The 72,089-nt window shown below is 46.9% G+C and overlaps 1 protein-coding gene across 3 annotated transcripts; it reads right to left on the bottom strand.

Moving 5' to 3' along the window:
* Positions 1-12,511: 12,511 nt before the first annotated feature.
* On the bottom strand, positions 12,512-71,544 carry LOC149347514 (uncharacterized). Of its 3 annotated transcripts, none has more exons than XM_089587155.1 (15): positions 71,288-71,544; positions 59,626-59,783; positions 57,981-58,064; positions 55,190-55,270; positions 53,204-53,458; positions 51,393-51,477; positions 43,802-43,981; positions 41,324-41,640; positions 36,396-36,587; positions 29,851-29,941; positions 24,960-25,145; positions 22,876-23,073; positions 19,035-19,170; positions 17,115-17,185; positions 12,512-13,005 (listed from the first exon to the last, which is right to left on the bottom strand). In XM_089587155.1, the coding sequence occupies exons 1-15, from the start codon at positions 71,417-71,419 to the stop codon at positions 12,718-12,720; spliced, it is 2,454 nt and encodes an 817-aa protein (XP_089443281.1). In that variant the 5' UTR covers positions 71,420-71,544; the 3' UTR covers positions 12,512-12,717. The 3 variants fall into 3 exon arrangements, with proteins under 3 accessions (XP_089443281.1, XP_089443282.1, XP_089443283.1); XM_089587156.1 differs by having other exon boundaries at positions 36,396-36,584; XM_089587157.1 differs by lacking the exon at positions 22,876-23,073.
* Positions 71,545-72,089: the final 545 nt, after the last annotated feature.

The following is a 72,089-nucleotide window of genomic DNA, read 5'->3' as shown; positions in this document are numbered from 1 at the left end:
GGTTGAGGTGTCCACCTAGAAGTGAGCCGGTTACTGGGCCTTTTATTTCCTCACAAATTAAATTTCACCTGGCTCTACAAAACCAATCTCAAGAAAAAAAAAACGAACAAATTAAATTGCCCTGGCCGTGGCGGTCGCATTTCGCTGGAGGAGAAATGCTAGAGGCCCGTGCGCTATGCGATATCTGTGCACTCGAGGTGGTCGAAATTATCCGGAGCCTTCCACTACGGCGTCCCACATAGCCGGACTTGATCTGGGACGTTATAGCCCATTAACCTAAACATAAATCCATAAGCGAGTGTTTCGCTTTCCTAGTGGCCGCCGGAGCACAAAGTGAAACTGTGGGGCTTCCAAGAAGCTAGCACAGCCGGATTTGTTTTTCAATTTGGTAATCCGAAGTAAAGAAACCATATGTTGTATAAAATAATTGTGACGGCCAAATGTCATATCTGTGTGAAATTCGAACTCGAACAATCCACCCGTGTAGCTAAGAGAAGCATCCCACTGAGAGCGTTTGTTTTCTCCACAGCATGCATATGATGCTCGCACAAATAGATGCCGCTTCAAATTCCGCCGCACATTCTGGTTTTGTTTTTGCCTGCCCTGCTCTAATCATACTCATGACACTAGAGCGTTGCATTTCCTTAGCCATGCAGAGGGCGCAAAGCAAGTATATTTTACATCTAGCACCGCACTGCATATTAGCGGATATATGTGTGGTTTCAAAAATTAATTAGTGGATTTTTAGCAGATTATGAAAGCAGTTCAAGCGGAATGCTTGGCGGCGAGGCGGGAGTCCTGCTTCACCGCTCAGTAAAAACGGATGTTATGCCGATGTCATGATTCTCGGACACCCTGCACCTTCAGACGCCACTGGACGGGGAGATCGCGAAAACCTTTCCGTAATCCCTAAGCAAACGCGTATATCGCTTCGTAAGAAAGGGTGCCCTCTCGGGGTGGCGGGGGATTCCTGTTTTTGCAGCTCGACAAGCTCTCCCCAACTGATTCGGCTAAACGAAGTTACTTAAAGGGTCAGTCTACTGAATTTTATTGACCATATTTTCTTTGCGGCAACCGATAGCTCTTTACTCAAATTACCGTTTAGCCAGCTGTGGTTCCAAGGAGTGCGGTAGAACATTTTAAAATAGAATTTATTAATGTGGGAACACATCTGTATGAGATGGTAGTCTCATCTGGCAACCATCTGGATTTCCGCCGCGCGGCGACAAACATGGCGGCGCCCATCGAAGCCGGACCTCTCGCTTCGGACTGAATTCTCATTGTTGCTTCCTTTTTCAGTGCATTCACTGGCCATAAATGTGGCGCCTGTCTTTCGCTTCGTCTCATCTCGCGTATAAGAAAACATATGAGATAAATTTGCTCTATTTTAATAATTAGAGTGACGATTCTGCCGCTCCTAGGCTTAAGTGGAGAGTCGGTTTGTTTACAGCAATGGTTCCCGTCCTGACGACCAGATGGCGCCACTATAGGCTGAGTTTGTTTTTGCGTCTTTGCTAGCATACGCTGAACTAAAGGTGGGAATGTGCCTGCGTACGTGTAACTATAAATATTCATGTGATTTACAGAAAAAGTGAGCGGTACGCCTTCTACAGTTTACTAGAACAAAACGTGCATTTCTCTGACATTGGGGCATACAAATCGTACGTAGTATATTCACTTATGCTTCTACAAAAAAAGACTACCACTTTCTTGAACAAAATGAACGTTTGGGGTCGCCACCATGCATTTTTACGCGACTTTTAACGCCGAAATAAAATATAAATTCCCGCCTAAACCGGGCGCAGATCCCTCGTTATTGATGTTATAGGGTGCCAACTACCAAAATATGCCATTATTTATATACTCATCTCGGTGAGTAGACTGACCCTTTAAGGTGGGGGCCCATCTCCTCGTTTTGATATTCTCGATTCATACGTGTCGCTCGAAGTTCAATTGCCCGTGGTTCCATATACTAAGCAAGTCAGAATAAAGGGGCCCCTTCCCCTGCTGTTGGAGGTGTTACGTTTCGCCTCCTTCGTGAGAAAAAATCGGCGTGGTAGCAGCGGAATGCCGATGAGTCACGAAAGGCACGCGGGGTCAACGCCTGAATTAGCCACGGAGGCGGCGTCAGTCATCCACCCCGCATCTTACCAGCCAGCTCTGCAGTACAGAAAGAAGTTAGCTGCCACGTTCGGCAGTACTAGACATTCCAAGGGGCCCGGGTGCCAGCCGGGTCCAGTCATCAAGTTGACAGCAGCAACCGTCTTCCAGGGAGAAGTGGTCAACGACCGTTTCCCCTACACCGAGCACGTGCTACCACATGAAAGGCGCGGGAACGCTCTTCGAGAACCTTCCAGAATCTGCGCGACGCAGATGGCATCCTTCTCTCTCTCCCAACACGTGACGGGGAAGTGTTCCCTATTGAGAGAGTGTGTGACGAGTGCCACAGTGAACTTTCAGGACACTCTTTCCTCGACAAGCCCGGCCCCCATCTAGGGAGCCCAGGGAAAGGAAAGGAAATAAAACTCGGCGCCTTGGACGGCCGAGTAGCTCCTGACCATGTGAGCTCATCGCCATGTAGCTTTGCTCCTTGTTTTGAGACTCTCTTACTGAGACGTTCTCTCAGTTGCTGTTTTGTATATATGTAAATTCACTTGTATAAAGTTCTTCTGCTTGTCTTTCCCTTAAACCTCGTCTCCGTCCTTCCTCATCCCCTCTTCGACCCGACCATGGAAGGAGAGCCGCAATAGAGGTGAGGCCCTGGGCTGCAGCCCCCTTAGACCCCCCCTTAATCCAGCGCTGCCGTAAGGGACCGATCCTTACAAACACTAGGTGGAGGTCCCTAGTTTGGGACCCCAGTGGCGGTAGCCGCCGCCCGGGCGCAAGTCGTGGCAGCCGAGCAGGGTCGCCTCCCAGTCCTCCCGGGTTGGGTTGGGTTGGGTTGGGGATGGGGGAATGGCCGGGTTGGAGGGGCAGGCCCACACCATGTGATAGGTGTCCGAAGACACCGCACTACAGTGCGGGCAGTTGCCGCTAAAGGAGGGGTCGAAATGTTTTAGGGCTGCCGGGCACAGCAATGTATTGGTGAAGAGGCGGAGAAGGAGACGCTCATCCGCCTTCTTGAGGCCTTTACGTGGGCTAGGATAAAGGCGATGGCTGTCTTGATAGTAGATTGCGATATTTTTGAACGTATAGACCGGATTAAAATCGGGTTCCTGATCAGGTGGGGAGGAGAAAACAGCCCGGGGAGAGAGCGCGCGGGCGGCTGCGTCTGCTGCCTCGTTTCCTGCCAACCCCTGATGAGCAGGGGCCCATATGAGGTAACGGTGTGCGGGGTCCGTATCCCGTATGCAATTTTGGTATATTCGATAGGCTAGGAATGGAGTGCAGCCTTGTTCGACGTTCCGACAGGCCCCTCGCGAGTCGGTGATTATGTATTTTGAATTGGAATGTGAGGCCGCGAGAGCAATCGTGACCTCTTCTGCTTGTGTTGCACTGTGGGCTCTGAAAGTGAGGCCGTTAACCGTGTTGCTGTTGTGAACTACCGCGGCCGTGTACCATCTCCCGTGGTGGGGGCCGGAGGCGTCCACGTAGTATACACCTGTTTTGTTGCCATAATATCGGGCTAGCGCTTCTGCTCGTTCCAGGCGCCGACCATTATGGTCTTCATGTGACATGTTTGCTGGAAGAGGCCGCACGTGGAGGGCACGTCTCCACAGTTCCGGGATGTGAAACCTGTCTTCCATTGGAGGGGTGTGTTGGATATGGAGTCGAGCAAGAAGGTGGCGACCCGACTCCGTTAGCGACAAGCGCGTGTACTGGTTTGTAAGGTGCGCCTCCCGGAGCTCCCGGAAAGTATTCACCACCCCAAGGGCCATAAGCCGGCTGTTTGAAGTAGTGATGGGGAGGTCAAGGGCACGTTTAACAATTTTGCGAAGGATGACCTCAAGGCGTCCTCCTCTTGTTTCCGTACGTGGAGATAAGGAGTCGAATAGAGAATTCGACTAGTTACGAAGGCGTTTGCCATCCGCAAGGCATCCTTACTTCGTAACCCTCCGCGTTTGTTGGAAACCCAGCGGACCATGCGGCCCACCTGGTCCCCCACCTTACGGAGTTTGGCCAATGTAGTGTCTGGCCGCCTGTGTTTGTGGATGTAGAGTCCGAGTACCCGTATCTCATCACTTTCGCGTATGGGACCACTCTCAAGAGAAAGAGATATTTTAGTTGTGCACTAAGAGGCCAGCGTTAACGAAGTCATGCTCAAACACAGCTACTGCCGCAGCCGCTGTCATCCCACTTGAACGATGATATACTTGCTCTCTTTTTTTGCTTTGAATTGAAAGCATAAGCTACGCGGGAAACTTAACTACAGGCAACTACTTTTTTGAAAATATATACACAGCAAGGTAGTATTTTTTTTTTTCAAATTTTAAGAACCCTCACAAAAATTATTCGGCTTTAGAGAATCACTGCAATTAGTCACAGATTAACTGTAGACGTCTCAAACATATCCAGTCAACGTGAACGCATTCTAATCTCAGAAGGTTCACGTGGCGATCTGAAAAATTAGAGGGGACGCGAAAGCGTTATGGGTTAATTCCCATATATGCACAAGGTCACTCTCTACTTTACATTCGTAGATCCCTGGGAGTCCTCACACCCTTCCTGACGCAGTGGTGCAGCGGGTGAGGGATGCGCCACTGCCCTGCGATGGCAGGTGCTCCCAGCGGCGGGCCTTGTGCGGCCCAGGTCGTTATTCCCGAGAGACCGTTCATTCCTTTAACTGCCACCTGCCACGGTGGTCACAAAATGAACAAGGGAGAGGAAAACCTCAGGTTGCTTGAGCCAATGTTTCGACAAGGGGACTTGTCTTCGTCTGGGCAAAGCGTGTGCTTTTTCGACAAGTTTCGACAAGTCCCCTTGTCGAAACGTTGGCTCAAGCAACCTGAGGTTTTCCTCTCCCTTGTTCATTTTGTGATCGCCAAGGACCATCTACCACACCCTCTCTACCATGGACACCTGCCACGGTGGGCAGTTTGCTCACTCTCCAGTGGGCAGGTTGTGATGACACCACAAGGTCACGTGACCTAGGTGACCCCCATGCCTCCAATAAAGGTCTACTACTACTACTACTACTACTACTACTACTACTACTACTACTGCTGCTGCTACTACTACTACTACTACTACTACTACTAATACTACTACTACAACTACTACTACTACTACTACAACTACTATTACTACTACTACTACTACTGCTGCTACTACTACTACTACTACTGTTACAACTACTACTACTACAACTACTACTACTCCTACTGCTGCTACTACTACTACTACAACTACTACTACTACTACTACAACTACTACTACTACTACAACTACTACAACTACTACTACTACTACTACTACTGCTACTACAACTACTACTACTGCTACTACTGCTACTACTACTACTACTACTACTGCTACTACTACTACTACTACTACTACTACTACTACTACTACTACTACTACTACTACTACTACTGCTGCTGCTACTACAACTACTACTACTACTACCTCTTAGGTTGCTCTCTGGGAAAGGCCAGAGCCATGCCCGTGATTTTTCGCTCACAACGCCGACGCCAGATTTTGTGGAAAGCGGGGCCTTTAACGTTCTCGCGTAAGTAAATAAACGGTCGCCGATGTATGCCTTTCTTACGACTCCCGGAAGAACGATGTAGGCGTCCTGATAAAGAATATCCCTCTCACCTACGGCACTAGTGTCCTGGGGCCGCATCATGGAAGTGAGTGGACATGTAAACGGCCCCAACCCGCCGTCCCAGGTCCCCCATTGCCTTTAGATCAGTCAAAGCCGTCTGTTTCGCCTATACAAGACTTAGTGTATACAGCTAGCTTCAGGTTTAATTGCAATATTCGCTTCCACAGAACAATTATTGATGCAACAGCAACTGCAGCCGAGACGACATAACAGAAAGGGCGGTTCAGCTATCGCTGTCGCTACGCAGCCGTCATAATAATAATAATAATAATAATAATAATAATAATAATAATAATAATAATAATAATAATAATAATAATAATAATAATAATTTTTTGGAAAGGAAATGGCGCAGTTTCTGTCTCGCATATCTCGGCGGACACCTGAACCGCGCCGTAAGGGAAGGGAGGAAGGTAGGAGTGAAAGAAGAGAGAAAGGAGGTGCCGAAGTAGAGGTATCCGGAATAATTTCGGCCACCTGGGGATCCTTAAAGGGACCCTGAAAAGCTCTTTGCCAAGGTTAGCAAAAGCCCACGAGAGATCGGTATTCCATCACTTGTCGCCGCACCGCAAAAATTGTTAAGCGAACTCCATCAACACCGAAGATATCGCCGATTAAAAATGATGTTCCTCCTCTCCCCCACATATCACTCTCAACTCATACACGCGGGGCTCGCTCCGAAAAAAAAAAGAAAAGACGGGCCGATGCTCCGCCCATGCATACGTCAAGCAATGGCGCTCTGCTTGTTTACTTCTGGTGGTCGTAGACACATGTGCGAAAAGAGAGTGCGATTCACTGCGGTGCGCTGTTGCGAACGGCGTCGCAACGTCCGATCGCAGCTCGTCGCCTGCGTGCAACTTGCTAGATGTCAACGACGAGTCGCGCGCGGCAGATGCAACGACGGGAAGCGGGAGCCAAAGCGCGCGCGGAGAGCGGCAGCGTCGTGATGACGTACAGCGCGCTCCTCAGGGCGCTCGGGGCCGAGCCACGCCGGGCCGGCCTGCCAGCCTTGATGCCGGCCGCCGGCGAGTGAAAAACGCGCTAGTATTGTTTGTTCACGTTTATAGCAAGCCCTGGGATAGATGCATGTCAAAAATACATCACTTCTGATGGTCGTTGGCCAATACCGAGCTGATCGTAAAAGTGATGAATGCGATACTAGCAAATTTCATCCCATAGACGCTTTGGTGCTACTGCGGCGCTTCGCCTGCCGCCTGCTAGCTCCGTTGCTGAAGGCGTCGTGGAAATCGAATATATATTCTATTATGGGACGAGTTCGCAGTAAAGCGATGTGAAGAGTAGGCATTTTGATATAGCGCAAGCGACTTCCGAAGCGCCGTCAGCCACGACTTCGATGCGAAACCATTAGGCCTAGCGACGACTAGGGCAGCCTGGGACCAGCGCGCAGTTCGTCGCCCGGCGTTGCCGCAGTCGGTGTCGTTGCCGAAAGATCCACTTTTGAACAGACTTGTTGTCGTTGCTCGAATTTAGGGAGCATCATCTCTGGTAGAATGGCTGTTTTGTATTTCCTTGTGCGAACGTCAAGTACGTCGAGCGTGCCGGCCGGCCGGCCGGCCTGGATCAGGTCTGCCGGCGTCATAAAAAATGAGCTAAAGAGTGTTCTTGACGTAAATAATAAACCCTAGGCCAAGAAATATGAAAAATATGTCATTTTTGAGGATCGCTGACCAATACTGAGCTGCTGGTAAAGGTAACAACTGTGATACGAGCAAATTTCTGGCCATAACGCCTTGCCGCTGCCGCTGGCCTGACGTTGGGGTCCGGCTCGCCTGGCGCCCGCTCGCTTCGCGGCTGAAGGCGTCGCGGAAAGTGACCATACTATTACTTTACTGTGAGATGACGCTGTTGACTGTAAAGCGATGTGTAGAGTAAGCCTTTTATTATAGCTCAGGCGACATCCGAAGCACCGGCCGCTGCGGCTTCGACGCGAAACGAGATATAGGCCTAGCGTCGACCACGGCAGCCAGGCAGCAGCAGAGCTCGTCGCTCGGAGAGCCCGCGAACGGTGCCGTTGCCGAAAGCTCCCAACATAAGCAGGCATGCTTTGTCGCTGCTCGAGTATAGCTGGCAGTCTTTCTGATGACGATCGGTGCGGCACGCCGTCCAAGTTTTCGCACATGTGTCTCCTTATTGCTGCTCGAACGGCATGGATCCGGAGCTCGAAGCGCGGCTGCGTGCAGCCACCGCTGAGATGGGCTTCGAGCCTTTCAGTACACGCCATACCGAGACCCACAGGGCGACGACAGCAGCGATATATATAATTCTAGTACACTATAGCAGCGACTCGTCGGCGCAGCTAGGAAAATCGCAAAGGCGGGCGCCAAGATTCGACGAGAACACATGTTTTTTGGGAGCAGACGGATTTCATTCTTTACCGGAAGTACCACTTTAATTTCAAGAAATGCGCTGGATTCTTACCTCTGTATACGTGTGTTTTAAAAAATAATAAGCAATCAATAAAATAGTATTTCAAGGAGCATCAGTGCTCAGTTTCAAATGAAATATTGCAAAAATTGCGCGTGACGTCAATTGGCAGAGCCAATGAGAAGGGTCGCCCAGTCCATGGCCAAGGCTGCCCAGTTTACGTCATGTGGTAGGGGCGGGTAAAAACGCGCGGTGAGGTGTCGCCCTAATCGGCTGTGAGCGGCAAGTTTGAAAAATTGTTTGTAAATTATTGGTTCCGCGCGCAGCTTTCTGAATCAGACTAGAATACTCGCAGAGACCACCTCTACAGAGTTGTTGCAATAAAATATGATTGAAGAAATCATTTCAGGGTCCCTTTAACGTGCACTAACATCGCACAGCACACAGGCGCCTTCTGCGTTTCGCCTGCATCGAAACGCTGCCGCCGTCAAATACCGCATTCGGGGCTGCAAATAATCGGCGCAGACCGAAGTTAACATGCCCATTTAATGGACAGTTCCAGAATAAATGCTTTGCTGCACTGGAACACTCAGAAATAAATTGAATATCTTATTTGCATAACATTTACGATAAGGGGATTAGGTAGCCCAAAGCATTGAAAGAGCAAAAGAAAATGCTACTGAATGATTACCCTGAACATTTTGCAAAATGAATTGCGTTAACCATTAGTTTCATTTATTTCTCTCTTTCTTTGTTCTTTTCTTTCTTTCTTTCCGTTCTTTTTTCCATCTATGATATGTGCTTGAAGCGAATGCTTTGTGTGGCGTGTCGTCGCTATTGAGAAGAAAAAACTACAAAAAGTTCTATTTTATTCATAAGCCTAAATAGAAGGATAAAGTAGGCCTCATACGTGATCATATGTCGCATAAGTTTGGTTTGGTTTATTGGTGTTTAACGTCCCAAAGCGACTCAGGCTATGAGGGACGCCGTAGTGAAGGGCTCCGGAAATTTCAATCACCTGGGGCTCTTTAGCGTGCACTGACATCGCACGTTAAAGAACCTCAGGTGGTCGGAATTTCCGGAGCCCTTCACTACGGCGTCCCTCATAGCCCGAGTCGCTTTGGGACGTTAAACCCCAATAAACCAAACCAAACTTATGCGACATATGATCCAGTATGAGGCATAAATCGCTTCGTCAAGCGTCTGGCATGTTCCAGCGTCTGGCTTGTATGATCGGCTGCTGCTCAGCGCTTAGCTAAGCAATTTTCCATGCTGATCTAACCGCGACGTTTTGCATGCTTCGGTTGGGGTGTTCAATTCTCTTTACTAAGGTGCAGGCATAAGATGGATGATTATCGTGGCGATCTGCAATTGCGGTCGCGGCACAGGGATTATTGCATATTTGTTGCACTCAAAGGGGAAAGGTCATAACCTGCACACTCTAAACAGAAAGTAGTAAAAGGGAGTAAAGTTGTCCTCACACCCTTTTATAGAAGGGACAGCGTTAGTGGAAAGCTCTATCTCTTTTTACTCCCATATAGGCGTATTCCTGTTTAGAGTGTAGAGCATCCAAAGGCGCCCGTGTGCTGTGCGATGTCAGCGCACGTTAAAGATCCCGAAGGTGGTCGAAATTATCCGGAGCCCTCTCGCATGGCACCTTTTTCTCTCTATCTCTTCTTCCACTTTCACCTTCCTTCCTTCCCTTACGGCTCGGCTGAAGGATCCACCGAGAAGTGAGACAGTTACTGCGCCATTGTACAATTCAAGCGATGTGAATTTCTACGCCCACGCAGCATTCTATCTGACTTTGTTTTATTCTGAACCAAAAACATGACCCGAAGCATGTCTCACACCCGAAGCAATAACCAACAAATGAAATTTTCCCAAAGTTGGTTTAACAGACGTGGCGTGCATGCTTGAAGTGCAGTTTAATTTGTCAATGCTGGCATTAAGCGTTCAGTGGGGTAAATCGACAGAACGCTGATGCTTGTTCTCGTCAACGTGAGGGTGTTAAATTGGTTTGGTTTGGTTTATGGGGTTTAACGTCCCAAAGCGACTCAGGCTATGAGAGACGCCGTAGTGGAGGGCTCCGGAAATTTCGACCACCTGGGGTTTTTTAACGTGCACTGACATCGCACAGTACACGGGCCTCTAGAATTTCTCCTCCAAAGAAATTCCAGCCGCCGCGGCCGGGATCGAACCCGCGTCTTTTGGGTCAGCAGCCACGCAAACTACTTGCGTTTAGCATACGTAAGCGTGCGTATACGCTATTCTAAAATTGCTCAATGTTATAAGGGGGTATTCACGAGGCGCCATTTTGTTGGCCAGCGCGTAGCTTCAGCAGTGCAGGCTGACCACGATAGAGTGCTTTTTTTCAGTGCCAGTGGCCACTCCCCATTGTACGTGTTTTTCTGAAGCCTGCTTACAGGCAGGTTGCCCACTGTGTTGTGGGCAAAGTGCCCGCCATGGCAGGTCGCACAAGTCCCACCAGTGGCAGAACTTTCATTCACAGGGCAGAGGCCAGGGATCTATGAATGCAAAGAAGACTGTAGCTAATTCCACAAACATGAGCATTAAAGGGCAACTGCAGCAGTTTTTGAGAATTTCGCGATATTCAAGGATTCAAATCTGTATATGCTGTAGGTAAAGTATGCCAAGTGTTTATGCACTAGCATTTAAAACAGTGACATAATCGACGACTGAATTTTGCGCTTCTCCTCAACGCACTGGAGGAGTGTAAGGAAATTCAGTGTGATGTCATGGAAGGTATGATTTCAAATTACTGCTCTCATCAGCCGCGCCCTGCTCCGACTTGTTAGACACTGCCAAACAGTTCTCGACAGGGTTTGCCTTCGGTAGTGTTGGTTTTTTTTCTTTCAAAGCAGGCGTTTGTGCGCTGGAAATGTACCGATACCTTTGATGACGTCACCACGTGCCCCCCACTTGGCATTTTGCGCTGCGAAGTTTGAAGGGTGTCCGGATTTTAATCGGCGATAAGTTCACTATTTCAAGCGCTAGCACAAAAAGACTTCACATGCTTTACCTGCAAGTTTCACACATTCGACCCTCTTAAGCTCGTTGATTTCTGAAACCTATGCAGTTTCCCTTTAAGCCATTATCGCTATCCGAACTTTTGAGCAATGGATGTGAGCAACAGAACTGAAAACCCAAGTGCTAGCGTACCTAATTAGCAGTTGGCCAAACTACGTAATTAGACCTTAATTTATACTTACTGCGCTTTGCCATGTATGCGCTGAGGGGAAGAGGAGCATCATTTTTCAATCGTTGATATCTTCAGTATCAATGAAGCTAGCTTAAAAAATTTTTGCAGTGCAATGATGAGTGATGGAATACTGATGTCTTGAGTGCTTTTCCCAACCTTAGTGAATATCATTTCATGGTACCTTGGTACCATGGTACTACCAATTTTAAATATGGCCATATTTTCTAAGCATACCTTCCTGTTATGAACGCATTCCCTCTCGAGCTTCTTCACCCCTAGGCCAACCTCCAAGTCTTCTCATTTCATCCTGGGCCCCTATCCACAAACCTGACGTTCCATCCCTTTCTTTCCAACATATTAGTCATCCTTCCTCATTGTATGACAAAACCACCGCAGTCTTCCCTCTTGCATTATTCATTCATCTATGTGATTTGAGACTGTGCCTCGTATGTGGTTGTTCTGGACACTTCTTGCAGCTCTGCACATCCATTCCATCTTAGGATTCTCATTTCTCTACAATAAAAATGATGGCGTAGGATAAAAGAACCAAGCTGCTAGCTGCGGTCATAAATTTTATTCAATGTCAGCAAAATGGAATGCTCCAAAGGCCCTATGAAGATTAAGCTTAATTGACCACCTCAGAATGTCAGACTGCACATTTGCCCATCCTTCTGGTCATCTAGAATTAAAACAAACTTATGTACCTTTCCAGGTTGAATTACGGACATTCAATGATGTTTACTTTTTAACATACGTCACCAGCTGAAGTCGAATTCACCAAATTCCAAGAATACTAAATATGAATTAATGACACACACAAATATACAACAGTGCTTTCTTTGTGAAAAGATCGTCCTCCCACTGCAAGGGCTTTCATTATGCAACACCATAGGCCTTTCTGCACTGGGAATACATATGCAGCTCTGTGGCAAGCAGTGCAGTCACACGCAGAGCAAGGCCAGTTGAAACAAAATAATGATAGTAATTTGTAAACTGGTTTTTCAGGAAAAGAAATGGCGCAGTATCTGTTTCACATATCTCGGTGGCCACCTGAACGGCGCCATAAGGGAAAGTGAAGAAGGTGGGAGCGAAAGAAGAAAGGAATAGTACAGGTCTCTGGAATAATCTCGACCACCTCTTGAAACAAGAATCAAAATTTATTTTCTGTGCAACTGACTTGTTCTGCAGTGTACACTTGACTTGTCAAAAAAAAAATGCAACAAAGCCCATTTAACACAAGGTGACAAAAATTGTTTCTGTCCAAGAAAGGTTCTCTTTCCCGCTGTAGCACACTGAACTACTTTCCAGCAGGTAGTCAAGCAAGCATGCTTCTTCTTCCTCATTATTTTTTCTCCTGAAGCCACGGGCTTGATCCTCTGTACAGATTGATAAGCTCCCAGGCCTTCAGGTGCGGCTTGGTGTAGTTCAAGTTGAGGAAGGCATGCTCGAGGAAGGTCAGGATGCTTCGCGCATCCTTGGGGTACTCTATGTGGAACACCCAGAAGGATGCGAACAGGGCACAGATGCCTCCGAGCAGGGATGACGCAGTGAACAGAAAGTACCCGTCAACGAACACCTCAAAGGTGTCATTGGGGCGCTTCAGCAGACATGGTGCCGGCAGTGTAGCCTCCTGCAAGACGTCGACAGAAGCAACTAAAGTCAGAATGCAAATTTTTATGAATTCTAATGCAGTAAATTCTTGTCAACCCCTATCAATTCAAGAATCCTAATAATTTGTATTGTCGGCGTGACCCCGAACAACACCAATGTTGGTGTATGGCTAGGGTGCCCGCTAATTGGAACGCAGCGAGTCTCGCGTCGGCTAATACGGACAGACTCCCGAAGGGCGGCTGCATTGAGATACGGCGGACATACAAGAGATACTATATAAGGACAAATATATATGATATACGAGATATATACATGATAGATAGATATATGATAAAGAGATATATAATAAATAGATATATAATAAATAGATATATACTATATGGAGATGTTGAGATAAGGTCGAGATACGGCATGGTGCAGCAATGCACACACTCCATTGACATGAGCATGAGGGGAGGCGTGACGGTGATCAAAGAGCCTAGTCTCCAAAAAAAGTCCCATGACCGCATAGTTTAAGTTTGGTTTTTCCGACATTCGACCTCAGGCAGCCTGACCAAGCCCACTGTTTTGACTGCTAATTGGCATGCATCCCTGGTCTTTTTGTTCCCTTTCATTTTTAATCGATGCTTCGACGTCAATGCTAGTTTCCCTCTCTTTCGTCTGCGTGGTCCTTCCAGTGCGCCGAAACTGCGCGCTCGTCACGAGCCGTTCAGGGTTTTTCTGGTAAAGCCTCTCCACACAACGTTGCCACTTGTGAGTGGGTTCCACTGTGACCACACCACATCGTGAAGAGTGCCCAGGAGGCCCCTACTATTACGGAGCAGTTCTGCTCAGACAATGAAAGCGTTCACGCAACAAAGCATTGACGGTACACAGAAAAATAGTCGTTGTTGCACAGTTCTCATCTCAAAACCAGAAGACCATTGCCCAGTTTTTCACAAAGCAGATTTACTACAATGCGAGCTATTTCTGGCTGCTTTTTGGGGGTCATTCAAGAATTCAAACAGTTTTCCTTGCCCAGTGAAGTTCGAATCAACAAGCTCTAGAAGCTGTTCTTAAAGCATGCTCTGCAGAGTGGCCAATACCGCCGTGTTTACTGCATTGAGAATGCTGCAGAGGTTTTCTGAACCAAATATTGATGGAGAAATGCACTCTTAGGCTGCGCCTTTTCAAGTCTGCGTCGAAGTGTTCAGATTTCCGCTAACACCATCGCTCAGGACGGGAACCTCGCTATGGAAAACACTGTAGCTCTTCAATTAAGCGACATGACAAGTGCCCAATAAGTTCCAAAGAAGAAAGTCATGTCCCTTCGTTCACTTCGAGAAGGAAGGTTAAGTGAACCTGTTAGGCATCACAAGACCAATGGCAAAGCAGCACTATATCTGTCCTGATTTGTGTAGAGTTGCTTGTTCGGGGCACGTTAGGTGGTGACATGAACTGAAGCTGGAATTAGGTCACCTTTTCAAGAGAAAGGCTGAAACCTTGAAAGAAAGAAAGCAGAGTAGGAGTCTCAGTCGTGAATTCTTCCTCAAAACCAGCTTTTTACTTGAAAGGTAACAGACTCAAACCTCACTCTGGTGCGTTATTGTAAACACCCCGATAGCGCTGTTTAGCAAATGCCAAATGCTGAACTACGGCCGAACCTCATCGTAATGAACAATGATACAGCAAATCATGACATAAAACAAGCTAAAACTAAGGTTCGGTTGGTACATGTTTTACAAGAGGCAGTATTGGTTACAGCAAAGGTTTTTTTTTTTTGGTATTTGCACAGTGCAAAGTAAGTAAACGAGTAGAGAAAATCTCGAAGAAATGCAATCTTCCAATCGTCTTAATCACTCGCTCCATAAAATTGTTTTCATCACTCACGGATGGATGGATGGAAGATAAGAGCGTCGTCCCCTTTGAAACAGGGTAGTGGCAGTTGTCACCACGGTCAGCTTCTTTTATTTCTACTTTTTTAACGGTGTAATAAATCAGCCTATAAATTGTTGTCGTATGGTAGCCCCATCTGTAGGGCAGTAAAAGTGCCACCAACAGCTGAATGGACATGATCGAACCGTCACTCTCATGGAGGAACTTTCCTACATGGTTCCCTTGTTTGCTTTGTTGCCTTCGCATGTGAAGCACAAAGGGGCAGCTACATGCAGACTTCAAGTGGGAACTTCGTTTTGAGTGCAGAGCAATGCCGATCCTAGTAATGTTCAGCGAAGCAACGATACAACTTGGTAAAGACCACTGTTGCTTGCATCCATTGCTCGCCTCGGAAGCACTACGATAGTGACAATGCTGGGTGGCGTTGCATGCACCATGGGCTTTTGTTCAGTGCTCCAGTGGCCTGGCTCAGTAAATAATCTCAATGTGTCACTGTGCTGACCTTGTAAACACACTCTTGCACTGCGCAGCGAGTGTCTGCGCCACAAGCAGCAGCTGTACAGCTGGTTTAGTTCGGTTTATGGGGGTTTAACATCCCAAAGTGACTCAGGCTGTGAGGGACGCCGTAGTGAAGGGCTCAGAATAATTTCGACCACCCAAAGTTCTTTGACCTGCACCGACATCACACAGTATGGAGGCCTCTAGCATTTTGCCTCCATTGAAATGCGATCGCCGCAGCCGGAACCGGGATCGAACTTGTGTCTTCCGGTCAGCAGCCGAGCACCGTAACCACTGAGCCACTGCAGCAGCTCGCAGCTGTATTGCAATGATTATGTGGCAAACTTTATACTTCCCAATGTCCGAAGGAGCCACCAAACCAAGCTCACGTCATACTTTAAATAAACGGTATTCTGCAAGTGGACACTATCATTCTTTATGCCACAAGCTGCACACACTTTTCTTTTGTCATCACTAGGGCCTGGAAATTTAGGCACTAAAGAACCCCGAAAAAGGCAGGCATCTAGGCTCTAAAAAATGCCGAAATAGGCGCTGTAAAGCAGAAATAGGCGCCTTAAATAATACTCTTTATTCATAAGTACAAGATTTGCCAGTCAATCACGGATTGTACGCAGTCCTCAACTGAAGCAATAAAGCGCATTCTCAGGTTTTCGAACTTGAAGCGCCTTCCGTTTTCGCTAAGCATAGCTTTGTACTTTGAAAAGCTTCTTTCGACGTCACATGAAGTTAGTGGCGCGAACCTAAAACATGAGTTGATAAGGGCTCAGGCCTTCAGGTGATGTGGCCGTATCGTCTCCGCGTAGAAATTCTCTGATTTGGGAAATTGTTTCTAGGCATCTATTTTTTCTTCCAATTGTTGCATTTTCGTAGAAGCAGTAGCGCCCTTTACTTCCAGTCCCCGAAGTGCTGCTGGTACTTCTGACACTACCTTCAATGATTCATCTATTCAGTGTCCAGCCTTTTCCAACTTTGTTATCCTTTCCGTCAGTGTTGCAGTAGTTTGCACTAATGTATGTCAGGCCTCTTTCCAAACTCGCCTCTTGGTACACTTCGAGAAAAACATTTCGTTACACTACGTTCACGCTACACTTCGAGAAAAACGTTCGGCGAGACCCGCGCCTTTTGTGAGTGCATAGGTGCGCTCCTTTCATCATACTTAGACAGATGTCTCAAAATTGAAAACTGCACCGAGGACCGAAATGCCGGATTTAGGCATTTATAGGCAAAAACTACGGTTAAATAGTAAGTATTTCCTAAAAAATGACAAAAAGGCAGGCAAGTGCAAAAATCCCGCGTTTAGGCATTTATAGGCTTGTTTAGGCAAATGCCTAAATAAAGTTCCGGGCCCTAGTCATCACGGATTACAAGGCAAGGTTTCACGTGTTTATGATCGTGCTTTCTTGTATAGCTTAGTGTTCTCTTTAGTCTGAGTGCACTTCACTCAGAGTGAGTAGATTTGTTAATGCGAATTTATGTGCCTACTTTCAAGAAAATATCGAATACAGTAAACAAGTTCTTACTTAACTTTCACTTTGTTACAATGACGCCTGACAGTGTATGGTGCTGTTCAAAAGATGCTATAGACTATTTGATTAAAGCTTGGTCTGAGAGCTCCACAACTGCTACCTTGAAATGGTACCTTCATTTTATACTTATCTTCAACATCTCATTCACATTATCTTGAACTTCTCATACACATTGGGTGAGATACGAGATTCTATTCAACCAACCCACCTCTGCGAGAAGAGCACTCATCTTCTCCCTGCATCTTTTTGCGATGGCGTCCAGCACCACCAGCAAAATGTCTGCGAGGAGAAAAAAGAAAATGGGAATTGGGCAAAACATACAAACAAAGTCATTTGTGAGCCCTACTGCTTACGGGCAGAAAGATTTTAACAATGTATGAACAAGCTCTTTGTCAATGCCAACAGTGCCAGGCCATGGATACAAACAGATTTGCTTGCCTCGGAAAGTTTAAAAGCAAATGAAATGCTCACAACTACAGCCAGGGCACTGAACTGAATATGCTTATGGACAACCATTCTGCGTTGAGTTACATGAACATAGTTTTAATATGTCAGCTGTGGTGAGTGTGAGTACCGCAGAAGTTTCGTTAGTATGTGCAGGCAGCCAGGAACTTTTGAATCTTCTGGGATATTATTGGCATCCGGCTCTAACTTCGTTAAGAGGGCAAACGCTGCAGAAAAGCCTACATTCGATGCTTGAGGCAATTACCGCAATGATCTCTAACTTTAACTGCGAGTCGAGATCAAATTTCTCACCAAAAGAATGAAAAGGCAAAAAACGCACTACATCTCGCATTCAAAAAAGCTCTCTTTATGATGATGGATGGACAGACTGGTGAGCAGGCTGGCATGTGAAATTTCGACCCTCGCAAAAAGAAAAATCTGTCGAAACTTTTTTTTTTTCCCCTGTATAATGAACCCTCCCTCCAAACTATGTCAATTTTTCTGGGGGAAAAAAAAATAAAATGCATTACGTGAGTAAATACGCTACTAGGCTCCCCTCCAATGCTGTAGCTCATGTACTGCAACACACATCGCCTTGTGCACCATGCCCCTTCCACGCAGTTTCGTCTGCATTTTTATCGTACAAACAGTGCCCTAGATGGCAGCAGCAGTATCCTGGCTCACTGTCAAGCTCGCCGAGCGAGCCACCAGCACTGCTGGTGAAGCGGCGGTACGGAGTGTCACGCAACATGCAGTACTGCCGCTCCACTCCCCCCACCCCTTGACTCTGATTGGTGACCGCGGAGTAACCCACGCCACCCGTCGCCTCCCACCATCTCCCTCCTGGAGTGGATTTCCCTCTCTCCATTTTGCCACCTGCCGACATAGACAGGTGTGCTGAGGACGCCGACAAAGCGAAACCGAGGAACAAGCTAAGAGCTAATGCTCTAGACAGCTGTGTTATGACAGATCACTTACAGCATTCTAGCACATAGAGTCAACTAAACAAAATTTCAAATCTCGGCAACCGGGCATTTTAGAGCTCCTTCAAACAGCACTGCCATTGAGGTTAAAGGTGCACTGAAGAGGAATCTGAACTCGTCTTTTTGCCGCGGGAACTCAATCTGCACGTTCCGAGCATTCTTGGAAACTTCAAATTATTGCCCTGTGGGGTCGATTTCCCTAATTTAAATCGAATTGCCGTCAAGCTCCTGTCTTTTTTTTTTTTAAATTCCCTGCAAACGGTGGGAGGAGTCAACCAACCTTTCACCCAGTCCCGTGGCGGCTAGCCGCTCTGCCATCGGCGGAGTGATACGTAGTGACCAGCGAAAGCATAGAGTCCGCGCGTATTTTTAATTCCTTGGGCCTAATTTGCAGCTATGTAGTCTCTCACCAGACCTATTTATTCACAGAAACCTAAAAGAAACAAAATAAAAGCGAAAGCAGTCGCCACGCAACTGCCTGAAAGGCACTCCACACGTTGTTCGACTCCTCCCACTGTATGCGGGAATAAAAAAAAAAGGTGGGAGCCCGACGCTAATCCGATTTAAATTAGGGAAATCGGACGCACAGGGCAATAAATCGAAGTTTCTAAGAATGCTGGAAACATGTAGATTGAGTTCCCACAGCAAAAAGACAAGTTCAGACTCCTCTTCAGTGCACCTTTAAGCATCCACACACTCACCACAGTTGGTTTCCGAGATGGCCATGATTTCCTGCGGAGTACCAGTGTTCATCAGCACAAGGAAAAGCCTCTTGATGCCTTTCTCAAAGCACTCGGCAATGTCCACCTTCCAGAGTGCCTTGAACTCTGCAAGCAGCTGCAAGACAGGTTTCACAAAGTTTGAACCACTCACACATTGGTCGAACTCTGAAACACTTTGACTGCAGCGGTCATGAGCCTCTCATTCCAGAGTCACATGAGTGATGTCTGCTTACTTCCTCCTCAACGACAATCCACATCTGCTTTGCACTGCCTTTTGCAATTAATCTATCATACAGTAGACCTCCTTTAAGACAAACTTGAACAGACCATGAAAATTTGTTTTCCTCACCAGAAGTGCGGCCCAGAGAGGATACGTGAGCAATATATGAGTCCGAATAAATTTTACATGAAAACAATGAATGAAATAGCCTTTCAGTAAGATAACTGTACAAGAGAACACTTACTGCTCTACGAACGGAGTGAAAAGTGACGGCATCAAACAGGCTGCTGTCATAACATGTACAGTTGAATCCCGGTACAACGAACGCCGCTTCAACGAAATTTTCGCCACAACGAAGTAATTTGCATTCCCCGTGAAACCCCCATAGGACTTAATGTATTAAAATTCCCTCAAAAACGAAGTACTTTGCGAGCACGTGTTCGCTTCTACGAATTTTTTTTGCGAATTTTCGCGGGTGAGTGGCCCCTCCGTCTTGTCTTTCTTCAGAAGTTGAGTGCTGAAGAGCGACTTTCCCGTTCCCGCCGTTCATTTTTTTGCATCGCAGACTGTTGGGGAGAAGGGGGGGGGGGGGGGGGGGGGGGGGGGGGGTACGCGCACTCAATCGCACATCCTCCTCGCGCACACCCTCGTGGTGTTTTTTTTTTTTTCTCCAGATGCCCACGTGATTTTTGAAGTGACGTCACGCCCCGCTCATTGGCTCTTTGCTGGGCTTCTTCGATTGATGTAGCTCGCTGTCATGGTGCTCGCGGTTTCCTGTCAAGCACGAAAGCGCGTCATGATCACTTGCTAGCGGTGTTGGCTGGTAAGCGTTCGCGGCCTCCAAGCGAAGAGGGGCTCCTCGAAAGCGCGTGTAAAATGCGCCAGCGCACGCCATCTGCTAGCGTCTTCGGCCGCGTCCTCCGTGGCCGCGTCGTCTGCTAGACACCGAGCGCGTTTCAGGCAGTCTGTGTGGACCGGTGGGCGGAGCCATCAGTGGGCGGAGCTTCGTGTCCTGTCGGAGAAAAAAAAAAAGGAAAACGCGAGAGTGCAGGAAGAAGCCGACTCCGCTTCGCCATTTCTTCCTTTGTGTGTGCGCCGTTTAGCGTGGTCTCGTCGCGTCTCTGCTCTGCTGAATTCCTAGGATGTCGCCGCCAGCGAAGAAGCGGAAATTTCTTTCGCTAGAAGAAAAAGCGCGTATTATCGCCGAAGCAGAAAGCGGGAAGAAGTCAATTATTGCCGCAGATTTTGGCATCGCGCCGAGTTCGTTATCAACGATACTGAAGAGCAAAGAAAGCATCGGCAAGGCACTTGCGTCGGGCACTTCAGCTCAACACAAGAAGGTGACGCAGCCAACTTATGAAGAGCTCGATAAGGCTGTCTACACCTGGTTTGTCGAAACGCGAGCCAAGAACATCCCGCTTAGCGGCAGCATTGTTCAGCAGAAGGCCCTCAATTATGCCTGTTTGCTAGGCCTGGATGACTTTAAGGCCAGCACAGGTTGGCTCAATCGCTTCAAAGCGAGGCACAACGTCGTCGGGAAAGTTTTGTGCGGGGAAGCAAGTTCCGCGGACACTGGCGGCGCCTCAGAATGGGTGGTGGCTGACATCATGAGCGGCTACGTGCCGTCCGATATTTATAACGCGGACGAGACGGGCCTCTTTTACGAGATGCTGCCAGCAAGGACACTGGATTTTAAAGGGCAGCGTTGCCAGGGTGGCAAGCACAGCAAGAAAAGAGTGACTGTGCTGCTGTGCACGAATATGGATGGGTCGGACAGGCGTCCCCCGTTAGTTATTGGGAAAAGTGCTAAACCGCGCTGCTTCAAGGGAAACAGAAGCCTTCCCGTCAAGTACGTCGCTAACGGGCGGTCGTGGATGACCCGTGCCATATTTGCGGACTGGCTTAGGCACTTGACCGCGACATGAGCAGGCAGAACCGAAAGGTTTGTTTGCTCTTGGACAATTGTTCTGCCCACCACATCGACGACGTCAAGTTGTCAAGCGTTGAGGTGAGATTCTTCCCGCCTAACTGCACTTCGATCATTCAGCCGCTGGATCAAGGCATTATCAGGAGCGTGAAGTGTGCTTATCGGGAGAGGCTGATTCAGCGTATTCTTTTGAATATCGAGACGGGCAGGGAGACGAAGGTGGACCTCTTCATGGCTCTTCAGATTATAGCTGCTGCGTGGAACGTGACGCGGTCCACCTTGATCAACAACTGCTTCAAGCACGCCGGGTTTGTTCACCAGGAGGCGACCAGCACAGCTGCAGCCGCGGAGGATGACGCTCCATCATCGTCGACTCCGGGGATCAGTACGGCCTGGAAATCCCTCCAGGATGCAGGAAACATCCCCGGCGATATCAAGCTGGACGATTTCCTCAACGCTGATGTGGATGTGCTTGTTTACAAGGAGCTCAGTAATGAGGACATAATTAAAAGTGTTCGCGAGCCAGAAGAGCCGCCGTCCGAAGCTGAAGACGACTCCGCCCAGGATTCATCCGCCTTGGCAACCTCGTCGCAGGTGTTGGATGCCTTCGATCTTATCAGGAAGCTTCTGGGCTCTCACGACGACGACGTTGCGATGGCTCTCATAACAGAGTGTGAGAGTCGCGTGACACCGCTGCTGGCAGCAAAACGCAAGCAGACAAAGCTTACGGACTTCTGGAAATAATTTTTTCTTTTCGCTTGACTCGTCGGCTGATCCCGGGCTCGCCCAACGCCGCCTCTCCTCCTCCTCTTCTTTCAAAGCTCCTTTGGCAGCTTTTTTTTTTCAACGGTCCCTCTCGGGGCCACCAATCACGCTTCGGCAGAGCATGCAGGCACGATGCTTCCCGCTGTCTCTCACTCGAGTTCCTCTCTCTACACCAATTCGCCTATGCGCAGACACATGGTGCAGTCGTTTCGCGCCACGCACTTTCACGTGCGCGGCGACGTAAGAACAGTCGTGTCACGTCATAAAAACAATTGTCTGTCTGTAATTTCTCGACAACGAAATTCCGCGACAGCGAAATTTTTCGTACGCCCCGCCGATTTCGTTGTGGCGGGATTAAACTGTACTTGAAAACAGCTCTGGTCTAGTCCTAATCTAGCTGGCTAGCTGTACAGCAAAGGCTCTGAAATCAAATGACTGTTTTTTTTTCCCTTCTATAGTATCGCTTCTCACCAGTGCTGCTGTTACATCCAAATAATGCAAGAAAGTACACCACAGGTCTTTCTGTCTGTCACACTCGAAGTGCGTGTACCATCAATATCTGGCCATGTAACACTTCACAATGTAACCCCTTTCATGCAGCTGCTACCTGAACAGGCAACTCCAGCATACTTTTCCTGTCTTCTTTTTTGTTCTAAACAACCTGACCCTCTTGAGCCCTCCGGATCCGTTCGGAAGCTCCACTAAACAATCCAGAGCCCTCCACGACTGCATCCCTCATAGCCTAGGTGTTACTCAAGACCAATCAACCTCACAATTTTTTGCATCTTCAACTTAAGTTTAGGAGTAACTCGAGAATTCACTGTTGAGTGCAAAGTGACTGTTCCCTTCAATATTGGAGCCAGCTGTACATGCAGCACGAGCAGCACCAGCAACTACAGGGGACTTACGGAGGATTCCTGCCTGTAAACGGGGAAGGCCACAATGGCCTGTTCGATGGGCATCTCCTTGATACGGTCGTGCCTCCTCTTCGACTCAAGCAGCTGGCTGAGCTCAGAAAAGCCGCTGTCTACGGCCGCGGCAGAAGTCTCCGGGTCGCCGTGCTGTGAAGTCATGAGCTTGGTTGACAGAAGCTTCCGGTCAAGGTACTGAAAGTGCCGATGAAACAGTACGCACGATTGGTACCAAGCAGATGCAGTATGCCTCTGAGAGCAGCCAAGTAGTTACTGAAGATTGTGTTAGTAAACAGAAATTTCATTCCGTTCTACAAAACAAGCCACACACTACTCTCAGATCTGAACAGGAGCTCTGCTAAGTTAGTGAGGCAGATTGAATGGCAAGAAAGAATTGGGTGCGACTGCAGTCCAATGACCTTTCGGGAAATCCCCAAAATGGCGCTAGTTTGCAATAGAGACCAATCACACAGCTGCTACTGACGCCAATCGCTGATAGTGAGTAAACCTGCACAGATTTCTCTGGGGCTATGCCAACATTTTGTGCTCCACCTACTAACTACAGTTGAACCTCAATGATGTGATGGCACTTGATATAAATTTCAGAATGATTCGAATTTGCGACATTCCCCAGCCAGAGTGCACTGTGCACAGCGTACAAAATTCCAGTGTTCTGAACCCTCTCCTGCGCCGCTACGGATGATGCAAATGCACGAGCCACGAGCCCACCCTCCAGCACCAAGTGCTGCCACATGACATGACACCACTGACAACTTGAAGTTGTAAGCAATGCTGATGAAGACAACTACTGCAGGAGGGGTGAACTGAGATTCGCGACAATACAAATGATGCATGGCTTCAACATTCTCAGGTGCTGCATCACAGCCAAGGATGTTCGAGAAAACACGTCAGCACATTCTAACAGCTCACAGGCAGGTAGACCTCACATATGCAAGCTCGGCAGCTACAAGCAAATTTTTGAGAATAGACTTCTTGTTGTTCAACATTCAAATTTCAGCTAATGCAAATAATTTTAATGGGAACTGTACCACCAAGATGTGACAAACAGTACTTCTGTCTTTCTGGTAGCAAATGCCATCCTTAGCCTTTACAAACATTCAATGACTTTTTAAAAAAATTGCAGCCGCCTGTCACAACTCACAGAGCAAGCTGCAAATGCCTAGTACGACTCACTAAATAAATAGTCCTAGACATGTACCAATTGCACTGGTGGTTTAAATGCAGCTTGAGCTCTTGGACATACTGCAGAATCTCGCTGAAACAAATCTCACAGGGTCATGAAAAAATTAGCCTCATCTGAAATTTGTAACATCCAAAACAAACAAGATCCATATGCAGAAACATGGCAAATACTTTTATGCAGACCTGTAAATGGCTGACAGGATTTACTTGCGGGCGCACGCCGCTGCTGACTGCTCGCGGTGCATGTTGTGCAGCATCAGCACACTACACCCGTTGCTTTCAGTTGGCACACACAGGCCAAGAGAAACCTCACTTCGTGGTTTGCGGGGTTTAACATCTCCAAGCAGCACATGGGCTATGAGGGACGCCGTAGTGGACAGCTGCGGATTAATTTAGACCACCTGACCACCTGGGGGTCCTTAAACGTGCACTGACATCACACAGCACACGGGCACCACTTTTGCCAGCTAGTGTAACGCTGAAGTTTTCAATGGCCACTGCACAAGACAAGGTCTTAAAGCCACAGAAATTACCAGTAAGTGTGGATTTGTTTGACTATTGTTTGGGAGTGACTCACCACAATGGCTTAGTGGCCTCAGCAGCTGCTGCTAAGCCAAGGGTTGCCAGATTGACAAGCGACCACCTCAGCTGCATTTCGATGGAGGCAAAATTCCGAAAACGCTCGTATGCTTTGTGACGTAGGCGCACATTAAAGAACCCTGGGTGGTCAAGATTCATTACTCCACAGCCCTCGACTACGACATCTTTCATAGCCAACATGCAGCTTGCATACCATACTGTATCAGTTAGGAAACCCGTGCACTAGACCACTCTTCCACTCCCACAATACCCAAAGCCAGTTGTGTTCCAACACTCACCACAGCACGAGAGGCGCGCCGAACGGTCTCCTTCTCTGTCTTGTCGTCAGCTTTTTTCTGCGTCAAGCGCCGGGCGGCGATGGACGACGACCACTTGCCCCCAATCTCGTACATGTTCAACACGTCGTCTGGCAGTTGGCGCCGGACGTTCTTGAACTTCGCTCTCAGCCTACTGATCCACAATTGCTGCAGGCAGAAGGAGTCAAAGCATTTCGATGCATCCACATTGAACCACAAATGGAAGCAAGCGCACAAAACAGCGCAGGACAGGCGTGAATACAGCCGATACTCAATAACTGGTAATCAAAGAGGGGCAAACGTTTCTTCGAATTATGCAGAATTTGAACTAAGGGAGGGTGGGGGAATCCCCTAACAGAGAGATTTCAAATAAGGCAGTAATTATGTAATTATTCGTTACCGTCCACCCAATTGCAGCCATACAGCCCCAAAATGAAGCTGTACAGCTTTCATAGAAACTTTGTAGTGAAAGAATCGCAAAGCTCTATTCAAGAACTGCACATTCACAACTAAAACACAACCACGCAAGTGTATTAAAAACGACCAAATGTTTTAGATACCCCTGGCATTAATGGGACCAGAGCGCCCGTTTTAATAAAAGAGATGTTCAAATTAAGCAAGTTCCAATTAAAGAGAGCTCATTGTAGATGAAACCTGCTCTTAGCACAGTGCATATTATAATCTAAATATTCCTCATTTCAACTAATACACTGTGGAATTATTGGACAATTAGGACTTTTTGAAGACATTTTTCTATAGGTAACACTAATTTCGCACTGATAATATCTGCAAGATCCAACGAGTGGCAGAAGTATAATCTAACACAGGGGTTTTAAACCCTTCCAGCCTCGGTTTCGAGCCACAGTGGTTTTTAAAATATGCTGAGGAACTCCGCGTGCCTTGGCTTCCGTTCCAGGTAGAAATGTGGATGGGTTTAGGTGCTCAGGAAACCCCAAAAAGCGTTCCAAAGAACCCCGGGGTTTCGCAGAATCCAGTTTGAGAACCTCTGGTCTATACACATCTTGAATGTTACCACAATCATTTTGGCTAAAGAACACTCGAAAAAAAAAAAAAATTTTTTCTTTTGGGACGGCAAGTCAAGTCTCCGATGAAAGCGATACCACAGGATAGAAGAGCCGTGTGGCTATTTAACTTAAGCACATGCATTTCGTTCAGCCTTTCTGAAAAAATAAACTGCATTGAAGCACTTTAATCTGAGTACAGATCAAGCCTAAAATGATCGCCTCTAAATCGCATCAGAATGCACTATGGGGCACCAATGATGTCATCTGACCCTAGAGCTTCTTTCCAAGTGCATCAGACTGGTAGAAAAGCCTGCTAAAGATAACAAAGAGAAACTTACTTTGTCCCCTGTGTTTGAACACTGTACTTTGTGTCACCAGCACAAAGTAACAAATCCAATAGTATGTTTACAGGGGTATACTCTGCCTGTCGAATCCGCTGACTCCCCATATTCAAAGGGCCTTCAAGCTAAGAGTGGCTGGTGATCAAAGTTACAAAGAAATTTTTTATCTCCAGGTGAGGATATAGCAACTAAACGCACTTTACCTGTTTAAGTACCGAGCATCATATATTGCGCTTATGGAATTAACTGCAATGACATCAGCCCAGAGCTGATTCAAACCTGTATCTCATGTCTTTCACAGGTAAGAAGTACAAAAACCTGTACTGTATTGCGAGAGGGCCACCCCTAGGTTGATTAATGAATTGGGCAGCAGTTGGAAGAAATTTTTCTGTCCGAGTGCTCAGAAACGCCTACTCTGCACAAACTCTGTGCCTTCAATAATCCGCAAAACGGACATAAAACTTGACCCCACATGCTGACAAGTTGTTCAAGTAATAGAAAGAGACCGTAAGAGACTGTCAGATTAATGGACTCCCAAAAGCATAGGAATTCGTTTCCAAAAATAAAGGAAGAAAATTTCCTAATCAGAACAGCAACCATCATCATCATATCATCACCATCAGCCTGACTACACTCACTGCAGAACAAAGGCCTCTCCCACGTCTCTCCAACTAACCCTGTCCTTTGCTAGTTGCGGCCACCGTAGCCCCGCGAACTTCTTAATCTCATCCGCCCAAGTAACTTTCTGCCGTTCCCCTGCTACGTTTGCCTTCTCTTGGAATCCACTCCGTCACCCTTAACTCTTTCCCTACTGCACCCATTGAGCATCGTTAGCCCGCTAACGATCATTTCATGCCGATTTCAGAACCTTCTACGTTGCTAATGACCACGCTGCAGATGTAGCAAAGTTTTGTTTCTGATGTAGTTTTCGTTTGATCCACGAAGGGACACTTTCTAACGCGCTGCAAAGAAATGAAGACGTGGACCTGCGCTCATTGCCCGCCATGTTGCCCGCAGATGATGCCTTCGCCGCTCGACTTCGGAGCCTTCCGCGTTGCTTACAGGCACGATGCGCATCTGGCTAATAGCTGGCGAACTGAAGTTTTGTTTCCGATATAGTTTTTTTTTTCCCCTACAAAACTGCATTTTTTGAACGTGCTTCGAAGAGGCGGTACTATCGAAGTCGCTTGGCAGCCTCCACATGCGCGCCCTGCGCTCTAAAACATAGCAAATCTCAGGACTCCATTCGTCTTTTCAATGAGTGATTGAGTGAGTGATTGAGTGAGTGATTGATTGAGTGAGTGATTGATTGAGTGAGAGTGATTGAGTGAGTGTGAGTGATTGATTGAGTGAGTGTGAGTGAGTGAGAGTGAGTGAGTGTAAGTGAGTGAGTGAGTGAGAGTGAGTGAGTGTGAGAGTGAGTGAGTGTGAGAGTGAGTGAGTGTGAGAGTGAGTGAGTGAGTGTCAGTGAGTGAGTGAGTGAGTGAGAGTGAGTGAGTGTCAGTGAGTGAGTGAGTGAGAGTGAGTGAGTGTCAGTGAGTGAGTGAGTGTCAGTGAGTGAGTGAGTGTCAGTGAGTGAGTGAGTGATTTAACTGAGTGAGTGATTTAATTGAAGACCTGTGCTACAACAAGCCTGAAAATGTTGCAAGACACTGAAGATGATTCAGTTTTCACATCGGTGATGATGGAAACCAGCCTGAAACACAGGCGGCCGCGCTCCGGTGCACAACTATAGGGTGTCCAGTTATTGTTTTGTAGCAAGGATACTATTCAAGATAGAATGATTTTTTTTTTAAGATAGTGGTCAATAGAGTAACAAACATTTTGCATATTTCAGAAAAATTTTTTACATTTTTTCCTTTCTAAATACAAGCGTGTCTTTGCAAGTTTCGTTGAATTTTTTCCTAAAATGTCGTTTTTAGCAAATAAATTTTTTGTTGCAACATGCAATTTGTTGTTTAAGCTTATATGAATAGAAAGCACCTTTATTCAGCTCTGTTTTTGGGTACTGCAATAAATATTGAATGCAACAGTTTTTACAGAAAAAAAAATGTACTGAAACCTTCAGGGAATGGTCATTTTTCCCACGGTACGGAAAGAGTTAAGGACCAGCGGTTACCTTGCCTTCGCATTACATGCCCTGCCCAAGCCCATTGCTTCCCCCCATACGCAAAGCTAGGAGAGGCAGTACGTACAAGAACGCAACTGCTAGCATACTTGTTCCGGTGCCTGGTTCTGCCCAGCGTGCATTGCACTGCTATGCAGCTACCTTCAAAACAATGTAGACGTATTGCTAAGAGTCAAGAGAACATATTAAAACTGCACCAGCGGTGGCCTAATAGTCTGAGCATCCACCCTGTACGTGAGAGGTGTGCGATTCGTCCTATGTGCTGCTCGGTTTGGTTTGGTTTGGTTTATGGGGTTTAACGTCCCAAAGCGACTGAGGCTATGAGAGACGCCGCAGTGGAGGGCTCCGGAAATTTCGACCACCTGGGGTTCTTTAACGTGCACTGACATCGCACAGTACACGGGCTATGTGCTGCTCGGTACCTGCCGGCTTTCCCAATGGGCACTATTACAAGGTTTCTCCCGGCCTGGTACTGTGCTTTCTTTGGGGCAAAACGCTGGGAAAGAAAAACGATTTACAGCCCCGAGCACCCCGAGCACATGCAGACCGAACGCATAGCGCTCTTTGGTTAAGGGGGGAAGCTGGTCTTAGAAAAAAATTTTTTGATAATGAAGTCACAATAATGGAATCTTCAAGAAACATGTATTTTTGCGTGCTGATTCCGAATACGCAATTTAATTTTATGTAACGAGTCCTTGTGCACTTATATAGTATGTTATGTAACTTTTTGCCGAGTGCTTTCAATAAATTTTGCTGCAGGAAACTTGCTAGGACGCATGCCATTGGCTTGTCTTGGCATCAAACTATGCAATAAGGGCAAAATTATTACCCTGCCTATCATAGAAGTTGAGTTACAGAGTTTTGAATTTGCCACTTCACAAACGGGAAGAAACTGATGATTTCAAAATCCTATAACTGACCTTCTATAACACGTAGGATGATAATTCTGCTCTTATTGCATAGCTTGATGTCAAGAGGAATGAATGACATGCAACCTAACAAGTTCCCTGCGGTAGAATTTCTTTCAAACTCTCGGCAAAAAGTTACCTAACATATTGCATAAGTGAACAAGGAGTTGCTGTACGCAAAATTAAATTATATATTTGGAATCGGCACTTAAAAATGCATGTTTCCTGAAGATTTCATAGTTGTGACTTCATTAATAAAAATTTCTTTTTAAGACCCTCTTCCCCCCTTAAGCTGCCACGGCAGCATTAAAAAATTAAATCACTGTTGTCAAAACCTATCCATATGTTGAACGTTTGTAAGACGCATTTTCGCTTCTTTCCATCAGTGATACGCACCTGCTGGCCTAATTTTAGAATATTATTTGAACTCCTTCTTTATGACGCACGTCAAATGCCAGTTTACGGCCTTACCCGCGCCATGTCGTCGTCGGAACCTTGAAGGTGCGGGTACTTTGTCAGCAGACTGTCCACAGCAATCCTGTAGAGGCGTGATGACGGGTACCTGAGAGGAAAGTCAGGACGCAGAACCAGTCACAACTTTGCATGCAGGAACATCTTGGTTAAAGGAAGCAATGCCTCCTCCCTTTCAGTGCCAGTCACATCACTTGAATTGTAGTGAGACACAATCAGACGCCTCAGTTCATTTGCAACTGTTAACATGTAGTGCCACCTATAAGGAGTTGTGGCATCCATCCCAGCTCTTAGATCATGCCATTTAAGTAACTCTGCTTCAAAATATGACCAGTTGCAGACACCACTGTAGCAGGCCCATGGATGTGGAGCAATCTAGAAGTTGCTAATGAGAACTGTCGCCTATTGTCGCCATTATCTGCGGGGATCTGCGGCCACTGGTGGCACGTGTTAAGTTGCTCCTGCTTTGTTGTAGGTATCCAGCTCCTGCCGAGTACGTCGTCGCTTTTGCCGCTGCCAGTCAGCAGCACATCAGTTCAGCAATCTGCGCCTTATCAACCTGCAAGCAAGCCCTTGGTGGTGACAGCGGCGCTGCCGTCGTCTCCGTGACGTCATCACTGCTGACCGCGCCACCTGGATACATAAAAGGAACGGACAGCCCCCGGACCCTTGGGATCTGCGGCCACTGGTGGCACGTGTTAAGTTGCTCCTGCTTTGTTGTAGGTAGGGTTCTGTCTTTTTCTTTGTAGCTATATTTGTTAGTACATTGTGGCCGCTGATCCCGTTCTAGTCTGTTGGATGTCTGCAACTTGTAAACGCACCTTGAAAAATGGGCATTGATGTGAACACGTACCGCGCTCGCATTGGCACCTTTCTACCATCTTCACATCGCTGCAGTACATTAACCGTCCAAACAAATACCACTTCCGCGCTACTTCAAGCTCTTTTACCACGACCTTCTTATGTACTAGCATCTGTATGCTTAGCGCTGCTCCTCCTTTCTGCTGGAGACATTGAGGCCAATCCTGGACCTGGAAAGGTAGAGGACGTTCTTAACTTGCTGAAAGACTTCATTGCTGAAAACGACCAAAATTTCAAGGCTACGACAGCCGCGTTGGAAGAAATCAAGCGCGATGTTGTTGACATTAAATCACGGATTGATGTCATTGAGCAGAATATGGGTGGCGTGTCCGGCATTAAGGAAAATGTCTGTTCTGTTCATGGGGCGATTACTGAAGTCAAATCTGTGGTTGCAAGCACAAGCAATGACCTTGGAAATGTAGTTGACGATCTTAACAATAGAATGAGGCGAAACAACCTGTTGGTAAAGGGCATGCCTGAAACAGAAGGCGAAGAGTATGAAAATACTGAAAGCAAAATACTGGAATTCATTTCCACCCACCTAAAAGTTAAACTGGATGCAAACGACATTAAACGAGCCCACCGCATCGGCCGGCGTCGCAATGATTACAAGCGTCCAATCATCATCAAGTTCTTAAATTTCAAGGTAAAGGAAGAAGTACTACGGAATGCATTCAACCTAAAAGATGTCGTGCCCAAAATGTGGTTGGAAGAAGACTTTTCACCCAAAATCCAACTACAACGAAAAAAACTGAGGGATTATGCAAAAAGTATTCGGGAGGAAAATGAGCGATTCACTATTCGGTTTAATAAGCTGCAGTTGCGTGGTGCAACCTACAAATATGACCCCGCTTTGGAACAAGTTGTGAAGGTATTCGAACAAGAAGCGCGCAGTCCTAAATGACCGGAAACTCAAAGCAAGTGGTCATCCGGCAAGCCTCGAGAAATTTCTGTGCTTCTTGCAAACTTCCGCAGTATTGTTCCCAAACTTGACACCGTGAAAGGCATAATTTTTACGTGCTCTCCAGACATCATTCTTGGCACCGAGACATGGCTAACGCCCGACGTTTCCAACAGCGAACTATCACTTCCTGTGGACCTAACTGTTTTTCGAAAAGACAGGAAAGAGGGTAGGGGAGGAGGCGTAATGATCGCCATACGGAGCGATTATCAGCCATGTCCCGTCGCCTTTGAAACGTGTCTTGAGCTGCTGTGGGTCATGGTTCGGCTCAAAGGTGTCACATACGTCATAGGTGCATGCTACCGGCCTCCAAACAGTCGTCCCGATTTTGTCGATCACCTGCACGATGCACTAGAATACATTTTCGCTACATACCCCCAAAGCATTGTACTGTTAGGAGGCGACTTCAATTATTCCGCTATTAACTGGAAAATGTCATCTGTCACTTCCGGATCGAATCGCCATGAATGTTCCCGCCTGCTTGATACAATGACAGCGTTTCATTTAACTCAGCTGATACAGGAGCCCACCCGAGGTGATCACGTTCTAGATCTGTTATTTACAAACCTTCCTACTCATTCCCGCACCTACGTACTCGAAGAGATAAGCGATCACAGATTCGTCCACAGTTTAGTACCCATGTACGTTCCTGCCAAGCATATTACGACCAAATGCATCCTAAACTACCCAAAATGCAATCATGAAAAAATGAACCGCATGCTAAGAGACTTTGCGCATATTTTTCAAACCACCTTTGTAACTCCCACGGCAAACGAAAATTGGTTGTTATTTCGCGATACGTTGAAGGAAATTGAGCATGCCTGCATCCCAAAATTACACGTCAAAACAAGAACCGACTCCCCCTGGCTCACAAAAGATGTCAAGAAGTGTCTAAACAAAAAGAAAAGAGTGTACCGCAGAGCTAAGGAAGTTAACTCTGACAGCGCCTGGCAACAGTACAAAGACGTATCTGCTACGACCGAAATCGCCATAAAGAAGGCTAAAAACAAATTTTTTAACCACACTTTACCCGACTTGTTAAAAACCAACCCTGCAAAATTCTGGCAAGTGATAAACCCTAAGGGCAGCCATGAGATACCAGTATTGAAAGATGCGGACGGACGTGTGGCACCTCCAGAGGCAATGCCTGACCTATTCAACAAGCATTTTACAGACACCTTTACAACCGAATCAGTGCCTTTTAATTACTGTGAACCTCAACAACCGTTAGTGCTTCATCCATCAGAACCAATCATCATTAGCGCAGCTGGAGTTGCCCGAGCTATTGAGCGACTTCCACTTAATTGTAGCCCTGGTCCAGACGGTATCAATACCAAACTTCTTAAACTTACCGCGCACGTGTCGGCTGCCTTACTAACTTTAATATTTCAGCAGTCTTTAGATACAGGATGCATTCCCGATGACTGGAAAACCGGAAACGTCAGCCCAGTTTTTAAATCCGGTGATAGCACGTCACCGGAAAATTATCGCCCCATATCACTAACATCGATTTGTTGCAAGTTGCTTGAACATATCCTCTATTCAAACATAATGACCCACCTAAATGCTAATAACTTGCTTATTGCTAACCAGCATGGCTTTAGGCAAAAAAAGTCCTGTCAAACACAGCTATTTGAGCTCTTAACAGATCTTCATGAATCGGTACACGAAGTAATATATACTGATGCCATATTTATAGATTTTTCAAAAGCTTTCGATCGCGTTCCCCACATAAGACTAATGAAGAAAATAAACAACCTACAACTGCATCGCGATATCATCCGTTGGATCGGAGAATTCCTAAGTAATCGCTCCCAAAGCGTCAAAATTAGAGAGTATTCATCGAGCAGTTCACGAGTCATATCGGGAGTCCCACAGGGATCCATTTTAGGGCCATTACTATTCTTAATTTACATTAATGACATAGCATCTAACATATCATCTAGCGTGCGACTGTTCGCTGACGACTGCGTGATCTATAGAAGGATAGTCACCCCCCTTGATGCAGTTATTCTACAGACCGACTTAGTGCGCCTAAATGAATGGTGCCAACTATGGCAGATGGAAATTAATATAAAAAAAACAAAGTTGATGACCTTTTCCACGCGCACTAATATACCTTCTAATGTCTACACAATTAATGAGAATACAGTTGAAAGAACGGATTGTTTTAAGTACCTAGGTGTTTATCTCAGTGCTGATTTAAGCTGGAACACCCACATAAATCACATCACAAAAGAGCATTTAAGAAACTGGGACTCATCAAACGTCGTCTATATCTTGCCAACCCCGAGACAAAGCTTCGCGCGTATACTGCACTCATAAGGTCAGCTTTAGAATACGCATCTTTAATATGGTGTCCAAGTAGCGTTTCATTAGTTAACCGTCTTGAGTCTGTGCAAAGTAAAGCTGTCAGGTTCATCCTTTCTTCATACTCACCGTATGAAAGTGTGTCATTATTGAAGCAAACTATCAGTATTCCCGACCTTATCACTCGACGCAAGTTCTCTCGTTTATCGTTTTTTCATTCCTTGTACTACGATGGCTCCCCGTTCACAGCTGATCGCATCGCCCCTGCCCATCATGTTTCATCCCGGTCTGATCATTCCCACAAAGTGCAACCCATCTTCGCGCGAACACTGAAATATCAAACATCACCCTTGCTATTATCCATGGCAGAGTGGAACTCGTTACCGGCTGACATAGTTTCTGAAACTGAGTTATCACATTTCCAAACAAAACTTTCATCGCACCTTGGCCTACAAAATTCACCGTGATATTTTCAGTATTGTCGAGGCATTGTCTTATACGCTCAACCTATGCATCTTTCAGCGACTGCAGTGATGTGTACTTGCAATTTGTATATAGTTATTCTTTGTATTTTGTTAACTACTGTGTGCCAATAATCTGTATTGTGTTGTTTTCATGCCCTCCCCCCCTATGTAATGCCCACTTGGGCCTTTAGGGTATTTAAATAAATAAATAAATAAATAATCTTGTGGAAAGTTTTTTTGCTTCTTTTGTCTCTTATTTTCTCTTGCAAACTGTTATTTGTATGAATTTGATACATATATAGCTAACATATAGCGTTATAGCTAACACTGTTTAACTAGGATACATTTTATACTGCGTTATTTTTTTTTATCTCGCCTGTACGCCTTAGCTGACAATGTATATGTAGGAGTCATGTTTGTACCTTGTCCGTTGCATTAACTCGAGTTTGTTAAATCGATTTCATTTTTTTGTAACCACTCCCCTCTAATGCCGTAGTGGCCCTGAGGGTATAATAAATAAATAAATAAAAATACACAAATTTGTTTCACTTTGCCAGGTGGTGAGTGTTTATCAGCAATCTCAAAGTATGCAACTCGGACACAGTTCACGTTTGCAACCACGTGCATTTACCACAAGCCATAAACCTCCGAATTTTGGCCCCAATCAGACCGCCGTTTTCAATATACGGACCCTAAGCGAAATTTTGCAATTGGTAAGATCAAAGAGCTCTGGCACCATCACAGTGAGAGCTACTGGCATGACTGCTAAATGTTTCCCTATAAACTGTCGCCTCATGGAAGAAAAAAAGAAGTAAAAGGAAACATAAAACAAAGTAGTTGTGTAGTTGAGTAGTTGTGTTATTTGCTGTCCCCCCCCATGTACATGCCCACCCGGGCCCTTAGGGTATTTAAATAAATAAATAAATAAAAAACAAGCAATGCACATGGGACAGCAGAAGTGACCTCGGTATGAGAGAGCTTGGTTTGCCAAAACTGGCTGATTTGGCTGGTAGTGAAATTGAGAAGACGTTGACAGGTGCTACGCCATGAGTCAGTACAGTTCAGTTTTCGAACATGACATTATTGCGAATCGTTTCCTCCGCTGCTCCGCCAGCCATTTTTTAATTACTATGCCGAGGTTATTCAGGCGCACCCACTTACAAATCGCACTTGTCACCTGTAAATGCACAGGCGTCAAAAGGCAGAGTATGTGAAAATGACTCTCAAAAGAACGAACTCTGGTGCTGTGAGTTCATGCATGCGAACTCTGGTGCTATGAGTTCGTGCATGTGAATCAATACACATCACCAGAGTATTGCGTTTAAATTGACGACTACGGCCTGTCCATTTCACTGTGAAAAAGGCACCAATAAGGGCTCTGAAATGCCAACCCCATCCTTTTAAAACTGATCCCATTGCATTTCATTTTAATTACAATGCCTGACTACACGAAATTTCACTGAACTCTTGACTAGACGTGAACAGTTTGGAAACCTTTATTTTAATTCTCAGAGCCACTATACAAAAAAAGGTTAACGTGAACCATTCAAGCTTGTTCCCATCAGTGAACAACACTGGCTCCTTATGTTTCGATCAGCTGGATGAGCCTCTCATTTTCCCAAAATCCTTAAAAACTCGAATCTGCGCAGTATGATGCGATGTAAAGTTAATAAGCAAAGCAGTGGCTGGGCCATTTACATCCATCCTAGACATTCAGTACATTTTTTTGGGCAACAAGACAGAGACAGGCAGAACAACACAACGGCCAACACCGACATGACTTTCCAGCTCGTTGCAAGTACAAACTAGGCTGAAACACTTCTACCCGTCTTGTGCGAGGTAAGGGCAGGACCCTCTAATGCTTACAGGACTTTTCGAGTGATCTATGTTTGAGTAACAGAAAAAATCAGAGGATAAATGTGCGCACAACTCCAGGGTGGCCAACTTACAGCGTTATTTTGCAGCACACGCTGTACAGGCTGTTGATGATCTGGCGACACATCCTCCCAGTCACGGGCTCCTTGGCGTCCAGGGCATCTTGGATGACAGTGAAGGGTGGCAGCTTGAACTTCAGGTAGTCCGTTGACGCTGGAGCCCTGGGTGGCTTCTCCAGGCCAAAAAGTGGCACAACCGCACTGCTGCTGAGAAAAGGCGAAGAAACAAAAATAAGATGGCAGCCTACTACTTCATTGTGCCTTCATTGAGAAAGGCTCAAGGAAAGAGAGAACAGGACCTGTGGATCCTGTTTTTCTGCACGAAGCGCTTCTTTCAAATGCATTACCAACTAGCCCAAAGCTACAGTTTGCTCAGATTTACACCTCATCGCGCACTGTCGTTTTCAGTCTAATATGAAGCCGTGAAGAACCTCAAGGGCTTTCGAAAGGCACTGAAGAACCCCGACAAACTTCAGGTAAACTCTTGTGTGCGCGTCACTATTTTGCACCATACTTTATTCTCAGACATGTACAGAGATAGCACATTGCTATCTAGCAGCTTCGTGAAGAACTTCACAATAAATGAAGAAACTTCACTCTGAACGTTGTGGCAACATCTGGCTCCATGCAGAGGCATTAAGCTGCACTACAAACTTTGTTTCACCTGGGATTTACTGCAGTGATCTCTGTAGTCTGTTGGTACTTAGCGCTACCTTTTGTAATTTTTAACTGTGTAATAAGCTCAGATACCCACAGTTCAGCCACCGCGGTGGCTCAGTGGCTATGGTGCTCGGCTGCTGGCCCGAAAGACGCGGGTTCGATCCCGGCCACGGCGGCTGAATTTCTTTGGAGGAGAAATTCTAGAGGCCCGTGTGCTGTGCGATGTCAGTGCACGTTAAAGAACCCCAGGTGGTCAAAATTTCCGGAGCCCTCCACTACGACGTCTCTCATAGCCTGAGTCGCTTTGGGACGTTAAACCCCATAAACCAAACCAACCACAGTTCACCCATCCCCCTCTGCAATGCCTTGTTTTTAAAGACAAAAAAAAATTATTGAAGCAACACAGCTCAAAAAGATGATGAAGGTGGAGTCTATGCAACATGAGTGCTGATCTTACATGGTCTCTTTCTCTGTAGCTTTTTGCACTACATAAATGGGTACCAACAAGCCCTTACTGTTCCAAAGAGGAGCTACACTGGCAGTATTTTCTCAACTACTGTGGTGGCCACTACTTGAGAAGGAAAGTCAAAAGACACTTGTCAACAGGGGCTGATACTCAGCCATGGCCGTTCAGTCTTGAAATCAGTAACTGTGCTAGCCACTTCCGTCAGTGTTGAGTTGCCTGTTTTGTGGATGTAGGCATGCATTATGAACTGTCGACTTCTAAGTTCCTTCCTTGTACACTCCATGGCCAGTTTAAATGATTGGCTTATAGAGCTGTCAGACTGACAAACCACAAGAAGTGGGGCCATATTACCAAAGATGCCGAAATGACAGCCAGTGGCTTTTGACGGTTCTCACAGCTGTTCCACGATGAAATGCAATGATAAATTTTTCGCTGAATGTTGGACACTTTTCTGGTAGATGGCAGCAGTAGATCAAGTTTTTAAGCTATATTACTGTTTAAATCTCTTGATAATTTATTTGGCTATTTTATGGAATATAAGATAACCATCACTTTCTAATGTAAAATAACGGACAATCTTAGTAAACAGAGATGATGACATCGACTGCAGCAACGAAAGTAAGTTTTCAGCTGATTCAAATCATTAGGAACGTGAGTGACGATATGGAGCCACCAAATACGAATTCCCTCAACTTGGAAAGTACTCACTAAAGCAGGGTATTTCATTCTTTCAAAGCAAAAGCTCTTTTCTTTGATTTAAAAGCTCTACGATTCACTTGGCAGCGTGTTTGTCCGCTAAAAACAGGTTCCATCGAGATTTCACAAACAATACGAGCAAAGAGCAAGACAGGTGAATCGATTTGCAATAAAATATTTACTAAGCCAAACCATACATAACCATGCTCAACAGAGCTTTCGCTTGTATCACTAGCTCTAACAAACCTCTGTTAATTTTTTTTAGTCTTAAGAAACTATAGTAGTTTTCAAGAGGTGCAGAGAAACACCACATGCCTTGGCTTCCATCCTTTCTTGCCTAGCATACATGCAAAAGAAGAGCATGCAAATTCGCAGTCCTTCAAGAAATGCTCAAAATTAATTAGTAACAAGTGAACATGTAATGAAACAGCCTCTTATGAACAATTACGGCATGGTTCGTCCCTGAAGAGGGTCGGTAAAACGAAGTTGGGGGAGCCTCAGGAACCTGGAAAATGCACCAACAAACCCTTGAGCTTCAAAACACCTGCACTGCAGTGACACACCATTCACAAAGCTCATGAATGTAGCTTTCAGGGTGAACATTTACTCTGGACAGATCATGTAAACTACGTTTGCACTAAAATGGCTCGCTCTGTTGGTATCCTAAATAAATTTCGCACAATACTGCCTCGAAAATTCAAACTACAAATTTATTTCTCTCTAGTCTTTTCGCATGTACAATATTGTTTGTTGATCTGGGGAACGACTACCTCAACCAATCTTGTGAAAGTACCGTATTTACCCAATTCCAACGCACACCTTTTTTCGGGGAAAATACGTCTCAAAATCGCATGCGCGTTGGATTCGAGTGCAAACCGAAACTGCCCCATAGCTGCCCATCGTCATCGCCATTATACGATGGGGGAGCTCACTAACTGCCGGCAAACATGAGAGCACGTTTGCTCGTCGTTTTCTGCGTCGCAGGAGCCGTTTTCAATCGGTGGCGCTTGTCATTGGTCGCGTGCTCAGCGACCACGGACCACGTTCACGGCGACGGTATCCCATGCACTGCCGCGGGCGGACGCCTCATCACTGCCTTTGCACGATCGAGATACGCGGCTCGAAGAATATGTTGATGAAACAACGGTTGTCGGAAACGCGTCATTTCGGCGGTAAAGTTCCAAAAACGATGAGAGTCCTTTCTGTTCTGCGGCCGATTCTCTGACAGAGATTACATCGTCCGCAGGCGGGGCACGCCGCGCCGCTGACGAGGTCGTGCATCATGCCGATCTAACAGATAAGAGCGCTTCCGCGCTCGTTTTTACGTTTGTTTTGGCCGTCGAACATCTTTATCTTTCGCTCAGATGCACTGACGAAGTCATGGATGCACCGCAAGAAGCTTGAAGGATCCAAATGGTGCATCGCCACTGCCGCAGTTACGCCTAGCAGCAGAAGAACCCCCCGTCACCGGAGCTCTCCGCTTGCGCTTGGGGCGTCTTCCTTTATACTGATGCTTTGTCAGGAACTTGCGTGAAAGAAAATCTCGTTTCTCAGTCGCATCCATAGCGGAGAAAGGAGAAAAACCCGGGCAGAAGCGTTGGTTCACGTCTCGGTGGCGGCAGAACGAAGGAAGAGCGTCTGCGTCCGACCGTGCGGTGGAAAGCTCGTAGCCAATGGAAGAGCTCCGATCGTACCACGTGATTTGAAGGGCCAGTCGCGACGCTCGACTCGGGCGGGAAACAATCTTTTTTTTTCGTATTTTTATCAAGAATGCGCCGCTGCCGAAGTGGCTTCTGGTAGGAGAGGGTTAGGCCTACTTCCCCGCGAAAATTCAAGAGCGGGCGACGCCGTGGAGCGAAATGTCGCGTTCCCGAAATTCGGTCAAATTCGCACTTTCGCGAGCCACCGCGAAAGCTTTAATTGCATTTTCTTACTAACTTCCCATTGGTTATCGGCTTTGATTTTTTTATACATAAAAGAAGAGGCCTGGGGGAATACAAAACGTAAGCAAATACAAAATCGACTTTATCGAAAAAAATCGCGGTTTTTTCACACGCATCTCTCCTTAAAATATAAAACGGTTGCAAATTATTTTCATTCGTGGAAGCCACATGCACGTTAGAAGCGGGCTTGTAGTTTTTTTTTTTTTCATTACCAATATCGGGCGCGCGTTAGAATCGGGGCTTGAATTTTTTTTTTTTTTTTGGTGCCGTAAATTGGGTGCGCGTTGGAATCGGGGCGCGTTGGAATTGGGTAAATACGGTACTTACTTTACAAAAAAGAGCTGTACGAGCGATTGATAATTTACATTACAGTGAGAGCACAGGTCCTTCCTTCCTCAACCATAGACTGTTAACCATCACGGCGGCTTACCACAAGAAGCTTGCTGTTTATATCAGAAACCTTATGAAAGGAAACTGGCAGACTTTCGAGAGCACATATTTAATTGCCCAAACAGCATACAGTCTTAGGCATCCTCAATACCATGCATCAAAATCCCGTACAAACTATGGGTTCCAAAAACTAACTCACATAATTCCTCATACATTAAACACCTATCCATATTTAACAGAATTGTCACTACAAAATATGTCCGAGGTCAGATTTAGGAAAACTGTTCATGAATATTTTTGATATAGCTAGTTGTGGTGTGTTTCTACCTAATCATTTCTACCTAATAATTTTTTTGCGTCTCTCATAGCCTTAGTCGCTTTGGGACGTTAAACCCCATAAACCAACCACCAACCTAATCAGTTTTTGTCTTTGTTATGTTTTGATCTTAGTTTGTTGTGCTTAGCTCTATGCATGCCTGATCTCTGTTTCCTTGTCAATATATCCGCTGTTTTTCTAGTTTCTGTTACTTATGGAAACTTTGTACCATTGCCAAGTGCCACTTTGTTTTGTTTTTTTTACATGGGGAGGGCAGGCCTCTGTCAGGCGCTACTAGGCGCCTTTAGCTTGCTCTCCCTTGTTTGCAGTCTCTGTACTGGCCAAACAAAACCAATAAATGAAATTAAAAATAAACACCTGTTGTCGCTCCTCTTCAACCGTCAATGGGTAAACAACAGTCAACATTGGAAGTCAATGGGTTAACCACCACGGGATGAAGTGCATTATATACCTTGGTCCCGCCAACGGTTGGTTGACGTCCATCTCTGCACCCGGCAGCGACTTGCTGGCAGCCTTTTTGGCGAGCTTATCGGCAGCGGACTCGTCAGTGCACATTCTAAGCAGGTCGGCAACGGTGATGTCGTTGTTGTCGTCTTCCACCGCCAAGATTGCGTTGGAGACGTTGGGACAACTGTACGACTCCTCCTCTTTGTCCTCCTGTTCACACTCTGTTTGGAATGGTGCGGCTTCTGAGTCACTAGGCTCGTCCGACTCGATGACACATTCGGGCCCGTCATGCCGGTTCAGTGGCTCATTGAAGTCAGCAAGCTGCATCGGGAAGGAAACAGGAAGGTCTGACTTCACTGTCATCCTCATAACTACAGTCAAGCCCACTTATAACAATATTCAAGTGCCATGGAAATACCATTGTTATAACCAATAATTGTTATAACAGGGTTGTGCCGAAAAAAATAAAAGATGACAAACTTCAGAGCATTTATTGACAGTAAATACCCAGAGGGGTTTGATTATTCTAATGCCTGTAAAAGCTCGTTAAATCGAACTTCAGGGAACCAGAACAATGTTCACCGTTCACCGATGACCAAAGCACCGCCATCACTGCGCCACCGGGAGCTTTGAGCACCTCCACGTCACAGGAATCAAGCCGGCTTTTTGGAAGCTATTCTTATGGGAAATTCAAGAAGCATGCAGAACCAAGGGTGCGGTGACAGCTGACAAGAGAAAAACTGCGCTGGCTGCATGCACGCGCGCTGCACTGACTGATTAGGGGTACGCATGGCATGCGTAGCCAATGCAGCAATGCAGCAGCTCTCCTAACGCGATGACGCCTGCCTCTTTTGCTTTCATGGCGTTGCTGCGCCAGCTTAGTCCATTGGTCGGCCCCACACATGCACGCTTTTGTGTTGTAAGCATGGTTTTGCTGGTGTGGTTGTAGCATTTCTTTTCTTTTTCTGTAATGGTTGACACTCAATTACCAGATTGAATTGTTATAACCAATAATGTGCCTTGACAGCATTGCTATAAGCAGTTTATTTTACCATAGAACACATGGCAAAGCTGATGGTGCCATGACCGACCATTGTTATATCCGATATATTGTTATAACCAGTATTGTTATAAGTGGACTTGACTGTACCACCAACCCACCTGCAGTTACTACAAGACAAAGTACCCCCCCCCCCCCCTCCATCCAGTTGTCCTCCAATTAGCACTGCCCTGCATCAATAATGACCACCTGGCCCCGACACACTTCCTAATCTCATCCATCTATACGACTATCGCTGCCATCCCTGCAGCCTTTAACTTCTCTTAGAATCCACTACGTCATCCAAGGCAGGGGTGCTGAATCTTTTTAGACTCGAGAAACCCCGACAGGTTTCAGAAGATGCTGAGAAACCCTCCGTGTCTCAGATTCCATCCCTTTTTATCTAGCATGCATACCAAAAAAAAAAAAAAGAGCATGCAGACTGTGTGGCCTTTCAGAAAAAAAAAATGAACAATTTATTTAAAAATGACTCATGGTATACAGAAACAGTCTGCTAGTACAGAGATGTTCAAATCAGGGAATTTGAGAGGCGATATTTGGCGAGAAGGAAATTTTTACGAAGTTTAAGGGACATTTAAGAACCGAAATGATCTCCAAATTGATAGAGTTCTCAAGCTGCTGCAGAGAGAAAGGGCCTCAAATATGGATTTTGGGGACTAAGTGAGGGAATTTTAGGTTACGGCATGGAACGTAACTGGTCTGCTGTAAACAGCAACAGTAAAGTTGGTCCCAAAATAAAGTAGGTATAAAGAAAAGGTTGGGGTTCACATATATGTGGATTCATGTGCTTGGGGAACCCCAAAAAGCACTCCAAGGAACCGAACGGTTCCAAGGAACTCAGTGGGGTAAGGTATAGTAGTCTTGACTTTGGCAAAAAAAGGCCACCTGATAGCATTCACTATCATCATCAGCAGACTGCACCAAAATAATGGGGTGAATTTCTTATGCAAGGGAAAATTAAATTGTACCTTTTGAAAGCCAAAGTATGCGGGATGAGTTCATTATGCGAGCGTGTTCATTATGTAAGTAAACATGGTACATTGTCTCATTGTTATACTTAACGAACACATGACACAAAACTGATGCCGGCAAGCAGTGTGCCAGCCTAATTAACCCTGTCGTTTGCCAGCTGCGGCCACCGTATCCCCGCAAACTTCTTAATCTCATCCGCCCACCTAACTTTCTGCCGCCCCCCTGCTACTCTTGCCTTCTCTTGGAATCCACTCCGTTACCCTTGAGGACTAGCGGTAATCTTGCCTTCACATTACATGCACTGCCCAAGCCCATTTCTTCCTCTTGATTTCGACTAGGATGTCATTAACTCATGCACAAGCTAAACACAGTCATACCACAACACAGCCTCTGCTGAAAAATCTTAAAAAGGATGTAAATTTAGGACTAAATCTGAGGCTCTGCACTCACCCAGGGTCGCTTGGTTGCCAGGGCCTGCTTGACGTTGGCGAGCGTCCGTTTGCGGCCCTCTTTCCGGCCGCCTTCCCCTGGGCTCTCTCTCCTCTCCGGTTCGCCTGGCTCGGGTGATGGCTCTGGAAACCTCCTCCGTGTGTTCTTAAACTTGCTCCTCAGGGCAAAGCACCAGCGTTGCTGCCATTAAAAGGACACCAAGAACAAGGTTACCGTATTTACTCGCATAATGTTCGCACTCGCGTAATGATCGCACCCCCGAATTTTGTTGGCAAAATTCAGTTTTTTTTTTATTTCCCGCGTAATGATCGCACCCCGAACTTTCCGCGGCAACGATGATAGTACTTGCTTATCTGTCTGACAGATGGCACGCGCAGATTACCATCTTGCTCTGTCAGCATTGCAGCGGCAGCCCCCTGTTGACTGACCTGCGGTCACACGGGCAGTCTAAATGCGGTTATGCTTAATCGTGGATACCAAACTTGACTGCGGTTATCTCGAATCACGGTTCGCCGTAGTCGCAAGTCTCGCCACCATTCTGGGTTGCGGTACAATGAACAAAGTGACGCGGTGATCCGGCTAAACTTCATTGTTCTCAAAAATATAAGCCCTGTGATACGGGAACGTCCAAAATGAATCCTCCTTGAGGATCGCGGACCTGTACCGAGTTGCTGGTAGGAGTAATAACTGCGATGCAAGCAAGTTTTAAGTTCGCAGCCGCGCAGCAGCTGCCGTCGTTGCAGTGCGAGTGATCCGATCTGCTTGGCCAGCTCCTCTGCGAAGGCATCGCTGAATCGTATATACAGTAATCCCTCGTTATAACGAAGTCAGCGGGACGGCGAAAAAATTCGTTATAAGCGATAATTCGATATAAGTGACCGCTCGAAAAAAACTAAAATAGTCGAGATTTAATTGCGCCACAACTGCGAGAAAGTCAAAATACGATGTATTCAGTGCAGCAAAACTTTATTCAAGTGAAAAGAAGGCAGTGAGTTTTGCCTGTTTCATGTTCATACCGGGCGCGAGCAACCCCTGCTCCAACTTGCCCAAGCATTGCAAGAGGCCGCGGTCGCCGCCCGTGCACTCAACCTTATTTCGCAGGAGGCGTAGATACTCGCGCGTCTGCACCATAGTCGGCACTTCACGTGGCTCTTCGTCCGCCGACTCTTCGTCCTCGTCGGGACCACCAAGAGTTTCAATTATATCCGCATCCGTCGCTGGGGCAACCACGGGAGCTGCAGCATCAGCCAACGCGAATGTCACAAAGTCTCCTTCAACCTCTTGGCCAGAAAGTTCATAAACGGCCTCGTAAAGATCGCTACAAGTCCGGTCATCGTCAGGTTGGTCATCCTCAGGCTGGTCATCGTCAGGGCCACTGACGACGGCGCGGCAAAAGCCGGCGTGTGCAAAACAGTTCGCGACCTTCGAAGGTGCGAGCTCTCTCCAGGATAAGTTCAGCAAGTGGATTGCACCAAGCAAATCGATGTTGTAGCTCTTGCTGGCGTCATATGCCGTGAGCATGCGCTGCAAAAGAGCCTTGCGGTACAGCTTCCGGGTGGTCTCGATGATGCCCTGGTCCATCGGTTGCAGTACCGCGGTTGTATTGGCAGGCAAAAATTCTATAGTGATTGCCGTCAGGTTTTCTATCTTCCCGTGGCTCGGGCAATTGTCAACTATAAACAGCACTTGCCGATTCTTTGCGCGGAACCGTCTATCCATAAGGCGCACGTAGTCTTCGAAAATAGCTGCTGTCATCCAAGCCCGCTTGTTGTTCCTATAGATGCACTCCTTAGGAATCGCTGCATTGCGGAAGCACCGCGGTTTCTCAGCCTTCCCCAGTATTAACAAGGGAAGCTTGTCTTCGCCGGTTGCATTCGCACCAAAGAGCACCGTGACACGCTCCTTACTCTGTTTTCCTCCGGATGAGGATGCGCCCGGGGTAGTGAACGTGCGATTCGGTAGCATCTTGTAGAAAAATGCTGCCTCATCTAGATTGTAGACGTCTTTGTCTGCATACTTTTCAAGTAGAGCTTGGAGCCGATGTTGGCGCCATACGTCTATAGTGTCACGGTTCACGGCTGCGCTTTCGCCGACGATCGACTTCGAGGTCACGCCGTGTCGTTTCTTGAACCGTTCCAGCCAGCCATTGCTGCACTTGAAATCTGTATGGCCCATTTGAAGGGCGAGAGCTTCGGCTTTTGCGGTAAGAGCAGGTCCATGTACGGGGAGATTTGCACTCCTGGCGTTCTTGAGCCACTGTAGAAGTGCACCTTCCACTTCCGGATATTTTGAATCGCGATTCCTCTTTCTCTTCGCAGAGAAGCTCTTTTCAAAGCCATCCAGCACAGCTTCCTTGTTTTTCAACACAGTTGACAAAGTAGAAGGCGGTATGCCAAATTCCTTCGCAATGTCGGTTTTCTGCCGGCCGCCTTTTTCCACTTCTTTTATCAGCAAAACTTTCTGCTCCAAAGTCAGACACTTTCGCCCGGAGACTGACGGAGCCATTTAGGATTGAATACCACAAAAGCACATGCGAGGCACGCTCAACTAATCACACGGCCTACAGCCGGGATCCAAACGCACGCGGCGGGCGACGCAGAAGCCAGAGCGCGCTACGTCGTAGCTGGCAGCGAGGAGACGAGCGAGCGGAGTAACTGGCGTGCGAGAGGCTAGAAGACCGAAGAGCGAAAGAAGAGGGAAGAGAAAGAGCAATTGACCTTGGAAAGAGCGTTGAGGCGCCGGCTGCGGCAAGAAAGAGGAAGTGAAAGGGCTTGCCTACTCAGTGTAGGGGGTGTTCGTCCACTGGTGGCTGAGCCGCCCGCTGCCTGCGTGTCGACAGAAAGGAAGTGGGATGGGGAGGAGAGAGTACTGGGAGAGCGGGCACAAATGCGCAGCTGCCTGCCTAGCCAGCAGTGTGACATTGAGGGGGGAAGGCGGGGGGGGGGGGGGGGGGGAGGCAGTCGCCACTTTTGTAGGGGGGTGCGCGGGTCACGAAAGACAGAGTGTCGCGCTGGAATGTGGAATGCGCGCTGGAATGCATGCGCAAAGGGTCGTTGCCACGGCGGCGATGCCTGCGCTCGGCGGCGGCGATGCCTCCGCTCGCCACTTCGCTCTAAGCGGGTCAAGCCCTTCGTGCGCTTCGAGTAATGCGGCTTAAAATGCATGCGTTTGGGTCGGGACCGGAAGAAATTTCGAATAAAGCGATATTTCGAGTAAAGCGATTTCGTTATAATGAGGGATTACTGTATTTATTTTAATATGAAACAATGAGGTTGTGAGTAAGGCAGCGCCATAAGTAGAACATTCATTATAGCATTGGCCGATTCGAAAGCGCCGCCCACTGTGGCTTCGATACGAAACAAGTTAGGCCTAGCGACGACTGGGGAGTATAGAGCGCCGCAGTCTGCCGCGCTCACAGGCAACACCACTGCGGTAAGCACGCGGAATCCAGTGCTCCGAGCGTTGCAAACGTGTCACCTAAGTATATCAACGATGCAGCAGGGACCGGACATTTTTCAGTGTAACGGCGGTAAAATGCGTAGCTTGAGCGCCGCAGGACGTTGCTGTTGTATGCTGTTGCTGCGCTATCGGACGGGATCGAGGTACGTTCTTGAAGCAGGCCAGCTCTTGCGCTTTTCGCTCTCTACCTTCTCGGTTAACGACGTAAGCAGAGATAGCCGAGATCGGCTCGCGATAACCGCAGGTAGCGCGCCCGTGTGATAAGGGTTGTCTGCCTGCGACTTGTTTGCGTTTTCGGTGCTCAAAAATGTTTTGTAAAAAGTTTACCCCGCGTAATGATCGCACCCCTAAATTTGAGTCAATTTTTTGAAAAAAGAAGTGCGATCATTATGCGAGTAAATACGGTATGTCCTCTCTGTTTGCTTCCCTAAAACGAAGTGAAACAGAGCACCACTGGGCCATTGGCTTCCCAGAACACACACACTTTCTTCACAAGAAAAGCAACTTTGTGAGAAGGATGCCTGCACTGCCACCGCCTGAATGCGACCGGTGATGTGCAACTCTTAAAGGTCGACTGCGAGGAAATTTTACTTTGGCTAGAATGGTTCTTATTCTTAATGTGCTAGGTACGTCACAAAACTAATCATGACAAGCATGGAACTTTTGTCATAAGTACTGCTGTTGCAAGCATTTGAAAAGCTCCACAGCAGATGATACGTGCACAGTGATGCAGGATGGGGAAGCTGAGAGCCTTCCTCAAGCTGGGCCCATTGGGACCAAACAGATACTGAACCACACAGAATGAAAGGCTGGGAGCTAAAAATGTGGCTGAGTAGTTCTAGGTTGTGGCACTGCGGCAAAATTTTTCTACAAATCAAGTGTGATTGACATGTTAAATGCAAAGAAAAAAAAACACCGTAGCCAACCATAAATATCTGGAAAAGTTCTTGATGCTTCGGCTACGGAGAGGCCAGAGTGAGAACATCCCCAACAACAGGCCACTCATTCATGCGAACAATGGAAGAATTTGTTCTTCAGCCTGGCAGTCGAAGGCCTCTCATACAGAGAAAGGTGGCTGACAAGGTTCACGCAACAGAACGGGCTTGCGTTTTGTGCCTATTATGGGGAAGCTGCTGATGCACTGCCGTGCTGAGACTGGTGGGAACGATGGCCTCTGCGGGAGTATGAGCCAGACATTTATAATGTAGTTCAGACTGCACTGTTCTTCAGGTTGCTTCTGTAAAAATCCTTGCCCTTCAGTGGGCACCACAATACTGCTGCAGCCCATGGATTAGGGTGTAGTGATGCAAACATAGAAAGCGAGCTTCCGCAAGAACCTCAAGCTGAGGATGCTGTTGCTATCAACCAGGGGAACGAATACAGGGCAGATGCACTACTGCACACCATGTACCTCCCCAATTATGCTTGAAGGCTGGTTATATGCTACCACCATTGCAAACTGCTTCAGGCACACAGCATTTGTCCCAACTGCAAACAAGCCATGAACGCCTGATGTAGTCCATGATGCCACTGTGGAAGAATATTAAGGCGAAAGCCTTTAATGGCTCATACTGTCGTCCGTTAACAAAGAGTGTCACACGCGTTTAGCTCGGGAACTAAAAAGCATAGAAGAAAACCAATGGTTGCCTCAGATAGAGGAGGAAAAAAATGAACCTAGAAGCCAAATTTGATGACTGTAGATTAATTAATTAATTAATTATAGACAAAAATGTCGAAATTGCATCAAAATAGCGTGGACGTCCATATAGCCACAGGAATGGAGTGATGTCACATCCACCGGAAGTCGTCACGGCATAGTGAAAATTGTCACAGAATGGTCGGAAAAACGTCGGCCTTGTGTCAAATTAGATGGAAAAAATGTGTAATTAAGCGTAATTAACACTTAAGATCCCCGAAAGATGTATGATTTGGGTATCGACATAGCCACGGTAACGGTGTGACGTCACATCCACTGCAAGTCGTAAAGGCAAGGTGTCCTCGGCTTTCGCCTCTCAACACTTTAGTTGCCAAAGTGTCCTCGCAATTTTTTGCTGCCGGAGAGTTGCGCTGCGATGGGAACCCCATCTGAGGTGCATGTCCAGACTGACAGTGACATGCTGCCATGCCTGGCGCATACCGTGAAAAATGCTGTGGCAGATGTTTGCCAAGAGGAAAGCAAAAAGGAGGAGGCAGATGAGCCTGAAAGTGAGACCAACTCTGGCACCATTGCAACATGTATGCAGGCAGAATCAGCAGTCCAAATGGCAAAGAACTTGTTCCAGAGAGAAATAGGGTATGAACTGCACCTGGGCAGCCTTTCAAATAGGGGTGACGCATAAATAAAAAATAGCTCCGAGAGCTGAAGCAAACCAACACAAAACCGTTCTTCACTGCTGAATAAGTCGCCATGCCCACTGTGTTATGTACGCTTGAAGAGTAATTGTACTACTGACAACACTTCTCTTTCCTTGCATTTGTATTACATGACAGACATACTTACACGGTTCCTGTTGAAAGTGCGTTCATTGTAGTAAACACTGGCACGGACAGCCACATCAAAGTATAAACATGTAAAAATATTGCAACGAATGGAAAAAAAAATGTACTGCACTGCAACCGTGGCAAACAAAATATACACATGTGGGTTTGTGACTAGTACAGTTGAACCCCTCAATAACGAAAGCCCTCAAGAACGAAATTCTCGCGGCAACGAAAAATTCTGGCACCCCCGGCGAACTCCCATAGGGTTCAATGCATTTGTCCCCTCTCAACAGCGAAGGGTTTTTAAAAAGCAGTCCCGCATTAACGAAAGTTTGAGGTAGTGATCTGCAACATTTTTTCGGCACATCAGCCAGTCGGGAACATAGAATGGGCAAAACTGCAGCAGCAAACAAATCCGACAAGTCGGGCCCGTTCATTTCACCTGCCAACAAGCACCGGCGCAGCCATTTTTGTTTACTTTCGATTGGTTCGGTAATGATGATGATAGCAAAGCATTTTTTTTTTTTGCCCGCTGAAAGCGGATTTTTGCTAGCCCGTCTGTTGGCGACTACGCACGCACGTGACGTTTCACGAGACGACACCGCCGGCCAACCGGCGAAGAGCAAGGAACCCTTTTTTTTTTCTTTTCGCTAGTGCGCCGACCACGCTATCCCGCCGATCTCGCCGTCCGCCTTTTGCAGGCCGAATTCGCCCGCGACTTGCTTGTGTACAGTTTTTGTTTTGTTTTTTTTTACTGTCGGAAACCTGCCGCCTCCTGTAAAGAAGCGCAAGTTTTTGACGCTGCAGGAAAAGGCTGCAATCATCGCCGAAGCTGAAAAAGGCAAAAAGAAGACGGACATTGCGGAAGAGTTCAGTATCCCGTGCAGCTCACTTTCCACGATTCTGAAATCAAAGAATGGCATCATGAGGAATTCAGCGACGACGCTGTTATCGACAGTGTGCGCAAAGGAAATGAGGAGAGTGACGACGAAGATTGCGAAAACCAAGCACAAGGTAAGCAAGTAAGCTCGCGTGATGTGCTTGATGCTTTTGACGTTATCCGGACTTTTCTAGGCGGCCACGACGACGACGAAGCTATGCATATCTTATCAAGCTGCGAAGCCAGAGTCGTCAAGCTCCTGCACAGCAATGTCAAGCAGAGCAAAATAAGCGACTTTTTTTCATTAAATTTTCGTTCTGCAAGGTAATGGGTGTGCTTATTTGTCTATTTTCGCGACAGCGAAATTCTCACGACAACGAAAAGGTTTTCCTGTCCCGGCGGTTTCGTAATTGCGGAGTTCGACTGTAATAGCCCAGCATACCCTTCACTGTTCTTGTGCTAACAATGTCACCTTGAAGAAGCTATTTCGAGAAGAGGGCTGCCACTTAGGCTGGCATGCACAAGCCAATCAGAAAGGGGAAATCACGCACAACCAAACGCGGTCATACACTGCCTAAACTTGAAAGAAAAAAGCCATTCACAGAGTACCACCATTACTCATCCATCAAGCAAGTAAATAGGGCAGCCTCAAAAACCTGAAGGGTACTGGATTAACTTCGAAAACGCTTGCAAGATGAAATTCCTATCTCGCCCTATTGCACACTTGCATCCAGCAAAGGCAGGAACTGCAAAGCGTGAGTAGCATCTCACCCAATCATTCGGCCCAGTGATCACGTGCGGGTATTTCATGACCAGCGCGTCAATCGCTGTCCTGTAGAGTCGCCTGGTCGGATACCTGCACAGTAAATGCGCGAGGTGAAAGATTTGGCTCACACAATTAACAGCCTCTCTGATCACAGTGAATTCAAAGCACACAGAGTAATTTACCTAAGTAATTCTGAAGCAAACCTCTAACACCTTCAGTGCATACAAAAAGGATGAACAGCACAATTAGGCATTTCAATTTACATGCAAAAACAAACAGGGCTTTTTTTTTTTCCTGCAATGGCCTTGTACAAAAGAGCCTTTCTTCTAAACAATGTCTCACAAAGAGACATGAAAACACCCCAGTTGTGCTGCAATCGTTAGAGGGACAGTGAAGAATTTTACAGCGACAGATGGTAATACCACGGCACTGGCATTTCACACCATTCCAGCTGTTGCTGAAATTTTCATCACCACAATGCCAAATGTCCAGTCAATTTTTCATTCTTAATGAAAATCAGTTATGCAGCCATTTGTAGCTCTGATGGCATTTCTTAGGCACCAAAACATACATTTATTCACTGCTGAAAAAAATTGCACTTAAAGATAAGAGTTTAGTTTTTCTACCACTCGATTCAGGCTTGTGAGGATGGCGAAAAGGACTCCGTGATCTGTAACTGAAAGTGGATAGCAGTGAGGTCCAGCCTCGGAGACCCGTGACAAGAAGAAAGCTTACACTATTAGCACAGTCATTGGAGGAATTTTTTTTATGATACTCGCATTTAACTCGTTTAGTCCTTTTCTTTTTTCGAAATAAGACAAATCCAGACACTGAATTTAAGTGAAGTTCAGCTTTACGTGTATGTTCGCCCATATATCCCTCCTCTGAAAAACTATCACAATTATAAATGAGCCCTACAACTAGCATTTTAAAGCATATCACACGACAGCTTTCAATGCCTTACTGCAGATAAAAAACTTAGTTTTTCTCAGTTTATGTCAAAGAGGATTTGACTCATTTAAAAAAAAATTAAAAATTCGTGGTGGCTTAGCTTGGTTAAGCCTGGTAATTGCGAAGCAATACGTGGGTTCTGCTATTGTACCGCTTGTGGTGATACTTTCGCCTGGCTGCATCTTGAGCACGATGCTTGGAAAGCTGTTCTTCTCGTTCTTCTTCTGTCTCTGCAGCTCGCTGTTCCTTCCTCTTTGCATTCTGCCGAAGTGTCTTGCTTGCTTGAGGTGGCATCTCTCAAGCCTCACGAGAGGCCGAACCAGAGTCTGTGCGTACCGCCTCGCACTGCGACGGCCCAAGCCGGGCCCCCGTTTTTACACAGATGGTGTGACGCCACTCCTAGCGCGGCACCCCTGGTGAGAGGAGTGGAAGTTAGGCCGCCGCTCCGTGCCTACTGCCTCGCATCACGACGGCGTGAGATGGGGCCCTGTTTTTACACAGGTGGTGTGATGTCACACCAGACGTCATGCTAAAGGTAAACCGTGCCTACCACCGCCTCACGTTTTGACGGGCTGAGGTGGTAGCTAAAGTAGTATTGCTTCGCAATAAAAAACAGATTTTGTAACTATGACACTCGCATTTAACTTGTTTGGTCCTTTCTGGCTTCGTAAAAGCTGTTTCCAGCGAAAGGAGCCTATCTGTCATTAGAACGCAGTAGTTGATCAGTGCATTCCAACTTCAATTCTCCTCAGTGACCCTTTAACGATGCGTCAAGCATTACGGGTCAAAGTAAGCTTCACTTCTCATTTGATTACCTCAAAGTCCACCTCACAATGAGCACAGCGGAAAGATTTACTCCACTTACAGTGTAATCTTGAAGCAGGCATTGAAGATGGTGTTAATGATGTGCCTCCTGATGCTCGTAGTCAACGGGGTCTTCCTCATCAGGACAATATCGCACCACGTGCCAAACGAAGGCAGGGTGAACTTGAGATAGTCATTGCGGTCATGCTCCTGAGCAGGAACAACGTCCACGTCACACACACTTCTCCCCGCAACCTCGACGGTCGAGTAACTGGGCAGCATTGCACGCAGCATCTCGGGAACTTGCGACAACCGCCTGCAGAAAAAAAAAAATAGGGAGACTTGCAGTCAACTTGTATTGTTTGGGAGCCAAGAGAAAGCTTCGCTATCGAAGCTTCCCTATCGAAGCTTCCGTATCATAGCTTCCCTATCAAAGATTCCCTATCAAAGATTCACTATCAATGATTCACTATCAAAGCTTCCCTATCAAAGCTTCCCTATCAAAGATTCACTATCAAAGATTCGCTATCAAAGATTCGCTATCAAAGATTCGCTATCAAAGATTCGCTATCAAAGATTCGCTATCAAAGCTTCGCTATCAAAGATTCGCTATCAAAGATTCGCTATCAAAGATTCGCTATCAAAGCTTCCCTATCAAAGCTTCACTATCAAAGATTCACTATCAAAGATTCACTATCAAAGATTCGCTATCAAAGATTCGCTATCAAAGATTCGCTATCAAAGCTTCCCTATCAAAGATTCGCTATCAAAGCTTCGCTATCAAAGATTCGCTATCAAAGATTCACTATCAAAGATTCACTATCAAAGATTCGCTACCAAAGATTCGCTACCAATGATTCGCTATCAAAGATTCGCTATCAAAGATTCGCTATCAAAGATTCGCTATCAAAGCTTCGCTATCAAAGATTCGCTATCAAAGATTCACTATCAAAGATTCGCTATCAAAGATTCGCTACCAATGATTCGCTATCAAAGATTCGCTATCAAAGATTCGCTATCAAAGATTCGCTATCAAAGCTTCGCTATCAGATTCACTATCAAAGATTCACTATCAAAGATTCGCTATCAAAGATTCGCTATCAAAGCTTCCCTATCAAAGCTTCGCTATCAAAGATTCACTATCAAAGATTCACTATCAAAGATTCGCTATCAAAGATTCGCTATCAAATATTCGCTATCAAAGATTCACTATCAAAGATTCACTATCAAAGATTCACTATCAAAGATTCACATGAGCTAACCATTCCAGCTCTTGGGCATGACTGGGACAGATGACCGACAACACGCGCAACAACACCCCATACATAGATAGCCTGCAGTGGCATCATTTCATGCAATGTGCAAGAAAGCAAATCAAATCAAATCGATCTGCGACTTTACTTGCCACAGCTCTCATCGTTTGTTAATTAGTTTTCTGATGTCCTGCCTCGTTGATTTTCATCTTTCCTTGAGCTTATTAATGCTGACTTGATGCCTTGCATATTTTACTGAAATTTTTATGAGTGTCCATGTTTGTTTACTGTACTGCCTTTGCCAAGCATGGACAGACATACTGAAAGCGTGACTCTATATAGCTTGATACAATCTAATATGATCGCTTTGCAGCAAAGCAATTGTTTTGAAGCTCGCGGATCTTTCGTGCCATTTTTCGCATCCCGTGCAGTCCGAGAAATCGGTTGGCGACTGTATCCGATTCGGTAACCAGTCTCTCGGCGCAACCTGCAATTTCTGTATTGCATACGAAAACAATGAGTGAAAAACAGAGCATGCAATGTCCTGCAAAAGACTGAACATTAAGAGTAAATTATTTTTGCGCTGAAAAATGAAAGGCGGCCGGAAAAACCTCGAATTGTAGAACTGTTTCTTTAATTACCTCATAATTATCCAAAACTAAAAAGAAAAATACATAACTTGACTTTTACTTCCAGATTTTAAAAACAACAGATAAACAAAAAAAAACGAGAATTAAGGCCACTAATTACATACCAGCTGGAATTTTCATAGATAGTGGTTATGGTGCACTTACATGAATGCATCTCCACTTTCTTCAGGTTCACCGTATGCAACCACTGTGCCAGTACTGTCATCTTCTTGCAGTTCGTCTCCGCTGAAACAAGAAAAAAAAAATGTCAAACATAGCAGGGCTGTTGCTATACACCTATTTCTTCAAGCTTGTTGTATGCGTACAAAATGAACAGTCGGGTAAGCGTTGCTACTGACTGCCAAACATCAGTGACCAACTACTACAAAAATGAAATAAAAGATTTCAGTAACATGAATCCTGGGCCTGCCTACGCATACACGAGGTTCTAAGTTCAGACTTTAATCCGAATCCGGTCTTATTCAAATCTAAAACGAAAGTGGACTTTCTGCAGATTCAGTGCACTTGAAAGGCAACAACACTCAACTACGCTCCGGATTAGAGGAATTTTTAGTACCTATAGGAGGTATTCACTGAGGCCGTGCTACCAGACTGCGCGAGCGTCGTCGCGGCAGGCGCGCCATGTTTGCGGTCGTTTCAGGCCAGCTCGCGCAGTGTCACGGTGCGCCGTGAGGTACCCGGCCTGAACTGTTAGTGATCCGTAACATATTTGTACGTTGTTGAATACGTCAGCGACCACTTATCTTTGTGGAGCGCGTATTGTTCATGAAGCTTGCAGCAGAATTCTTCTGCGCCGTGATATAACCGAGCTGCCTCAACTCGGCAGCAAAACTGGCTGGCTGCGCTGCACGCAAGAACGTACACGACTTGCAGCTTTTAATATCAGTTGATAACTGTCAGCTAGTCATGCAGGGCACATCGTGGATAAACAGCACGATTGATTACCGAAATTCCATAACTGCCACCGCAGAAATTGATAATTCAAGCGCCTAGCTGTAGTCCGCGAACTGCTGACGCTTCTCAGACGTACGGTCTTTCAGCAGAAAGGCAAAGCGTCATAGCTGCCTTATTTATCCGACAGAACGGCCAAACAAATACTGCCATGTGCTCGCAACAGGAACGGCAGACACAGCGAGAATGTTTTGCAGTTTTGATTGTAGCTACATAGCGCTGCTTCGTATGCACAAGACCGTTTTCGCAGCAACGCAGTGTGCAGCCATTCCCCTAGATTCAGTTGCAACACGTCACTTTCAGCAGGTAGAGATGACAAGTTAAGCTACAGCTAAGTGAACAGACCCTTCGAATTACTCACCTCTTCAAAAACGGCACTTCGGCCGTCGGCACCGCGGCCGTCGGCACCCACAGCACGGCTCTTGGACTCACCCGCTTGTCAAGTAATTGCACCCTCTCATAGGTTTATATCCTTTAATTCCTTGGCCTGCCAGCAAACTTAAGCCGTGCACAAGGTGGGCCTCGATACCGGTGAATTCAACGCGCGGCAGCAGTCTTGTATACGTCGCACACCATGCCGGTGCCTCCGCATTCCTATGGGGGTCGACCTTTTCACAAAGTAGAACCTTCTGAGCGTGCCCGCTCTTTCCTGCTTCGCACAGTTCACGGAATATTCACTCAGTCACGCGGCGGCACAGGTCGGACAGAAATTACGTGCGGCGAGACGCGAAATACACTCACATTTCACCCATCACCAGCTATTCAAACGCTGCGGCTGGCTGCGGCGGCCGCGCGCGCGACCACCAACATGGCGAATGCCGCGCCGGCCGCTAGCGCCCCTTGCGGATGACGTCATGTGAATACCTCCTATAGGCTGCCACCTTGTTACAGCGTGGGATGAAACGAGGTGCGCTGCAAATTGGTCACCGTGGCAATCGGCATTCGCGCTGCTTAACAGCTGGCTGCTATTCATAATAATAATCGGCCAGACATCTGTCTCTGTGCTTTTTGAACAGCAGTCCACATTCAATTCCGAGCTTTCAAGCATGGCCTCCCAAGTGCTTGCCAAGCATCCCAAGAGTCTCTGGGTGGAGCACAGCCAAAGTCATCATCAGGGTGCGAGATGAGGAAAGCCGTGACCTGAAAGGACCTTTTTTTATTGTGTATGGCCCTCTTAATACAGCACATGCAAGAAGAATTCTTGCGAGAAAATGTTCTTTTGATATTGGTCACCTTGCCAAAACAATCCATCCTGGCCTGAAAAACCATTTCAACGACCCCTTAAAGGTGCACTGAAGAGGAATATGAACTCGTCTTTCTACTGCGGGAACTCGTTCTACACGTTCCGAGCATTCTGAGAAACTGAATTATTGTCCTGTGTAGCCGATTTCCATAATTCAAATCGGATTAAATGTCCAGACCCCTGCCTTTTTTTTGCTGCAGATGGTAGGAGTGGTCAACTGACACGTGGGGTGCCTTTCAGGCAGTAGCGAGGCGGGTTCACTTTTGCTTTTATTTTGTTTTTTAGCTTTCTGTGAGTAAATAAATCCAGTCAGATTCTATAAAGCCAAAAGTTAGACCCACAGACATAAAAATACGCGTGGACTCTTGCTTTCACCGATTGCTACGTATCACTCCGTCGATGGCAGAGTGGCAAGCCGCCACGGGACTGGCTGAAAGGTGAGCTGATCCCTCCTACCGTCTGCGGCGAGTTCAAAAAAACGCGGGAGCCGGGACATTTAATCCTAATTAAATTATGGAAATCGGCCACACAGGAAAATAATTCGAAGTTTCTAAGAATGCTAGGAACATGTAGATCGAGTTCCTGCGGTAATAAGACGAGTTCCGATTCCTCTTCAGTGCAACTTTAATGTCACACCATAAATAAGGAAAAGGAATTTACCCGAGACAAACAGGCACAACAAACACAGCTCATACCGAGGTTCGAATGCACAGGTCTCACCAGGTACCTTACTTAACTCACCTCGTTGGAAGGATGCAAAGCTGCTTGCTTTTTTGCTTGTGAAGTGGAGGAACCGCCACGGATGACGCACTGACAATTTGGAGTCTGAAAAATGCAGGCAGAAAAACCATTCACCAACACTCATAATGACAATGTCTGGGTACTTTCGTTAAAACAAAACGCGTATGAAAGTGGCAACAACTTTTGTGCTCATGCACACCATGAGTCAAAGCAGAGTGATGTTCAGGCAGGGTTGTCAAAGCATGACTAGCAGCGCTATTTCTGTGCAGTAATCCTCAGCCCTGAATACAATTTCATTAGCTAAGACGCCTGAAAGTGGCCCTTAAACTGTGATGCCCAGAGGAACTACGTGCTTTGTTTTCATTATAACACCTTACTGATGCAATACCATTAGAAGGGTCAGTGCAACTGGAAATGGGGAATATACCAAACCTAGGTATGCTACCTTGGATATAACAAACTTTGTATTTTAAAATCATATATAACGAACTTGCACATGAAACTCCTGTACCTCGCTGATGAAAACAGAAGTACAAAGAAAAAAGTATGAGCAACACAAACTTTTTTTGACGCTGAATAAGAGTGCTGCAACAAAGAAAGATAACCTTTTTACTCTGCATTAAATAAAGTATCCAAAATTTCAATAGCGCTGGTTTTCCTCGCTCAAAGAAACACGTACCACCTACTGCAAAATCAGCATTATTTGCTACTGGGTTGCTGCAACCAATGAATCCCTCTGTCTGGCTTATTCAAGCTAGAAACGAGAGAAAGCAAGTATACAGGCTACAGGTTAAACATAAAACTGAGGTGAAATTAAGCATATTTTCAAGAAATTATTGAAATACTCATAGACTTCTACCCCTGTCAAGCTTGAGCAAGCTAAGTGCATTAAGTGGAGTGTGCTTCAGCACCTGGAGTGCCGGCATGGTCAGCTCATGTTTCACCCCACCAGCTGTCTCACAAACACGAACTGAATGAATGGCTTCGCCACAGTGCCGTGCCGTCCCACATCACACCTAGAGAGTGACCTGAGCTGCGTGCATCATTATTATTTCGCATTTCTCTATTGCATTGTGTTTCTTGCTATAACATATAAATCTCTCAAAGCTGTTCAACAGCTAAAATAAGCATTTTTTTTTATACATTACATCATGTGCCTTTGAAACCACTCCCGGCAAAACTACACACTCAGCCAGCAAAGTGAGTTCTGTGGACACACTCCAACCTGAGTGCAACATTCCGCAAGTGACTTTCCACTTGCAATGTTTAGATTTGGCAGAGTGTGCTTATAAAGAGTGACTCCCTGTAAGTGGCACTTAACTTGCCCACTTAACAGCAGCATAAAAGGTAGAAGAAGGCAATACATGATCTATAGTGAAGGTACTAATGAAAACATTTGAGAGACAGTTTTATGGGCACACATCCAAATCAAACCACTGAGAGCTTCTACTCTCCCCAAGAGCTTCAACTGTCCCCAAGAGCTTCGTACAGTCTCAAATAAGTGTAAGTTCATTGCTACCTAATGTATACGAAAGACTACTAAGAAACTGCAAGACTCAACACAAATCCACATGTCTCGTCATCTAATACATGACATCCTTCGTATCAAAAACATGAATAGAGGTTACACTAGATTACTACTTACGTGGACTGAGGCTGTGGACTAGAGACCGCAGCATTTCCAACTGGGGTGCACCAAGCTGAAGCAGCTTTCTGAATGACACGTAGCTTTGCCCTGTTTGGCACTATATCACCAGGCAAGAGGTCCACAAAGTCATCCAAATCAGAGTCAAATATCTGAACCTGCGATAGAAAAATACAAGATTTTCTGAACATATTGTAGCGTGCAACGCGAATAGAACACCGGCGCCGAGAGGAAAAACCTGCGGCGGCCCCTCAGTGGTTCGAGCACGCGCGCGAGAGACAACCAACTTCTTTCTCTACTAGCGCATGCACTACTACTGTCCCTTCGAAGGCATGTATCACTGCCCCCCTCTTCTGCAGCATCGACACGATGTGGCTAGGAGAGAAAAGACAGTGAGAAGGTAGAACACAGCTGCAGGGGACCGCAGTTCAGTCAGGTAGCCGGTCGTGATAAGGCTTCATGCGAACAACGTGCACGACTTCAGTTCGGTGCGACCGGCGCGATGAAGAAGCGGTCGGGGAGGGAGCAACTGCGTAAGTTACTTCACTGATGCGGCGCACTACTTCGTAAGGGCCGAAGTATCGGCGCAGCAACTTTTCAGAAAGCCCACGGCGACGAACAGGTGTCCAAATCCACACAAGGTCGCCGGGCGCGTAACTGACGAAACGGCGTCCAAGGTTGTACCTAGCGGCGTCAGTCTCCTGTTGGCGGTTAATTCGCAGGCGTGCCAATTGCCGCGCTTCCTCAGCACGCTGAACGAAGGTGTCTACGTCGAGGTCAGCGTCAGAGTCGCAGTAAGGGTCGACGGGCAACATAGCATCCAACGGAGTGGTCACCTGCCGACCGAAGACAAGCTGAAAGGGGGTCAGTCGGGTTGTTTCCTGCAGGGCAGTGTTGTACGCAAACGTTACGTATGGCAGAATGGTGTCCCAAGTTCGATGCTCGACATCAACGTACATTGATAGCATGTCGGCTAGTGTGCGGTTGAGTCGCTCTACCAACCCGTTTGTCTGCGGGTGATACGCCGTAGCACGTCGATGGCTCGTGTGCGTCAGAGTCATCACGGACTTGGTTAAGCGGGCCGTGAAAGCAGTTCCCCGGTCAGTAACAACAACGGCGGGTGCTCCATGACGCAAGACAATGTTGTGGACGAAGAACTGCGCCACTTCAGCTGCAGTGCCTTTGACAAGAGACGTGGTCTCAGCGTACCGTGTGAGGTAGTCGGTCGCAACGACTATCCAACGCTTTCCAGACGAAGGCTTCGGAAATGGACCAAGGAGGTCCATGCCCACTTGTTGGAAAGGGGTCTTCGGTGGATCGACGGGGTGAAGAAATCCGGCTGGTTTCAGTGGAGGAGTCTTCCGACGTTGGCATTCACGGCATGTTTTGACGTAGGCCCGCACCGATGGGAGTAACTTGGGCCAATAATACTTTTGTCTAATCCGCGCGAGTGTACGGCTGACACCAAGGTGGCCGGCGGTTGGTGCATCGTGACAGGCACTCAAGATCTCAGACCGCAGCTGTGATGGTACGACAAGTAGGAACACTTCTTCGCTGTTGGCAAAGTTGCGCTTGTAGAGAACACCAGACCGTAAAGTGAAGGCGTGAAGCCCTCGAAGAAAAACACGCGGAATGGGAGCTTCACTGCCTTCGAGGTAATCGATGAGCGGCGCCAACTCCGAGTCCGCCCTCTGAAGCTGCGCCATTTGGGTGGTACTAACAGAGCCCAGGAAAGGAAAATCATCGGTGGTTTCTTCAGTATTGATTGGGATAGGCGCGCGCGACAGACAATCCGCATCCTGATGTTTACGGCCCGACTTGTAAACTACTGTTAAGTCGTATTCTTGCAAGCGTAAGCTCCATCTAGCCAAGCGTCCTGAGGGGTCTTTGAGGCTCGCCAGCCAGCATAAGGAGTGGTGGTCGCTTACCACACGGAAGGGTCGTCCGTAGAGGTACGGTCGGAACTTGCAGATGGCCCATATCACTGCAAGACATTCTTTCTCCGTCGTAGAATAATTGGTCTCGGAGCGCGTAAGTGTTCGACTAGCATAACTGATGACCCGTTCTGCACCGTCTTGCCACTGGATCAGTACTGCACCAAGGCCAACATTGCTGGCGTCAGTGTGGATGTCCGTGGCAGCATGCTGGTCGAAATGGCCGAGTATCGGAGTGCTTTGCAGACGGCTGCGAAGCTCGATAAATGCAGCCTCTTCGTCGGTCCCCCACAGGAAGGGCGTGTCGTCACGGGTCAGTGCGTTCAGCGGTTCCGCGATGTTCGAGAAATCTTGAATAAAGCGCCTATAATAGGAGCACAGGCCCAAAAACCGGCGAACGGCCTTCTTGTCAGTTGGGCGTGGAAAACCTGAGACGGCAGCGGTCTTTTCAGGGTCCGGGCGAACACCTTGTGCGCTGACAACGTGACCAAGAAAGCGAAGTTCCTCAAAGCCAAAATGGCATTTCTCGGCTTTGATGGTGAGTTGCGCGGATTTGAGCGCTTGTAGCACAATGCGCAACCGCTCCAAGTGTTGGTCAAAGGTGGTCGAAAATATAACGACATCGTCCAGGTACACCAAGCAGGACTGCCATTTCAAGCCGGAGAGAACAGTGTCCATCATGCGTTGGAACGTGGCCGGTGCTGAGCACAGACCAAATGGAAGCACTTTAAACTCATAGAGGCCGTCAGGCGCCACGAAAGCCGTCTTCTCCCGGTCTCGCTCGTCCACTTCGATTTGCCAGTACCCGCTTTTAAGATCTAATGACGAGAAGTATCGGGCATTCCGCAATCGGTCGAGCGCGTCATCTATCCTGGGCAGCGGGTAAACGTCCTTTTTGGTCACGTTGTTAAGTTTCCTGTAGTCCACGCAGAAACGCAGAGTATTGTCCTTTTTTTTGACAAGAACCACAGGCGACGCCCACGGACTGGTGGACGGCTGAATGACATCGTCTGCAAGCATCTCGGCAACCTGATTCTGAATGGCTTCTCTCTCCACCGGGGAAACACGATAGGGGCGCTGGCAGACGGGTCGCGTAGTCTCATCAGTGATGATACGATGCTTGGCGAGTGGAGTTCGGCCGACCTTTGAGCACGTAGCGAAACAGTCCGCAAAGTCTGCCAAGAGGTCCGACAGAAGATCCCTCTGAACCGACGGCAGGACAGGATTTATTCTGCCTGACTGAAGAACGTGACGTGGGCCAGCATACTCCGGAGTGGGTCCTCCCACGGTGCACAAACCTGGAACCTCAGTAACGTCGTGGAGGAAGGCAATAGCCATGCCTTTGGCCAGGTGCTGACATTCGTTGGCAAAGTTAGTCAGGAGGACGTGGGTGCGGCCGTCACGTAGTTGGACGAGACCTCTTGCAACGGCAAGTCCCCGCTTAAGCAGCAGTGGACTATGGCTGTCCGCTAGGCCCTCGTAGTCATGAAAGAGGTCATTCCGCACGAGCACCAGAACACTGCACCGCGGCGGCACCGTAACGTCGTTCTCGACAATGCGCAGGGCGTTACTGCAGGGATCGCGGTTGTCAAAGCGCGCCACGGCCTGTTTGGTCGAGAACGTGACGCGTGCCTCCTGAAAGTCAATCACAGCGCCGTTCGACTGCAGGAAGTCGATCCCCAGAATCAAGTCTCTGGAACACTCGGGGAGTACAACAAATTCGCCAACGTACGTGAAACCACTAATCCCAACTCTAGCCGTGCACTTGCCCACAGGGGAAATTAGGTGGCCACCAGCGGTGCGAATGGGGGTCCCCGTCCACGGTGTCAGAACCTTCTTGAGTTCTCCAGCAAAGGCACGGCTCATAATAGAATAATCAGCACCGGTATCGAGCAGCGCGGTAATCTGAGTGCCATCAATTGTCACACGCAAATCAGATGCAGCGTATCTGATACTGTCGCTGCCTTTCTCTGTCGAGGTATCGTCGGCTCGAGGGTTGCACGATGGAGGATCTTGACACGTCCCGACGTCAGCAGCCTTGCCTCCAGAGGTCGCTGGTGTTAGTTTTCCCGACGCGGACTCGGCGAGCGACGGCCAGGAGAGCTACTCTGGCGGCCAGGGCTGGAAGAGCGATAACGGAGAGGCGAAGGCGAACGGGACTCGCGCCTTCCAGAGTAGACAGGGTTCTGGCGTGCCCAGAGATGCTGCGCAATCTCATGCGGTCGTTCGCCGTTCTGCGGGCAAGGTGCGTCGGGATGGAAACCGCGAAGGCCCACTTGGCGGTACGGACACGCTCGGTAGAGGTGACCGGGCTCCCCACAGTGGTAGCAAAGAGGCCTGCGGTCCGGTGTTCGCCACAAATCCGTCTTGCGAGGGCGTGGACCAGCTGTAGCAGATGCGGTGGCGGAATATGCGGCGATGTTACTCACGGGGGTCGTAGGGGTCATACCGTAGGCAGGCATGTTTGCGTGACACGTACCGATGTTGGTCACGCCAGGCGTCGGGGTAATGGGACCGTAGCCAGTCGTGCGACGTACAACGGATGCGTACGTAGGTCTCTCGTCGAACCGGGGCGGCGCTTCGGGGACAGGAGGCGCCTGCGCAACCTGTCGCACCTCGTCCCTGACGACTTCGGTCAGCGCTGCCAGCGGCGCAGGTGGTGAAACCTGGGGCAGATGGATCCGTTTAAGTTCCTCCCGGACAACTGAGCGAATTAGTTCGCGCAGTGTGTCTGCACTGCCGCCGAGACACGACGAAAAGCCTTCGGGCACCATGCTGTTGATGTCCCGGTTGTACTGGTGGGCCCGTTGCTGCAGCGTCGTCTCCATCGTGGTCGCCTCGGTTATAAATTCCGCCACCGTGCGGGGTGGGCTGCGCACGAGGCCCGCGAACAGCTCCTGCTTAACCCCACGCATGAGATGGCGCAGTTTCTTCTCCTCTGCCATGTTGGGGTCGGCGCGCTTGAAGAGACGGGCCATATCTTCGGTATACATGCGCACACTTTCGTTCGTGCGCTGATTTCGGGAGTGCAGCGCAGCTTCAGCCTTCTCCCGGCGGTCAGCGTTGGGGAACGTGGCCAGGAGACTCCGGCAAAACGCCTCCCAGGTGGGAAGGGTGGCCTCGTGGTTCTCGAACCACGTCCTGGCAGACTCTTCCAGGGCAAAGTAGACGTTATTTAGCTTGCGCTCGTCGCACCAACCGTTGTAGCGTGCCACCCGCTCGAAAGTCTCCAGCCAATCCTCAGCGTCTTCGAACACGTCACCGTGAAAAGATGGCGGTGTTCGCGGTGGGTGGCAAAGGATCGGCGGCAGGGGCCTGGTGTCAGCGGCCATGGCAGTTGGACTCGACGGTAGAGGCTGGATCGGCGGCGAGGGCCTGGTGTCAGTGGCCATGTCAGTTGGGCTCGGCGGTCGAGGTTGCGTCGTCCTTGTTGGCGGAGGAAGGAGCCCAAATTCAGGCGACTCTCCGCGGAGACGGCGGCTGGGTCGCTGGTGAACCGGTGTGAGGTCCGTAGTGATGCTGTACGGAGTGCGTGGGTCGGGAAGCGTACCCAGCACCTCCACCAAACTGTAGCGTGCAACGCGAATAGAACACCGGCGCCGAGAGGAAAAACCTGCGGCGGCCCCTCAGTGGTTCGAGCACGTGCGCGAGAGACAACCAACTTCTTTCTCTACTAGCGCATGCACTACTACTGTCCCTTCGAAGGCATGTATCAATATAGTTTGCACAGTACACCATACCGTATTGTGCGTTTTTATCGTAAAGACTTTCAAGGCTACTGCCGCCCTTCAGCAAAAACTCGGTGTTTTGGGTTTCGGTACGCCGATCTTGATGCAGACGATTACGCTTTTGCATCATGCACGGCTCAACTAAGTAAGTACCGTTGTAAAATTTGCTACGACACAAAAGTTACCATAATACGCAAGCTCTGTGTGCAGTTTCACCGCAAACGAGCCAGCAGTTGAGGTAAGAAAAATTTTGAAAACTCTTTATGATAAAAACGCACAATACGATATATCAGCAGCAGAGCATTCAAGCGGCATGAGTGGTGTGGTTTCAGAGTGGCCATGTACATTTAGAATACCTGGCCTCCAGAGACTGCAGTGCCCCTTGCCTTGCGCACTGGCTACAGGCCACAACTCGCTCTGCATGTAGCGCCCGTCAATGAAGAAAGTCTGCACTAGGCCACGCAACACGTGTGACACAATAAAAAGAGAACTTTGAAACTCAACGCTGTCCGGGCTGGTTCTTCCTCACAAACTAGCTTTTGCTATGCGCAGACAACTCGGAAAACTTATCTGCCAACTTCGACCATAAGGTGCAAACCTGCTGTTACAGGTCGTGTATGCTGCATAAATGCTGGGTCTCTTAACTCTTTCCGTACCATGGTGAAAATAACCATTTTCTGAAGGTTTCAGTACATTTTATTTCTGTAAAAACTATTGCATTCAATATTTATTGCAATATCCAAAAACAGCTGAATAAAGGTGCTTTCTATTTGTATAAGTTTAAGCAACAAATTCCATGTTGCAACCAAAAATTTTATTTGCTAAAAACGAGATTTTAGGAAAAAATTCAATAAAACTTGAAAAGACACGCTTGTATTCGAAAATAAAGAAATGTTTAAAATTTTCTGAAATATGCACAATGTTTGTTACTCCATTGGCCACTATCTGCAAAAAAAAAAATCATTTCTATCTTGAATAGTATTCTTGCTACAAAACAATAACTGGAAACCCTATAATTGTACATCGGAGTGCGACCGCCTGTGTTTGAGGCTGGTTTCCATACACTGATGTGAAAACTGAAAATCTTCAGTGCCCTGCAACATTTTCAGGCTCAATGTTGCACAGGTCGTCGATTAAATCACTCGCTGACGAAATGGAGTCCTGAGATTTGCTATGCTTTAGGGTGCATGGCGTGCACGTAGAGGCTGCCAAGCGACTGATAGTACCGCATCTTCGAAGCGCGTTCAAAAAATGCCGTTTTGTAATGGGCAAAAAAAAACTATATCGGAAACAAAACTTCAGTTCTTCGGCTACAAGCCAGATGCCCATCGTGCCTGTAAGCAATGCGGAAGGCTGCGAAGTCGAGCAGCGAAGGCATCGTCTGCGGGCAACATGGTGGGCAATGAGCGCAGGTCCACGTCTTCATTTCTTCGGAAACAAAACTTTAGTTCCTTGCCTACAAGCTACATCTGCAGCGTGGTCATTAGCAACACAGAAGGTTCTGAAATTGGGGCATGAAATGATCATTAGCGGGCTAACGATGCTCAATGGCCACGGTAGGGAAAGAGTTAATTTCCCACCCTCAGAGAACTCCTAAACTCTGCAACGGTTTTAACAAATTTTTTTTCGCACATCTCACGGTTTAGTTTGCAGAAACATCACTGTCAGCCAACACCTGGGCTTTCCCAGACACAATTATCCAACTTCACAAATTCTCGTTCTCAACCGCATTTTAGCATAAAAGCACTCACTCTCATATGCTCACCAACACCAAGAATCTTTTCATCTTGTTTAGTTGCCAAGGAACAGTGACACCCCTTCAAGTTAAAGAAATCAAATCAATATCCACAACTGGGAGTTGAACCCGCAGCGGCACAAACAGATCAGCTTTGGAGGCTGCTGCACGAGAGTACTGAACTATCACCGCCGCTGAACATTCCTCGGGTTAAACTGCAGCACACTCTCGTGTTGTGCACTGCACACAGTCTTCTTTGTCCACTAACACTGCTATGAACCTAATACTCATGCTTTGTGCTGGCAGTGACAGATGTGCACTGCATGCATTGGCATGGGCGTTAACAACACTGCTGCAGAAACGCAGCATGGGAGCAACACCGCCAATGTACTTTAGGTAAATAGACATTGCTGATGAAAACGATAAAGACACGCATAAGTAGCTATTTGGGTCAGTGGAAACCTCAACCATGCTTTCAGGTACATGGTGGTGACGTCCACATGCGAAAAACTGCTTTCACACAATATTTCGTGCTTACCAATGCTATACCGGCAGCAATTTTTACCGAGGTAAACGACTATTCAATTGCCAAACAGCTCGCACCAACCAGTGGTGTCAATAGAGGAGAACGGGGGGGGGGGGGGGGGTTCACTGACCGTGGCAGCGACACTGAGGTTCTCGAAGAGCCCCATTTAACTCAGAAGGCTGCGAAGTTCAAAACACTGAGCTCATTCCATGACTAGTGGTCTGAAGTGCACCTTCTGTCAAAATATCTCTGATATGGAGGCACCTCCAAGTGACAGGCATTGACCTCAAAAAGGCCAAGCATTGGTCAGCGTCAAACTTAGTCACATTCAATACTCTGTGGGACTTCATTGTCCTGCACCACCTTTTTCACTTGACCTGCAGATTTTCGTAAGGACATCTATGCTTGTGGCATCACAAAGGGAGGAGGAAGTTTCTACTTTGGAACCCATCAAGAACTACACATACATTGGGAACAACTAGGTTCTCAGGCCTTGTTGAAAGCAAACAAGCAAAAAGCACGAACTCTGGAGAAACAATCAGCAGCTTTGCGGCCCTCACACTCGGGAAATAAAATTTTGATTTCATACACACTCCCAAGTAAATGAAATAAAATGTGTTCATCAAATGCCTCCACAGTTCATGCACCCGTCAGTTCCGACCAGTGTAATACAGGGGGCTTTCTGTCTGCCACAATACGAAAACAAAATTCTCTGAAAAAATATGACTTACTACTTATCAGTTTAATCCGCACTGTGTTCACCAAATGCCTCCACAGTTCATGCACCCGTCAGTTTTGACCAGTGTAATACAGGGGGCTTTCATTAAACTGTCTGCCACAGCACGAAAACAAAATTCTCTGAAAAAATTTGACTTACTACTTATCAGTTTAATCTGCACTGACATCAATGCACTACTTCCATTATGCTTCTTATGGTTGCCCTCACAAGAAAAGAGACTTCTTGCTGCTGTGTAAGCCTGTTGCTGCTTCTTTTACTGCATTATCGCCAATATATCATGGCCCATGCACAAAGTTCTTCAGGTTATGAAAGATAAAGTAATCCTTGCCACCAAGGTTTTAACCATAAAACATGCAGTTCAGCTCCACTATGCTACATTCCTAGACAGAAGCTTGTGATTTGCGAGACTCTAGTTTGCGCATTGTCGTGAAGTAGCAACACACTTGTTGCCGATAACTTCCTATGGCGTTCTGCTTCGACTGCTCTCAATGCCTTCATTATTGAAGAATCATGCCACACAAAATGATGACTGGGGAAGTTAATTTCAACAGCCCGCCTGCTTTGAAATTTTCACATCAAATTTCTTTTTAGTAGTTGACCTTTTGCTTCCATTGCAAGGGTTCTTGCTTGCTCTCCAGAACATGGCAGTAAGCACGTTTAATCATCTGTAAAATTTGAAAATAGTAGTATCCTGGACTTTTTTTTAGTACATGAAAATTCTGTTGCTGGCAACACACTTTCTACTGATATGTCAACACTCATGGTACCCGCTGAGAACTGACATTTGACATGGTGAAGACAAATTAAACTGGAAACCCTACTGAAATGCCCCATTCAGGAGCTTTCACACCGACGCTATTCCAAAGCCATAGCCTCGACATTCAGCGATCATCTTTAATTGCTTCTCTGCAATATTCAAACCACTTGACACGAAGCGTGACTGGGCTGTAGGAAGCTGCAAGTGTCATGACCATGTGCAGGAATTAATCATGCTTTCATGAATTCGTAAAGTTTCTTTTTTTTTTTTTGTAAAGAATTTGGTAATGAAACACCTCTTCTTGACATCTCGTGCTTTCTTTCCAGCCCACAGTCCACAGCATTTGGTGTACAGTCACTTCCAGCACTTTACTTGGACTGAACTGCTGTCGTGTATTCACGTTCGGACTTCTATGCTTCCTGACACTGGTGGAACATAGTAAAGGAGTATAGACACCTTTTAGGTGTGTTTTCTTTGTAATGATGCGTAACATACTATTATACATAGGTTACCACGTGGTACTCTCCTATGACCACTAAATAATTTATAATCGAATTTCTTTCTTGAGCTATTTCAGTTTCAACAGCTGAATGATGACTGCGACGTCAAAGTGTGGCTATAGGTCACGTGAGGCATAAAAAAAATGCAATATAATCGGTGCTTCTACATTCATTGTTATTCTGGCTCTTGAGGAAGGCTGGCTTCAGCACTGCAGTGAATTGAAACAATGAAGCAGCGATTATATTGCAGTTTATCCATGCCTTACATCATATATAACCACACTTTGATGTCACAGCCATTATTCAGCTGTTTGAAACCGAAACAGATTGAAAGAAAAATTCGATTATACATTATTTAGCAGTTGTAGGCAAATAACACATGGTGATCATGCATAGTAGTGTCTTCCATGTCGTTGTACAGAAGAAAACATGCAACCAAAATTAGGTGTCTACACTTCTTTAAGAGAGATGTTATGCAAGTGTTTGTACTTATTTGCTGCCATTCTTGCAAATGTACTTTATGCAGATCCTGGAAAACAGATGAACTGCCTTGATTGGTTGCTTATTTCTTCTTGATCATTCCTACTCTTATAAGCTCAGTTCTTTTCTGTATGTTCAATTGGGACTTATGCCATTTTAGTTGTCCTTGACCTTTTGTGTGCAACCAATACCCGTGTTTTTACAAACTCAGGCAGTGTTTGCATCAGTTGATTGTTTCTTTGCCTTCATTTCTTCAGATATCAATTCAATTTCTGATTATTTTTTATCGCGCAAGGGCGTCTATCGATAAAGAACACCATAGCATGAGGTTTTTTTCTTCTACTCAAGGCGAGGCCAAAGACCCATTTCCCAAGCATTTCCCTTAGGAAGCCGAGCACCAGGCCGGGGAATGCCTGCACCCATTTATCACCGGTGGGCACCCGGCGCCACAGGGGATCGAACCCCACACCTCCTGCATGCGAGGCGGATGCTGAAACGACTGGGCCACTGCTGCGGTAATTCAATTTTCACGTATATTTGCAAATAGTTCTTGGCTAGTTGCAGTTTTCACTCGTTCTAAATTTTTCTACTCATTTCAACATTATTAATGCTCACACAATTGCAAATCTTGATTATTGTAGTAGAATGGCCGAGGTCTCTCCTCTTAGGCCTCACACTACCACGTATATATCTCCTTATGTATTTATTTCATGGCTCTGCAAATTTTCGCACTACCCATCACCAATTTCATCCCCATCGCAAATTGTTCTGTTCACCTCTTCGTTAGGCTTTTATCTTCGCAAAGGAAATTGAAACGTTTATTCCTGTTCTTACGCACATAGTCACTGAGTAGATTTTCTTTGCGGTTGTTTACCGAGTTATTCGCGCGTAGCGAGCCGGGCCTCTGGACCAGGTGGAGCTATAACTGTAGTGACGCCGCTAGCACCAACTCCGCGCTTCGAAAAGAAAACGGTATTTCGTTATGCACCTAACCACACACATGCACGCACGCAAGCACGCACGCACGCACGCAAACACGCATGCAAGCACACACGCACACCCAGCGATTGGCTAGCGTTCGACCGATGCAGCGTTCGGATTCTCCAAACTCGTACAAATCCGAACCGCGACTTTGCAAAGATTATAGAACATTTGCGGAATAATAGGCAAAAGAACACCGATCCGTGAAAACGCTCTGTAATCAGAGTCAGCACCATCTTCACGGGGACTGCAAACAAAAGGCGTACAAAGAAATCTATCTACCAGGGTGTTATTGGAGTGGAGTTCGACGATACCGGCCAGGCTCCCCAGCAGCTCGTCGTAAGTCCCAGTTTGAAGCTTGAGCTTCCGTCTGCTACCGCTTTCCAGTATAACGAGACAAAATATGTCTCCCATTGCGACTAAAAACAGCGCAACACATCAAATCTCACAAACTCAAAAGGCTACACTGCTACACCTGCACCGTGCCGCGCCTGCTCCCTTTGCCGCAAGCGCAGAAGACGGACGCGGGAAGAGGTGTGGAATTAGTGGCGGAGTTGGTGGTCATAGAAGTCAGCACCGTGGTGCGCAATGGCTGAGAGGAGGGTTGGTATGTGGCGCCCTCACATAGCAGACGCTCCGGTAGAAGCCATGGAGGAAGGAAAGAACTCGACACGGGTAAAAGCCGTCAGGAGGGGAGTCATACAAGTGGCTTGCCCTCGCTATAGTACTTTCAAGGTGTACAAGAGCAACAACAGACAAATGACGCCATAGGTGCTTCAAGCAGCGAAACACTAACCCACATAATACGGCTTTGGCGCGTTATTCAAAACGGTTTCTAAGAAGCTCCCCTCAACAAATTTCTCTATACATTCGGTTTAAAAAAAAGAAAGCACAGATTATGTCATGTGTAAGGTTGAAGACCCTACGGTTAAGGGCAAAACCTGAGTCAGAAACTTGGCGGCCTCAGTTAAGCGAGGTTTAGATCATGTCCTTCTCTCAGAAATGAGTGCCAGAAATTTCTTGCTTTTGACAGAATAGTCGAAACCTGTAGAGACTGTTAGAAACAGATTTTTAAAACAGGTCT

This window comes from Amblyomma mixtum, chromosome 4, assembly GCF_055824585.1.
Source record: "Amblyomma mixtum isolate Tamu chromosome 4, ASM5582458v1, whole genome shotgun sequence".
Classification (NCBI taxonomy): Eukaryota; Metazoa; Arthropoda; class Arachnida; order Ixodida; family Ixodidae; genus Amblyomma; species Amblyomma mixtum.
This window is presented reverse-complemented; position numbering and strand designations above follow the sequence as displayed.

What these genes read in the sequence shown, in the direction of transcription:
- LOC149347514 (XM_089587155.1), bottom strand. Translation starts at nt 71,419, where the DNA reads ATGGGAGACATATTTTGTCTCGTTATACTGGAAAGCGGTAGCAGACGG. An exon ending in AGTCCACAGCCTCAGTCCAC is followed by an intron (nt 58,065 to 59,625) that starts GTAAGTAGTAAT and finishes TGCATTTTTCAG; the next exon opens with ACTCCAAATTGTCAGTGCGT. An exon ending in GCCTGCTTCAAGATTACACT is followed by an intron (nt 51,478 to 53,203) that starts GTAAGTGGAGTA and finishes TTTACTGTGCAG; the next exon opens with GTATCCGACCAGGCGACTCT.